General features: G+C 43.7%; 2 protein-coding genes across 2 annotated transcripts; one reads left to right on the top strand and one right to left on the bottom strand.

Annotated features, from left to right (window-relative positions):
• Window positions 1-9,430: 9,430 nt before the first annotated feature.
• On the top strand, window positions 9,431-17,287 carry rad51b (RAD51 paralog B). Its single transcript, XM_079254937.1, has 10 exons — window positions 9,431-9,495; window positions 9,962-10,061; window positions 10,585-10,722; window positions 13,846-13,963; window positions 14,055-14,146; window positions 14,314-14,408; window positions 16,367-16,480; window positions 16,549-16,678; window positions 16,783-16,904; window positions 16,969-17,287. Exons 2-10 carry the CDS (start codon window positions 9,981-9,983, stop codon window positions 17,090-17,092), a joined length of 1,014 nt encoding a protein of 337 aa, XP_079111063.1. The 5' UTR covers window positions 9,431-9,495; window positions 9,962-9,980; the 3' UTR covers window positions 17,093-17,287.
• Window positions 17,288-18,605: 1,318 nt separating this feature from the next.
• Window positions 18,606-28,874, bottom strand: rmdn3 (regulator of microtubule dynamics 3). The gene is made up of 12 exons (XM_079255004.1): window positions 28,487-28,874; window positions 26,954-27,143; window positions 26,594-26,737; window positions 25,532-25,832; window positions 24,713-24,815; window positions 23,103-23,163; window positions 22,946-23,021; window positions 22,278-22,355; window positions 22,091-22,189; window positions 21,873-21,926; window positions 20,027-20,116; window positions 18,606-18,967 (listed from the first exon to the last, which is right to left on the bottom strand). Exons 1-12 carry the CDS (start codon window positions 28,686-28,688, stop codon window positions 18,908-18,910), a joined length of 1,458 nt encoding a protein of 485 aa, XP_079111130.1. The 5' UTR covers window positions 28,689-28,874; the 3' UTR covers window positions 18,606-18,907.
• Window positions 28,875-69,509: the final 40,635 nt, after the last annotated feature.

The following is a 69,509-nucleotide window of genomic DNA, read 5'->3' on the forward strand; positions in this document are numbered from 1 at the left end:
ACGTATCAGACTATAAAATGAACAATTCCAAAGCACGTCAGGTATTGGCAGGACAACTACAATTTTGTAAGAAAAGTTGTAATTATACTCATGCATGTGAGGCATTTCATGTCTTCTATTAACACCGAAGTCCAGCTATTTGGTGTTTCTAACCCACAGGACAGCCAAGTGGCTGGATTAGTTTTGAGCAAATATCCCAACTCTGATGTGAACAGTCACCATTGTTCTGTAATTGAGGCAATTATTCATGCAACTAAAAAGAAACCAATGTTGCTTTGCCTTTACCTAAATAAATGAATGTGTTGTAATGTAACAAGACAGTGGTAGAAGTTTAGAGATACTACGCAATACCGGCCTTTCCATAAACCTCAATTTAAAATGACTATTTCTATGTAAATGTAGGGTAGTGGCGAAATGCGGCAGTAGATGGCACTGTTGCACCATATTTTTCCAAAAAATAAGTTCTTTATGTTGTTTGTCCTTTAAGGCACAACGTGGCAGAGAATCTTTAGCATGCAAGATGCTGTATTCTTTTTAGATCGTCCCTACTACCTTGAAGGTCCTGTGTATGCTGCAGAACAGTTCAGAAGGATAAACCGCCATCAAAGACTCGGCCACAAGTCCAAACCCTGTCTCCTGTCCGTTTCTATGCACAACACCCCGGCCTTCACCCAATAAAATACAACTCAAGCCCAGGGCAGTGCAGAGAGCCATTCTAAGACAGCAGACGCAAAGAGGGAGTGGGTTACATCTTTGGGGCTGTGACTCGGATTGTGGTGCTTTGAGACCAACATGGGCAAGCAGCAGGATAAGAGCAATTCTGAAGATGGTAATATTGAGAACTTTGAATGGTATAGTGAATTGTGGTCTCTTTTTTTCAACTGGCACAGGGAACTAATTTCTGACCAGATATTCTTTGAGGTTTTTGCTAAAGTTTATTGTATTGCAATGCTTTTGTATGAATGATTCTTTTTTTGTTGTTGATTGAATATTGTGACCAATTTGTCTGAGTCAACCTGGTACAATAGTTTTTGGTTGTTTAAATTGTATAGTCTACTGTTCCTTAGGTTTTATTTTGAGTCATGTGATTTTGGATTGGTGGAGTAAGTGAAAGTAACATCACACACTAACAGTTTCATACAAGATTTTGACACAGTTTTAGAATTTTCTGTGGACATCATACATATTCAAAGACAACACGCACAACAAAAAAATGTTGAGTAGTACCAGACAACCATTTATGTCATCAGACCTCAACAGTTGTGTCAAGTATACCTGAGTTACTTACCGACCCCAAACAAGTGCTGACAAAACCTGCCCCTACCCCCACAATTGCTGCACCTAGACCTTCCTCCATGTCTACTTGAAGCTATTCTCATACTGGCTATGCCAGAATTCAGCCTGTATAGCAGTCAACCACATAACCATTAGCTACCTCACCACATACTGGACAATCCCCTGTGCTTGGTTCCCGTGCCCACACAAGTCCCTCGCCTTCCAACCTCCTTGAGGTTAGCACCCGAAACAAGCTTCCATACATCACCCAGTACAAATCATCAAGCCACTATCAAACCCTTAAACTTACCTGCCAGCTGCACCCAGGGATCCATAGCAAGTTATAAAATAGCACCAACCAGATGCATTGCCTACTGTGCTCCTCCTGGACAAACATCATGAGTAGCACGAGTCCCAATTGCCTACACCCTAATTTTCTGTTTCCGGTTCGCAGACCTCAACGCATGATGAAGCATCCCCACAGTACCCATATTTTGCCAGCGTCTGAAGCCTTTACCCAAATGCACAGATTTGCCAGAGTGCAACACAGGGTGATGTCAACCAAACAGCTTCTCACCTAACAGCCAAGATGCATAAAATCCAACCACCACCCTTCCTTCCCCATCCCAGCACATACCCTGGTGCATCAGTTCAACACATTCCTCTACCACCATTGTTAACTTCTGCCTCTCAGCCCCATCCACTTGAGCCACACCAGGTCCTCTGCAAACCAAAGCGTCTCTTTGGACCCCTAGCTGATCTTTATGAGTGAACACAGAAGTCAGGAGAGTCCCTCTGCTCCTATGCCATAGCACTTGAGATGACATTGCAAGCATTAGAGGAATGCCAAAGAGGGGGTGGGCCCTTCCCTAATTGGGATAGTAAACTCACTTGGCAATTTTTAAGAGGGGTAATAGATGAAGATGTATTTGAAAGAACTGCTTGAACGTCATGAAGCCCAGGTCTATGAGCTTCTGAGAATTAAAAGCTGAGCTCAGAAATCTGGCTAGGGAAAACAGAAAGTTCCAACCCCAACAAAAAGCTAATAATAAAACATATGCACAGGTGTATGTCACATCAAAGGCTGGTGGAAATGTGAAGTCAGAGAACAGTAGACGTGCTGCAGAACTATCTCAGCTGACTGAAATAGTCAAAAAGTTGGTTCTTAAACAGGAGCAACAATGGCTAAGTTTTCCCAAATAGAATCCAGAATAACTCGGGATAGTAAACTCACCCAGTCTGCTCCCAAGAACGACCCAGTCACCTCCATGAGTGTCAAACCAGAATGCAATTGTCAGGTGTTATTGGTATGGAAACGGAGGACACATAGCCTGCGTTTGCAGAGCAGCATTCCCAGACTCTGACTAAGCCAGAACTCATCAAGCTGAGCCATAACCCCAGCAGAGGCAAACTCTCCATCACAGTCTTTAAACGCCTATTCCAATGGTATCTGGGGCAGCCATGGACCGGTGTAACCTCCATCCTGGAGTGGAAAACAGTGGTGGAGGCAGGCAGACTTCCTGGAACCCACAAAGGGAGAAACCCTTCTCGTGGATCTCAGGAACAAGAGGGAAGTTGAAGTCAATGGAATGACATCCCTAGTATCACTCACAGCAACTGGTAGACCCATCCAGTCCTAAAAGAAAGAAACTTCAGCCCTCTAAAATACCCATCAAGCGGGCAGTAGGTCGGAGGGTGCCCTATGAGAGTGTCCTTGATATTGAACTGAAGATGTTTGGGACACACGTTAGTCCCCACATTTGTTTTCTCTGACTATCAATCATCAGTCCCCCTGCTGGTGGGAACCAGCATTATTTGTGCAGCCAGTTCAAAGAATGACCTTGAAGCAGTTTATGGCCACGCGTTCCTGCACCAAATCTAAGAAAGGCACTCAGAGCGGTACTCATCTTACTGCAGGTCAGAGACACTGCAAAAAAAACCTATATAGCCCTAATTGAATGCCACACATCCCCACAACTTCCTCAAGAACTGTTAGTTGCCAAAGTCCTCACAGATTTCAAGGAGTAATGAACCAGTCACATCACACCATTGTTGTTAAAACACACACATAGGCAATGTTTTCTTGGTGGATAATGTATTGGAGTTTAATGACAAATGTGGGGAAGGACACCATGAAGGGGGACAAAGAGCTGCTATGTTTGAGTCTTGATCAAGTTGTTGCAAGCTGTGAGATGGACCTGAGTGAAGCAGCAGTAGAAGACGAACACCAGCGCTCCCCTCCTGGACAGAAATGCAGATGTGTTCTCCAAGCATCCAAAGGACTATGGCCATACTAAAACAGTGTAACATGAAATTCCCCTGGTCGACCCCAAGCCCTTTTGTCTTACATACTGCAAAATCCCACCTTCCTAGTGGCAGAATGTTGGGAGACTACTGACAGAGATGGTTGCAACATGGTTGTGTGGTCCAGCCCAGTAAGAGTCCCTATGCATTAGTGGTGGTGATTATAACAAAGAAAGATGGTTCATTAAGGCTCTGGATAGATTAGAGAGAGCTCAATTCTTGCACTTCAAGAGATGCATTCCCTTTGCCTAGAATAGAGGAAGCTTTTATGGTATTTGGAGTTTTCTGAGCTTTCTACAGTGTTACAGTGTTGAATCCTCATCAGACATGTGAACGGCACCGTTTTTTATCACCTATAAGCTCGTTTGAGTTTCAGTTTCAGTTCCAGCACTCTCTCCGTTTGGTTTCCATGGCCATGAAAAACGCGTCGTTTTAGAGAGTTTTTTCTACTTGGAAATCCTTCTGACGTCCCGGGGGATAAGGTTCGGTGATTGGTTACCTTTTACTGGTTAACAAGGGCATGTACAAATACATCAGGCGGGTGGAAAATGTGGGATAAAGTTATTTCCAACGATGGCTGGTGAGTTTACCAAAGAGAGACATCCTGCTGCATTCGTTGCTGTGGGTTGCTGTTTTCCACTTCGTTTTCAGGCTCTGATTCAGGTTCCAACATGTAGGGCTGTATGCTTTGTGTTGACATTGTATCTTGTTTTCTTATTGAGTTCATATTAGCCTAATCCTCCTGTTTATGAGATGTTACAATGACGGTGAAAGCAGTTGCGGTGCCCGATGTAGTGCAGTGGCGGGAGGCGGGGTCTCAATCCACTCGTTTTTCCCACAGGCTGATCTGACAGCCTTCGGAGAGGGTCGGCTACAAAATGGCCCATCCACTTTTCAGAGATTCATGAAGTCCTGTTTTGGGGATTTAAACTTCATGCACCTGCTGATTTATCTTGACGATCTAATTATTTTTTCCAGAACATTTGAGTAACATCTAAAAAGGCTGCAGCTGGTGTTCGATCGACTTCAAGAACATGGCCTCAAATTAAAGCCCTCAAAGTGTCATTTGGTCAGGAAGGAGGTGAAGTATCTGGGTCACTTTGTGATGGCTTAGGGGATCTTGAGGGACCCAGAAAATATTAGCAAGGTCAAAGAGTGGCAAAAGCCCACTAAGCGTAAGGAAGTGCTGTAGTTTTTAGATTTTGCTGGATACAAAAGGCGATATGTTGAAAGCTACTCTGCTCTGGTTGCTCCTTTACACCGCCTCACCTCAGGAGACCCCATAAAAAAGAAGAGAGGTGGGCAGACCCAACAAGGCCCAGACACACCATTCTTGTCATCTTCCAGTCCTTAAAGGAAAGCTGACAACTGCACCGGTGCTGGACATCCCTGACTACAGCTTGCCCTTTTTGCTGCAGACTGATGCATCAGGGATGGCGCTTGGTGCTGTGCTGGCACAGATGCAGAGTCCTTGTTTATTCCTCATATGTAGTGATTGCAAGATCAAAACAGTGTTCCAGTCCGTACTGAAACTCACCTGAACATTTTATGTGAAAAAAGGTTTTGTTGTCTCAATCAAGAAGCACATGTCATGTGACTGTTCCACATTGCATTCCATTACCTCACCAATTGTTCAAAATGCTTTTTATGCCCAGCTTCAATAAAAATCTGTGAATCACAACGGAATGTGCAGTTATGTTTTTACCTTGTGTCCAAAATGGAATAATACAACACAATATACAAACGCTTACGTCCATAATTGTTTTTCCCATGAGAGAATATACTCTAGAGCAGGATAGATTTTGATCAAGATATGAAGCCATCATGAGTACAGTTGTGTAGATATTTATTTATAAAAATACATAAATGTACAGAAGCACCTATGAGAAATACTGACTGAGTAAAATAAAACATTCTTCCGTACAAATATCACTATAAACCAACACAAGAAGTTACAGCTGACTAAAGGTAAAACTGGTACTTTACTGACTGATATATTGAAATAACTTCTTTTTAGACGTCCCTGTAGAAATGTATTCTGAACGTTCCAAAAAATTGATTTTGGAATTATTTGGAATTTATTCAGAACATTTTATTCAGAACAATGAAATAAAATGAATATGAAATTAAATGAAAAATACTTTATAAATCCCAAAAGGAAAATCTTATATTGTAGTAGATAATAGTAAATTGGAGGAAGTCTTGTTCCGGAGGCTGATGGCTGCTGGCAGGAATGATCTTCTGTATCTTTTAGTCTTTCAGCGGAACTTGAAGAAGCCTCTCACTGAACACACTTTGTTGTTTCATCACTGTGTTGTGGAGAGGGTGTGAAGAATCCTCCATCATCTTCATCAGCTTGTGCAGCATTCTTCTTTGGACAATCAGCTCCAGCGGCTCCAGAGTTACTCCAAGCACAGAAGCAGCTTTCTGGATCAGTTTGTTGATTCTCTTCAAGTCTCTGGTTCTGATGCTACTACCCCAGCATATGCTGCAAAGCTGACTGCACTCTCCACAACAGACTTATAGAAGATATGCAACATCTTGGTGCAGACGTTAAACCATCTCAGCTTCCTTAAGAAGTACAGTCTGCTCTGACCTTTCTTGTAGATGTAGTCAGTGTTGCATTTCCAGTCCAGTTTGTTGTCCAGCTGAACTCCAAGATACTTGTATTCCTCCACCACCTCCACCTCCTCTCCCAGGATGGAAACAGTGCTTTGTTTATTCTTCTTCCTCCTGAAGTCAACAATCATCTCTTTTGTTTTGCTGCTATTTAATATGAGATGATTGTCACCGCACCATTTAACAAACTGACTGACCAGTTCTCTGTACTCTGCTTCTTGTCCATCCCTGATACACCCCACAACTGCAGAGTCATCAGAGTATTTCTGCAGATGGCAGGACTCAGAGTTGTACTGGAAGTCTGAGGTGTACAGAGTGAAGAGGAATAGCGAGAGTACAGTTCCTTGTGGTGCACCAGTGCTGCTGACCTCCATCTCAGATGCAACCTTTCAGTCTCACAAACTGTGCTCTGATTGTGAGGTATAGATCAAGGTAGCTGTGGAAGGATACACCTGGAATTTATGGAGCTTCTCACATAACAAAGCAGGCTGAATGGTATTAAAATCATTTGAGAAATGAAAGAACATGACCCTCAGAGTGCTGCCTGAATGGTCCAGATGAGAGTGTGCTCTCTGGAGCAGGTATATGACCCCAAGTCCATTACGATATGCAAACTGTAATGGGTCCTGAAAGGTGTTTACTTGCTTGTTGAGGTGAGCCAGTAAGAGTCTCTCCAGGACTTTCATGATGTGAGATGTCAGGGCAACTGGTCTGTAGTCACTTTGTTCAGCTGGTTGTATTTTTTTTTTTTGGCACTGGAACAAGGCAGGATGTTTTCCACAGCACTGGGACTCTGTTTAGTCTTACATTGGTGTTGAAAAGGTGCTGGAGAATCGGACATAGTTGTTTTGAGCAGAACTCTGGGACTGACACCATCTGGACCTGCAGCCTTGTTCTGGTTTCATTTCCTGGGATGCACGAAGGGCACGCAGGGCAGAACAACTGTGTGCATTTTTGATATTTGCATAAAATAAATCCAACATCTTATTTTCTCTGGTGGAGCAGGTGACAAACTGTTTGGATGTTGGTAAAGTTGCAGAGACGGAGACGTTATTGAAGACTCCAGAGATCGCCATGAATGAGATTGGATGCTGTGTTTGTAGCCGAGCAACGACGGAGCTGATGACGTCACAGGCTGTGTCTGGTGCGGTACCAGGTATTATATAAACCGCTACCAGAATAACACAGGTAAACTCTCTGGGTAAATAATATGGATGGAAGCTCACAGCTAACAGTTCCATGTCCCTTGTGCATATCTTCTCTTTGACAGTAACATGTCCAGGATGACACCAACGCTGGTTAACCAGCACTGCAATTCCACCACCCTTTAGCTTTCCGCTGTGTTGTCTACTGCGGTCTGCACGGACCGTTTTAAAGCCCGGTACAGACACATTACAGTCAGGGATGTGTTCATGCAGTCATGTCTCGGTGAAGCACATAATACTGCACTCTATGTATTCTTTCTGAGACCTTGTTAGCATCTTGATCTCGTCCATTTTTTTAAACTTGCGATCTCACGTTACCCATCACAATAGTTGGAAGAAATGGTTTAAATCTCCATTGCTTTCTCCTCTGCCTCACCCCTGCTCTACATCCTCTTCTCTTTCTTTTCAACTCCATTGGGATTTGATGTGTTGTTTCGCTGATAATCCTGATTTGGGAGAGTTTAATCAGTTGATCCCGATGGTAAACAAGTCTTTTGTTGCCATGGAGACTCATCATAACAAGTCTTGAGAGAGCCAAAAATATGCTGAAAACTCTCCCTTCCAGCACACCCTCCAACCGGTGTGAAATCCTCAGAAAAAAGACCTAATTTGAGGTAATATATACGTGAGAAGAGTTTGTACTTTTAAAAAAAATCAAGATAGCAAGTCAGAGCTACTACAATTTGCTGCCAACAGACGGCGCAATCTAGAATGAAAGTGAAATCATAAATAGTAAACAGGTGTAAACGGGTGCAAACAGGTGTAAACGGATGTAAATGAGGTGTAAACAAGTGTAAATAGGTGTAAACATATCTATATGAGAAGAGTTTGTACTTTAAAAAATCAAGATAGCAAGTCAGAGCTACTACAGGAAACTGAAGAAGCTGGTCAGCTCTGTCCTGGGCTGCACTCTGGACTCTGTGGAGAAGGTGTGTGAGAGGATGTTGGCTAAATTCTCTTGCATCATGGACACCACCTCTCTCCCGCTGCACTAGACTGTGGAGGGGCTGAGCAGCTCCTTCAGCGGCAGACTGAGATGTCCTCAGTGTAGGACAGAGCACTACCACAGGTCCTTCATTCCCACTGCTGTCAGACTGTACAACCCATCTATACAGTCATGATACCTTCCCCCTTAAGGCACCAAAAGTGCAAATGTGTATATTGCTGTTTAATAGAGTTTGTTTTATTTAAACCTTTATTTATACTTATATTGGATTTGCTGTGATGCATGTTTCTCTTTCTGCTACTCCGTGCACCTTACCTGCTGTAACGTAAATTTTTCCTCTGTGAAATCAATAAAGTCTAAGTCTAAGTAAACTCCTTAAATTTTCGGCGTGTTCCACGCGGAACGCCAACACCCAAAATGCTCAAAACGCAACGCGAGAAAGCTCGACGCCCCCTTGCCGCGCCTCCCTATAGACTTTACATGGAAACCTGCCGCTCTTGACGCTTAAAATGCGTTTGGTCTGAACACACCGTAGGTCTTGCAATGGTCTGCACAAATAAGCAACAATAATAAACTGGTGTTGGTAACAAGTTAAATAAGTTGAAGCAACCAAGAGAATTAATGAAAAGCATATCACATTAGCTTTACTGTTTCTACACATCAAAACCCCGGTGAATGAAAAAACTGTTTACTTTAGATACAAGACCAGAGGCTAATATAATAATGACCATCATGCCTGATCTTTCATAAATACTAGCTTGTTGACTGATATGAATATTTCAGAAAAATATATTCAGTTATTCTGTTAGTTAGTTATTTCAGCTTTCGACAAACATGATTTACCACTTAACATAATAATGTCTTCAGCAATAAACATGTGTGCAGTAGTAGCATCTTATTCACCGGCAGTAATGTGATTGCTGCTGTCTGTTCCGCAGACTGTGCGGGGTTGGTTCGAGGCCCCCATTCCCCACGTGACCGCTCTTACTGCCAACGTGAACGTTGCTATGGTTGCCATGCCTGGTGTCTCCGCGACCGGGACGTCACTTACGCCGGAGACGTATTACGTCATTCCGTTTCATTCGCATTTTGTGCGCGGGAGCTTTGGATATCAGACAGCTGTGTTTGAGCAGGTGAAACCTGCAGGTATTTGAAACCAATCTTCACGTTAACGCGATGGCATTAAACAGGGACGACGCTGGTATTAACTCTGGACTAAGTTGTTCATCTCTGAGATTTACATCTGCCGGTTTGATTGAAACGCCGCGAGCAGATGGAGAGTCGCTGCTAATGCTAAGCTAACATGTTGTGTAAGATTGTTCATCTCTACAGCTGGACGAACCGAACCTGCAACATGACGGTGTGAAGTCCACCTGTCGGCTTCTTCCAACCAGCAGATTTTATTATTACATTTTCTCTCTCTCTTTTTAAACGCTGACTTTACATAAAGCTAGGAGTTGGGCGCTTTTCCAGCATGTTAAAACACAGTTTCATCACTGTGACATCGGTGCACTAAAGGATCCACTACCTACTGATATTCTGATGAGAGGACGAGTCTTCATCTCACTCCTCCTGCTTACTGGAAGAGTTTGACTGATTTCTTTCTACTCAGCAGGCTGAAATATTCAGACATGGCGATGAGAAGTGAGGCCCGAGTGGAGACGGAGGTGGAGGAGGAGAACTTCGGGCCCCAGCCTCTCTGCAGACTGGAGGTCTGTTTTCTCTTCACTTTCTTTCCTTCTGCAATTTAGTTAGTTAAGTTGTGCATAGAGAAACACAATAGAAGTATCTAAGTGAGAGCTGGCTGTAATGGAGTATCTGATCATCCTGTTGGTATTCTATATGTTGTAATGGACTCCAGTGTACACTTCCAGTATACACACACACACACCAGTGTACACTTCCAGTATACACACACATACCAGTGTACACTTCCAGTATACACACACACACACACACACACCAGTGTACACCAGTATGTTTATGCAATTAAAACATCTCCGGATGAGGCTAATCCCTTCAGAGAACACCTTCTAACATAACAAATCCATCTGATCTGTTTCATTTTAAGACATTTTGTGTCCGATTCAGGATTTCTGACTTCCCTGAAAAGTCTTTCATACTTTTAGATCAATTTATATCAAAGCATCTGCTAGTTTTCCTTTTTTTAAAAAAAAAAAAAAAGTTTTTTCCCAGTAAACTAATGCAGAATTGTCTCTTGTTCGTTGTGTGCAGCAATCTGGAATCAGTGCCAGTGACATAAAGAAGCTGGAAGAGGCAGGTTTCCACACCATCGAAGCAGTGGCCTACGCACCGAAGAAAGAGCTGCTCAACATTAAAGGCATCAGTGAAGCTAAAGCTGACAAGATTTTAGTAAGGAGCAATGTTTGTGTTTCAAGATATGAGATGGACTGTTCAATTGTTAACATAAACATGATCAAACCTCGCGGCTCGAGTCGGCGCCGTCTTACTTAGATTTTGTAGTTGGTATTGTTGACTTGTAGAAAGCAAATTTTCCTTCTGACTTTTTGCATTCTTAGTAACATTTCTAATTTAGGTTTAAAATTAGTGGATGATTTGAAGTTCAAAATGGCTGTCAGCTGATTGTGAATTAGCCCCAAAAAATTGCATATTAAAGATGCATTCCGAAACTTTCTTACCATAAAACTTTGCCTTCTGTTCGGTGACACAACATCTATCATGTGCATTTCTAGAGTCGCTTCATGGAATAATAAGGAACTGGCTGTTTTGAACACAAAATGTTGATGATTCAGCAAAGAAACACAAGAAGATTAAAAGAGAGAAAGGGACAAAACAAAAGTTGTCTTTTGCAGGCTAGGGAGCGCTAACAGGTCCGGTAGGATCAGGATGGATGCCGAGCTAGCTGTCGATGAGGGGTGTGTGACGGGAAAATGGCAGAAGTTCTGTGGTGTGTCCTTAAGTTAATTTCTACACATCAGGCAAAGGAGGAGACACTGACGGGGAAATAAGACGTTGGAACTTCTGAAAGTGGGGAGAGAACTGTCCAACACATCCAGGAAGAAATGCAGGGTGAAAAATAGCTTGAAATGACGGCGATCTCTGATCACGTAAATTCATTCATTCATTTTCTGAACCGCTTAATCCAATTCAGGGTCGCGGGGAAGCTGGAGCCTATCCCAGCTGGCTTTGGGCGACAGGCAGGGTACACCCTGGACAGCTCGCCAGTCCATCGCAGGGCCACACAGAGAGACGAACAACCACTCACACACACTCATTCCTAGGGGCAATTTAGAGTAACCAATTAACCTAACATGCATGTCTTTGGATGGTGGGAGGAAGCCGGAGTACCCAGAGAGAACCCACGCATGGGGAGAACATGCAAACTCCACACAGAAAGGCCACTGACCAAACCCCTCCCCAGCCAAGGATTGAACCAGTGACCCTCTTGCTGTGAGGCCACAGTGCTAACCACTGTGCCACCGTGCAGCCACTTGAAAATGAAAATGTTTGATGAAAACAAATGGTTAAAAACCAGCAGTAGAACTCAGGACCATGTTTAATAGTGAAAGTAGGTAGAACAGCTGTGGAGCCAGAAGAAGACCTCTGATCAGCGAGGAGAAGCAGAGAAAAGGGACCAGTTTGCGACTGGACTGGATAAAGACTGGAGCTGGAAGGTTGTGATGGATAGATGTGTCTGCCCATTCCCCAAACTGTACTGATACTGCAGCAGTACTGTGTTGCTCCGTACACTCTGCTGGTTCCTAAACATCATTACAGGCAACTGAATGGCTCAACATGCAGATTTAGTAAAGACAACAACATGAAAGTTATTGTATATTACAACATATCTTAATCTGATCTTAACATCTTTTCCACATATATAGTTAGCAAATTATACAAATGTGTCAAAACATGAAAATCAAAGTGAAAGTGTTGTTTATTTCAAATTGTTTTAAAAATAATAAACAGAAAAATACTACCCATTACCATTATTTAACAAAGGCATACGAGTGGCATACCAAACATCTACTTTTTACCTCTTTTCACCACAAAAGGCTCTTGTGTAAAATGTTATTACAGCCATACTGGAGAAAGAATTAAAGTCTCTTTTATGCAGATTCCAGACTAATTTATTTTAACATAAAAGTCCTGACAGGCAGGAAATAATCTAGCATTTGTCACAAACCCCCTTATTCATTTTATTTTCTACCAACCCTCTCAGATCTGCCAGAAACGAGCACAAACAGGAAGCTCCGCCCTAAGCCCCGCCTTCCCCCACTGCAGGCTGCGTCTGATTGGTCAGCTGCTAGGAGTGTTTGACAGAAGCGTGCACATCAGCCGTTTTCTTTGTAGAAACACGAGCAGAAATGGTAAACAAAGTAGTTACTATGGAAATAATGTCAACACCAAACGTGCAGCTCAACAACCCGCAGCGACGAAGGAAGCAGGACGTAACTGGAATGGCGAGCCAGCTGTAGTCCGAAACAACGTTGTTTGCTGTTTTTCACTCACCTTTTATACCTGTAAATGTCCGTGTTAGTAGGCGTACATGTAGCACAGTGTTAGAATTAGAGCCCTTTTAAATATGGAAATGGGACACACAACAAAAAAAAAAGGGGGGGGGGGTGTAAGAGAGCTTAGAAAACGTCAGGGGAAGACGAAAAGGTCAGAGGCTGGGCTGTTAGACTTAAACCAGAGTTGGAATGAAATATATCTTTGTAGTAGTCCAGAAAGGGTTCTGTGTGTTGTACGCTTTAGTCGGAACGGTGGGTCTTTTGGAGCGGGACGTAGGACGTTGTCACACACCTGTTGTGAACGTTTTGGAGGAAAAGGAGAATTACGCGACAAGCAAGCAGTGATGAAAATGCAGTCGGAGTCTCCCTGAGACGTCTGTATCGTGTAGCAATGCATAGATCCCGATCAGTTCTTGTTATAGATTAAATCGGCTTGGACGTAACAGAACATGTGACAGAGAGCACGGTGGCAGGATGTGCAGTTTGGATCTGTGGAGTTTATTTCTATAAATCCATTTTTATATTGCTGAAGTCTCGGCATTCAGGTGACTACGTTTCTTTCTGCAGCTTTAGAGAACCTCTGCTCACCTGGTTGGATGAGGCTGTGGGCCTCAGAACGAGATCGGCTCAGTGTTGCCAGTATTTTAAAGGATCCTGGGATGTTTTAAAAGCCAGCGGTTGCTGCTTTCTTTCAGCCACATAGGAAAAGATTTGCAGGTTTTATTGGTATCAAATCAACATTTCACCAGTTTCTAACAAATCTCTGAACTGCACATTCATACAGATCAGGCATTCACTGGCAGGTGTCTGTTTCCACGGTAACGAGACCATTTTCTGTGACGTTTTACTGTTTTACACCAACATTTGTAAAGCAGCTGATTTTCCTGCATTCTGAATTTGACCACACACTTCTGAAGACAACAAATTTTCATACTTTGATATTAGACAAAGTAAACCTTGTTTATTTTATTGTATTTATTAGTTTTCTCTTTCCTCTCAGACAGAAGCTGCCAAGCTGGTTCCTATGGGCTTCACAACGGCGACTGAATTCCACCAGAGGAGGGCTGAGATTATCCAGATTTCTACAGGCTCCAAGGAGCTGGACAAACTCCTGCAGGGTGGGTTTAACTCTGCCAGCATCTCATCCAGCTGATCAATGGTTGGTCGGGCAGGAAAAGCTGCAGCAGTAAACACACCGTTTCCATGCAGGTGGCATCGAGACGGGCTCCATAACAGAGATGTTTGGAGAGTTTCGGACGGGGAAAACCCAGCTGTGCCACACTCTGGCTGTAACCTGTCAGGTCGGGAGAAATCTGATGCTACTTAAAGGCAGTAATGTGACAAGTTGTGCAGTAAAGCTTCCTTCTTATCACTTTTCTTCTAATGAAATGGAGCCAACGTTCAGCCAGGACTCGGTTTTTGTTTCACGGAGGGCTGAACCTCAGTCTGTTATCATTTGTGTCTACAGCTGCCCATTGATCAGGGAGGGGGAGAAGGAAAAGCCATGTACATCGACACAGAGGGAACCTTCAGACCGGAGAGACTCCTCGCTGTAGCCGAGAGGTGAGTCCGTACGTTCAGGGTCGGCGCATCGTAGTCCTGATCAGTCCAGGTGGTCTCAGATCTCAGATCCATGCTGCTGGGATGATGCAGGATGTGGTTCAGCGTGGTCCTGCTGGACCAGTTCTCCTGTTCCACCATCAGGATGTGGTTCAGCATGGTCCTGCTGGACCAGTTCTCCTGTTCCACCATCAGGATGTGGTTCAGCGTGGTCCTGCTGGACCAGTTCTCCTGTTCCACCATCAGGATGTGGTTCAGCGTGGTCCTGCTGGACCAGTTCTTCTGTTCCACCATCAGGATGTGGTTCAGCGTGGTCCTGCTGGACCAGTTCTCCTGTTCCACCATCAGGATGTGGTTCAGCGTGGTCCTGCTGGACCAGTTCTCCTGTTCCACCATCAGGATGTGGTTCAGCGTGGTCCTGCTGGACCAGTTCTCCTGTTCCACCATCAGGATGTGGTTCAGCGTGGTCCTGCTGGACCAGTTCTCCTGTTCCACCATCAGGATGTGGTTCAGCGTGGTCCTGCTGGACCAGTTCTCCTGTTCCACCATCAGGATGTGGTTCAGCGTGGTCCTGCTGGACCAGTTCTCCTGTTCCACCATCAGGATGTTGTTCAGCATGGTCCTGCTGGACCAGTTCTCCTGTTCCACCATCAGGATGTGGTTCAGCGTGGTCCTGCTGGACCAGTTCTCCTGTTCCACCATCAGGATGTGGTCCAGCATGGTGGAAGGTCTTCCCTGAAAGAGACGTTGTCTGGATGGGAGCAGATGTTTCAGCATTGATGGAGCTTCCCAGATGTGGAAGCTGCCCACGCCATCGGCACTAATGCAACCCCATCCCATCAGAGATGCAGGCTGATAACAAGCTGGATGCTCCCTCTCCTCTTTAGTCTGCAGGACACGCCGTCCATGCTGTCCACAAACTATTCCACATCTTCATCCAGGTTTCCACTCAGAACATTTTAAATGAGCTTTGGTCCAGAGAAGACGCCGTGTTTCTGGATCCTCTTCACATATGATGGAGCTTTAACCTGCATGTGTGGATTTCAGCCTGAACTGGGTTCACACTGGTTTCTGGAAGCTTCCTGAGTCCATGCACTGGTTTCCAGTAGAATCATGTCTGCTAGGGGGTCAAGGATCACCAGCATCCAGTTTGACCTTCTGCCCTGTCTCGTGCACACAGATTCCTCCCAGTTCTCTGAATGTATGGATCATAGGGGCGGGAAAATGGAATCGAAAAATCTTTTTCTTTTTTTTTTTCTTTCAAATGAATAAAAATAATCCATTGTAAAATTTTTGTCATTTTTATTGATCCTTTTGTCGTCTTGGACATTATAACAGCAGAATGATGGTCTGGCTACTGGGTTGTTTTTTTTCTTACTGAAATCAAGAAAATGTGTTTTTTTTTTGTTTTTCTTTCTTTTTTTGTTTTAATCTACAAAAGTCAACAAAATCAAGGAATTGTGAGAATTGCAATTTAATCAAATCGGCACCCAAAAAATGGGAATCGAGTCGGGACAAAAGCGTACCGTCACAGCCCTGATGGATTATACTCTGTAGATACTGGGATCTGGAAAGTCTTCTCTTTTTCATGTTGAGGAACAATTTTCTGAAATTAGTCCAGAATTTTAAGACCCAGTTTGTCCCAGATTGGTGACGCTGTCCATCTTTACACCAGAGAGACTCTGCCTCTCTGAAATGCTCCTTTATAACCAGCCATCTTACTGGCCAGTTAACCTCCATAGTTTTCAGATGCAACTCCAGTTTCTTTTGTTTTTTTTGTTCACTTTTCCAGCCTTTAGTTTCAGCTTCTTACAGACATGTTGCTGTAAAAACATCTGCTCATGTTTTAGATGAAATGTCTTCATCTTCTTCATGTTTTACTGGGAATGAAATGGAAGCTGGTGAGTTTTTAGTCATTTTGGATCAAGCATCATTGGTTTGTCTGCGTGTTGTCTCACCAGGTATGGGCTGGTGGGCAGTGACGTTCTTGACAACGTGGCCTATGCTCGAGCCTTCAACACAGACCACCAGACTCAGCTGCTGTATCAAGCATCTGCCATGATGGCAGAGTCCAGGTCCGTCACTAACGGAGAACAATCTTTTACAGCTCCAGCACAGGATGCTTACACACTTCCTGTTTCAGGTATGCGCTTCTGATCGTGGACAGCGCCACCGCTCTGTACAGAACGGATTACTCCGGCAGAGGAGAGCTGTCCGCCCGGCAGGGACACCTGGGGCGGTTCCTCCGGATGCTGCTCCGGCTGGCAGACGAGGTACGGAATCTGCGTCACGTCGATGTGTTCAACGTCCACAATTCTGTCCAATCTTTCCACCTGCTGTCTGACTTTACTGCTTTGTTCAACCTCTGCCACCGTAGTTTGGTGTTGCCGTGGTGATAACCAACCAGGTGGTGGCTCAGGTGGATGGGGCGGCCATGTTCTCTGCAGATCCTAAGAAACCAATCGGTGGCAACATTCTGGCTCACGCTTCCACCACACGGTGAGTTTTTATCCCCAGAAATATTTCTTTTTAAAACGACCGGTTAAGACGGATGTTCCTGCAGTTTGTACCTGAGGAAGGGCCGCGGAGAGACCAGGATCTGTAAAATCTACGACTCCCCGTGCCTGCCAGAGGCCGAAGCCATGTTTGCTATTAACGCTGACGGTGTGGGCGACGCCAAGGACTGAGCTGGGAAACGTTCCTCTGGTACCTGCTGATCAGGACTGAACCATCCGATGCCACGAGACTCCAGATCCGGCATCAGGAGGAGGATCGGATAAAACGAATAAACAACCAGCCAGTCGGCAGATGCACAAATTTCACATTATTACATAGTAAAAATATTTTCTCTACTTTAAATCTTTATTGTATCAGAAAAAAACAGTCGAAGTGTTTTTTCTTGTTTTGTTTCTTCTGTAAAGTTGTCAAAAATAAGTATAATAGTTAACATGTTTACTTTTTTGTGTGCGTTTCGTTGTTTTTGTCTTTGTGTCCAAGTTTCTTTAAAGAAAGTTACAACTTTCCCTTCACACTGCTGTCACTTTTTCTGTTCAGTTACTTTATGACATTTGTTTTACTGCAAAGACTCAGAAGAAACAGTGAAATAAAGGTGGGGGTGGTCGGATCGGTGGGGGGGGTGGTTGGTTGGATCGGGGGATGGAGGTGGTTGGATCGGTGGGGGGGGTGGTTGGTTGGATCGGTGGGGCGGTGGTTGGTTGGATCGGTGGGGGGGGTGGTTGGTTGGATCGGTGGGGCGGTGGTTGGTTGGATCGGTGGGGCGGTGGTTGGTTGGATCGGTGGGGGGGTGGTTGGTTGGATCGGTGGGGGGTGGTTGGTTGGATCGGGGGATGGAGGTGGTTGGATCGATGGGGGGGTGGTTGGTTGGATCGGTGGGGCGGTGGTTGGTTGGATCGGTGGGGGGGTGGTTGGTTGGATCGGTGGGGCGGTGGTTGGTTGGATCGGGGGATGGAGGTGGTTGGATCGATGGGGGGGGGTGGTTGGTTGGATCGGTGGGGCGGTGGTTGGTTGGATCAGGGGATGGAGGTGGTTGGATCGGTGGGGGGGTGGTTGGTTGGATCGGTGGGGGGTGGTTGGTTGGATCGGGGGATGGAGGTGGTTGGATCGATGGGGGGGGTGGTTGGTTGGATCGGTGGGGCGGTGGTTGGTTGGATCAGGGGATGGAGGTGGTTGGATCGGTGGGGGGGTGGTTGGTTGGATCGGTGGGGGGTGGTTGGTTGGATCGGTGGGGGGGTGGTTGGTTGGATCGGGGGATGGAGGTGGTTGGATCGGGGGGGGGGGGGGGGGGGGGGGGGGGGGGGGGGGGGGGGGGTTGGTTGGATCGGGGGATGGAGGTGGTTGGTTGGATCGGGGGGGGGGGGGGGGGTTGGTTGGATCGGGGGATGGAGGTGGTTGGATCGGTGGGGGGGTGGTTGGTTGGATCGGGGGATGGAGGTGGTTGGATCGGTCGGGGGGTGGTTGGTTGGATCGGGGGGCGGGGGGTGGTTTGATCGGTGGGGGGGTGGTTGGTTGGATCGGGGGATGGAGGTGGTTGGATCGGGGGGGCGGGGGGGGTTATACCGCCAACGGAAAGAACTGATTCCATTCAGGACAAAGTTTTAGTCTCATCAGACGTTTATTCTGACTCTTTCTGGGTCAAGTAGTCAAAATCTACTCATCAGGAAACAAAGAAGAAGTCAGGAAGCAGAACATCAGCTTGTTCTGTACTCTTGTCACATTTCATCTAAATAAGTTGATAAATTAAAGTATAATAAAATTAGAATAAGGATTTTTATCTGTACAAAAATAATGGCGTCTTTATAAAGGATGTTTTTTTTCAGACTCCTCTTTTTAGCATCTTAGGAAATTAAATACATTTATTGTTTGGCTTTTTAAAAAAAAAAACAAAAAAACCCAGAATAAATAACTTGTCATATGTTACAGGTCACAATATGTTTCACATTAAAAATAAGTCACAGCTGAGCAGAAACGTTTCCAAGGCAGATTCACGTCTTGGTGTTGATGAGGACCTGCAGCTCTGATTCCAGCTCCGATGCTCCGTCATCCTGCAAAATGACAAAAGCAAAGTGTCAAAACCAAAACTGATAGTTTGTTCGGGGTGGGACGTTAACTCCTTCATTACCATTAATTACAGACAAAGACATTTAATCCCTTAACTTCTGCACATTTTCCTGTCACTACGGTTAAACCGGTGCAGGCGGGAGAGTCTTTATACTTTAATATATTTAGCAAGTTTTCTGACTCCTTCAGTGAGTTTATTTTTAAAAGTGACCATTTTTTGTGGTATTAGTACATTTACTCTTCTCAGTAAAGAGAGCTGCTGCAGGCATCACCTCGGCTCCATACACAGACTGAAGAAACCCGTAAAGTTGCCAAAGACTGATCCTGCTTCGGCTTACTGTCAGATATTAACGTGTAATAATGAAGATTGTGGGCAAAAACGTGTAAAGGTAAAAGTGCTGCAACATGTTGCAGACTCTTCATTAGTAAACAGCCGGAGATGTTTGTTAAAAGTACCTAAAGGGACTGAAGTCTTCATTTCAGACCAAAAATGGTTCCTAATTATGAATTTAAATGAATCCTTTAACGTTCACATGTAGAAAAATGACAGAGAAAATCATTTTTCTATTTGTTTTGTACAAAAATAAATGTTTTTTAGCTCAAAGTTGAGATTTAATTTAATAATAATATGACAGTGAAATGGTTGAATTGTGAACCAGCAGTGTTGGCAGAAACGGCTCAGTTTATTTCCTCTGAAACTCATCAGTCTGCACATCTACCTCTACGGAAGGTTTTATGCTTTTCCAGACATTAATAAGCCTGAGTTCACAGTAATAATGTCTTATTTCATTCAGTTGTTCTCTAAATTCCATAAAAATAAAGAAATGTTGCTTTTGGGGGGAAATATTTCTTGGTGATTAATTAAGATGGATTAATTAGAAAGTCTGTATTTTTACATTCAATCCCACCCCGAAGGTTTTTGTATGTTTTGTTTTGAGATCTAAATCTGAAATATTGTAAATAAAAATACATTAAAGTTCCAGGAAAGTAGAAATGATGAGATTTTTGCAGGGTAGCGCTGCGTCTCTGAGAACTTTACTCACATCAGCTAAAGCAGAAGAGCGTGTGGACACGTTCAGCGCCAGCTTGGTCCAGCTTGTGGCTTCTGAGACATTCCCCAGCTCTTTGTGACACTAAAAACCAAACATTAGAACCAGTTTTATAAAGATCCCAACAAGAACACACAGCCTACACTGAAACAAATCATTTGCAGAGAGAAAGGATCGAGGAAGGCGCTCCGTCATGAACAGAGAAAAAAACATGAAAATCAAATATCATGTGGAGACATCAGCAGCTAAAGGACAGAACTTCCACTGTTAGATAGTTTATCAGAAGCTCTTTATAAAATATCCACATCTCCACCTTCACCACAGAAATCCAGCAGAAAGGCCGGTTTTCCACCAGGAACAGTTCACACACAAACAGCTGCAAATCAACACATCTAAGGTTAGTCAGTTCTCAGAACCCTGAAGCTCCAGACAGATTTTCTTTAAATAAAAGGTTTTTTTTATTCTTATTATTTGTGACAAACAGAAACACATCAGACTGGCCCCATCCTCCTGCTTGGTACCAGATCTCACAGAAATCATGACTGTAAAAGAAAGAAAACGCTACGGATTTATATCGATAAATCACTGGTTGGGAAACATGAACACCATCAGCAGCTGACATATTCTACACGGTTGGAATGATCTGATGGGAAACTTTATCTTCCCTGTGGCTCATCACACGTCTGATTGGCTAAAAACTGGCAGCTGGGAATTCTTCCATTTGGTGAGGATCAAGAATATCCGATCATCCTGATCCGAACCGCTTTGTCCGATGAAGGGAAGCAGGAGACGAGAGGCAGGAACACCCTGGACAGCTCGCCAGTCCACCGCAGACACACACACACACACACACACACACACACTCCGAGGGACAATTTGAACTATTCAATCACGTTTCTATAAAATTTATTCTGGAGGTTGTGTGAAGGCGTTTCAGGGTTGGGTGGACAGTTTGACCCGGAGCTCCAAGTCGCCGTGGAAACGTGTGTCTGACATGGTCCAGGTCCATCCCTGATGTTTATTCTCAGACCAGTGGAGTCTGAGGCATCTTGAGGGGATTATCTTAGAATCCAGGTTTCTTCTGTTACTGGTGGGTTTAGACTGTTTTTGCTGTTTCTAACCGCGAACTTTGCCCTCATAAACCCACTTTGGTCCAGAGAAGACGGCGTGTTTCTGGATCCTCTTCACATTCACCTGCATGTGTGGATTTCAGCCTGAACTGGGAGGTTTCTGGAGTCTTCCTGAGTCCATTCACTGGTTTCCAGTAGAGTCATGTCTGCTTTTAATGCAGAAGTTCAGTGAAACAATGGACATAAAATTCTTCATTGTTTCTGCTCTAAAGTCTTTCTTTTGGCGCTTTAGCAGAATTAAAACAAATGTTTCTTTAGAAATGGCACCTGTGTGAACATATTGTGGGAATTGTTATAATTATTGCAACGTTCAGGGACCATAAAACAGTCAGACTTGTGAGTTAGTTGAACTCAAATGGAAATATTTGCAGTTTTCTGTTGCAACTGGAGCTGCAGGCTCAACAGCCTCTTGTTGGATTAAAAGTCGATTAAAACTCATTTTTACTCTACTTGTCATTCAAGCAAGCATGAGCGATCTGTGTTCTCATCTTTCATGCTTTGGATGTCGTTATTTCTGATTTCTTACAGTTTTTATGTGATCATTCTGAACTGTTTTCTGTTCTTCAGTCCTTGTTCGTGCTTTTTTATTCTCTGTATTGAACAGCACTGCGATGCTTTTAAAGGGCCTTAGAAATAAAAAGGTAAGTTTGACAACTATCTCAACATACAACTACTGTGCAGTCCGCCGCTGAGGTTAAATATGACGTTACCTTGGCGATGTATAGTCTCACGGTCCTGGAGAAACCTGGACTCAGCTCCTCTGCCTGAAAATTGGGACAATACAGAAAAAAATCATATTTCTACTGTAATGAGTCGGGAGGAGGAAGACGAGCTGGTGGGTTGACTGGGAAGAAGAGAAGAACTTTTCCTTCATATCTAAATGGATTCCTAGTGACCTGATGCGTACATGCATGTGTGGGACTTGTACCTTGAGGAAGTTTTCTAAGGCATGGTGCAGCGTGCAGGTGGGAAGGGTCTGGTAAAGCGCAGCCGCAGCCTTTTTCTCCAACCAGTCCAACGAGGCAACCTGCAAGGAGAGAGAGACGCCACGGTAAACGAAGCCTCCTTTTGGTATGAAAACAGCGTCTCTGGAAGAACACAGCTCCTTGTTTCACCTCGTAACACCACCTTCCAAGCAGGTAGAAACACACGGGGTCATTGTCTCTGAGGGCCATCGCCCGGTCCAGATGCTCCTGAAAGGGTTTCAGAAGAAAAAGAACTGATGATAAGAAATAAGTCATCTTAAAGAAATAAAACCCATTTTATATCTATATTCACTTGTTTTTGTTTGATTTTAACTTGACTGTTATACATTTTTGGTTCTTATTAGTTGTATTAACTTTCTTGTGATGTAACGACTAAACTTTGTTTACCAACAAAGCTCTCTGCAGGAACATGATTTGCTTTTTAGAAAAGGACACCTCAGGGTCCTGAGGTGTCCTGGACACGGCCGTCTGTGGACACGGCCGTCTGTGGACAGCATGGACGGCGTGTCCTGCAGACTAAAGAGGAGAGGGAGCATCCAGCCTGTTATCAGCCTGCATCTCTGATGGGATGGGGTTGCATTAGTGCCGATGGCGTGGGCAGCTTCCACATCTGGGAAGCTCCATGAAAGCAGTCGACTCAATAGAAACTCCTAAAATGGAAATTTCTCAGTTTTATCATCTAATTTCTTGTCTATGTTTAACTGGGGATAAAATATTGGTTGATGAGAGCCCAACGTGTCTGGAAGGTGGGTTATATGATCCAGAGTTTTCCCTGAATACGAGTGTGTGTGCGTTACCTTCAGTATGTGGGAACTCTTCAGCTTACTGTGCATGCTCTCGTGCTCTGACGGGAGTCCAGTCAGCACAGCAAACCTGAAGACAGGAATAAAATAGGATCAATGAAAACCAAAGAAAGACAGGAGGAAAATCAGGTGTTAGTTTAAGTCGTTTTACCACTTGTGACACTCAGCATTCAGGCCGTTCTTCTTCAGAGCCACCTCCGCCTCCTCCCGACCTGCAACAGCAGCTGCATGTTAACACAAGCGTGTGTTTCTCCCACCATGCAGGGAAGGGTTGAGGGGAATCCCCCCGGGGAGGGTCTTCTCTGAAACACATCCACACGCTCACTTTGACCTACAACAGTCCGTCCCTGCTGAGGTAAACAGGCCGAAACGGATTCAATTCAAGCCGTTTGTTTTACCCAGCCTCCCTCTGCAGGAGTCCCTCCAGCAGCCTGGACGGTTCCAGCGAAGAGCAGGATCAGCCCAAATAAATGCCGTTCATACATCCAAGGAACAGAAACATTCATTGTTTCATTATGACATAAAAGCATCATACGACGGCTTTTTGGTAAAAATTTCTTTTGGACTAAAAAAAACGCAGAGCAGAGCTCAAACATCCATCCATCATCCGAAGCACTTAGACCATCGTAGGGCCGCGGGGAAGCTGGAGCCTACCCCGGATGTCTGTGGGCGAACGGCAGGGTCCACCCTGGACGGCTCGCCGGTCCACCGCAGGACCTCAAACATGTTTCATTTTATTTTCGTGACATTTTTAACGGGGAAGAAAACCACTGCATGCGAGAGAAGTTTGAACTGAACCAGGAATCATCCAGCAAAGCACATCTTCTGATTCCAAACGGACAAATCTTCCCAACGGGGTGCTCTCCATACCGGCCTGAAATGAAGCTTCTGGCAGGTTGCAGGTGTGAAACTTTGACACAAAGTTTGGTGACTTTTGGGAGATGTTCAAGTCCACAAAACACAGCCTAAACCTTTGGCTGATTTCCAGCCACGTGAACGAAGCTACAACCTGGGATTCTCGTGCTGCAGCTCGACAGAAGGTGGGATTTCTTTCATATCCGTTTTCTTTAAACATCTTCAGCAACTTTAAAGACACACTCCGGAACTTTCTGACATTAAAACTCGGCGTGGTTCGAGGACAAGGGGACGTGAGTGTTTCTGGAGCTGCTGCGGCCCAGCAGCGTCCCGAGGCGGAGGAACCGACACGATACGAGGTCTCCACGCGGCGTGACGTTTGACGTTGGTAAGATAAGGAACTGGATGTTTGAACACACAACGTCGCTGATTCAGCAAAGAAACAAGAAGATTAAAAGAGACAAAAGAGTCCTCCTGCTGAGAGACGCACCGCTGGGATTGGCTTTGTAAAAGAGTCCGGGTAACGTAGTTTTCCTACGTCACACTTCAGAGGATGAATGTTTTAAAACCTGCTCGTATTTCAGGATTCTGCCGCTGGTCTGATGGACAGTCTGTATTCTGTCTGCCGGCCTGCTTTCAGAACGTTCTGACTTCATCGATGCATGCTGTTCATGTTTCTGGTTCGAGCTTCGGTGGGTGGGCGTGTTTGTGTGTGTGTGTGTGTGGGGGGGGGGGTCTCCTGGATGGGGTGTAAGGGTAAAAAGCTTGTAAAAACTCTGATGATGGATGTAAATTAAATGTTAATGGAGAAATGATAAATAAAGATTTGGAATGAGAGAAGAAGACAACACAGGAAATTGTGTGTGTGTGTGTGTGTGTGTGTGTGTGTGTGCAGGAGCCCCCTACCTTTCAGTGCGTACGCCGTTCTCTCCTGCTTGTCCGCTGCAGACTCGTACATGTCGCCGTAGGCTCGGGCGAGCCGCCACAGAAACTCGCTGCTGTCTCCGTACTGCAGAGGACCACAGGGTCAGAGGTCAAACCCTCGCATGCATGAATTCTGAACAAACGTCGTCACATTTCTTCCACAGCCTAAACCTTTTCCCTTTTACAGCCACATGAACGTTCCTTTAACCTGGGATGAGTAAAACATCACAAACACGCGGAGCGACATCTGAATAATGGAAGTTAAAACAATAAAAAAAACAGCCAAAAGTAAAAGAAATAAAAACACTAAAACTTTCCTTTGTCTTTAATATCATTTGATCCTATTTTAGTTTATTTATAATATCGATAGAAATATTTATAATATATTGTCATATTTATCTAATAGAAATATTCTGTAAATATTAACTAGTATTTTTTGTCCTGTTTAATGCGGAGGTAAACTTGGTAAGTACATATAGGTGTAAATATGAAATTTGACACTATATTAGTTTATTCTGCAGTGAGTGGCTGTGTGTTGTGTCACTCCTAATGACTAAACAGGAAAACAGCCTTAAACAGGCGTCCACTGTGGTGGACACGATGCATTAAAGGCTTAAAGTCCTGATGGAACACCAGACTGACTTTCACTGGCCGGAGAGATCTCAGAGAAGAGACAGGATGAAGATGGATGCTGCATGAGCTGCTGTTAGCGTGTGTCACTGGGAGAACTGGTTAACGTTCTGTTCGGATCCCAGTAGAACAGCAAGCAGCTGAGGATGTGGTCCAGTGGTGTTCCCTTACCTCAGCCTTGTTCTCCATCAGCAGTCGGAAACCTTCTGCTTTTAAACTGCCGTCTCCTGTGTGGAGGACGTCGCTCTGAGCCAGGAGGAGAGCCAGCTCCCCGCTGGGAACTTCAGACACCCGTCTTCCCTCCTCCTCCTCCTCCACCTCCTCCTCCAGGGAGTCTTCTCGTCGGACAGTGAGGACTGTGGCACAGCTCCTCTCCTCCTCCTCCTCGGACTCCTGATCGGGCTCCTGCTCGCCCTCCTCTCGGTCTGTGTCTCGATCCGTGTAGTCTGACTCGGCGTAGGCTGTGGAGTACCTGAGGAAGACCATTTCTTAGGAATGCCTTTTAATGTCAGTGTTTCCCGCAGGAAATAACGACGAATAAAGTTTGCTTTGAGTCCAGTAAATCCAGTTTGAACTGGACCCTCACACTGGCAGGTTCTGGACAACCCTTCTGGTTTCTCTGGTAAGGAAGTTTAAACTGGGCCAAACACACAACTGGAACAATGTGCACATTAGTTCTGACCTGCAAAAATGAAAGATAAGAAGGCGGTTGTCATGGTAACGTTCCAGAACAACTGAGTCTACCTTCATTATCGTATAAAGTTTCAGGGCTGGATGGGTCCCTCCCACATCAGCTTTCTGCCTCAGGCCCCATAAAGATGGTCAGAAATATTCCAATATTTCCCCAGTTAACACCAGTTTAACATCTCATCTCCAGTTCAGAAATAATCAGATGAAATCTCAAGATCTTCAGCGTCTAAGATAGACGTGAATCAGATGAACACATCCTCCAAAAATACCAGTTTTTACAGCATTTTCCGACACGTTGCCAGCTGACAACACACACTGCGAAGCACGTGCGCATGCACGTGCAGACAGATGACACGTTTGAGCTTAAAAGCAGGAATCTTTATAACATGACCTGTTCTGAGAGACAGGAATGGATGAGGCTTTAAAACAGGACGTGTGTGTGGAAGTTATGCTCCAGATGTGATGAAAACATGAAATATGGTCTCATCTGCAGTCAGGTCTGAATGTTTCTGTCCTTCACAGCAGCGTGTTATTCTTACACACCCTCCTTCGCTGGTCTCCTCGTTGGTGCTGGCCGGTCCCTGGCTGGCGGTGAAGTAGATGGAGCTCGAACTGGTGGAGTCAGTTCGCTCTCTGTGGACAAGATGACGCCGCCGGCGCACACGCTGACTCTCCTCCACCCCCTTCCTGAAGTGGACGAGGACATCAGTCAGAGAAGCCAAACGTCCGTCAGACCTCAGATACACACACGACACAACAGCACGACGGCTACAGAGCTGCATGGTGGCGGTCAGACAAGCTGAGATGAGCCTGCAGACGTGGTTAAACCCCCCCACCTCCCCGTGAGTTTAAATTCCCCCAAAACGAGACAAACACGTTGTGGAACGTGAAAATTTCACTCACTTGACATCCTGAATGATTTGCAGGGCGATGTCCTCCAAGCCGCCCCGCAGCTCTGCCACCTCTGAGCGCAGCGAGGCGACACAGTTCAGCACCTGGTCCAGCTGGTTCCTGAGCTCCAGCTGCTGCTCTGCAGACAGGCCCTGTACCGCTGCCTCCACCGCCGCCAGAGCCTGCTGCTGCGCCTCCATCTCTGCAGCCGGAGACAGAAAGGCTTCGTGTTCACACACGCTTCTTCAGGTAGGGGCCCCGCTCCCAGCCAGGTGATTAGAGGCGTGGCCCCGCTCCCAGCCAGGTGATTAGAGGCGTGGCCCCGCTCCCAGCCAGGTGATTAGAGGCGTGGCCCCGCTCCCAGCCAGGTGATTAGGGGCGTGGCCCCGCTCCCAGCCAGGTGATTAGGGGCGTGGCCCCGCTCCCAGCCAGGTGATTAGTCCTGGTCTTTAACCAGCCCAAATGAGCTCATGTAACTCCACTTCTTATGGATCCTGACTGGATTCCAGTTGCAGCTTTTCCTGCGATACAAAATGATGGAAACGGCTCCAATCTACCTTCACACCTGAATCCAGGACTACACTCCCTCTTTACCATTATGATCTACCAGTGAAAGATGCTGGTTTAGCAGTGCTGCTAAAAATGTGGGGAGAGCCCCCCAAAATCCCCTGAGATATTCTCCTGTTTACTCTGGGTTTTTGTGGATTGACTGACTGCAAGAAGGAACAAAAACAGTCAAGTTGTACTGGAAAGGTGACTATAATCTTTCCAACGATGTAACACCAACTGGTATAATAAAAATGTACATAGTTTATTAATAATTGTTTTACCTAACAACCATTTTAAGCTGCTGCTGGCTTCATTCGTTATATTTTCAGTAAATAAACACAAAAATCTATAAGATTGCCAAAGTGTAGACATGTCAGCTTTCACTGTAATATAAAATGCATTTAATGGAACCGATCCCGCTTTTGGAAACATGCATCTGTGCATTCACACAGCCTGCATCCATCTCTACACAGGCTCCGTCTGTACCACCGGTACCACCTCAGTACCACCACGGTACCACCGGTACAACCTCAGTACCACCACGGTACCACCTCAGTACCACCACGGTACCACCGGTACAACCTCAGTACCACCACGGTACAACCTCAGTACCACCACGGTACCACCAGTACAACCTCAGTACCACCACGGTACCACCAGTACAACCTCAGTACCACCACGGTACCACCTCAGTACCACCACGGTACCACCGGTACAACCTCAGTACCACCACGGTACCACCGGTACCACCACGGTACCACCTCAGTACCACCACGGTACCACCGGTACAACCTCAGTACCACCATGGTACCACCTCAGTACCACCACGGTACCACCGGTACAACCTCAGTACCACCACGGTACCACCTCAGTACCACCACGGTACCACCGGTACCACCTCAGTACCACCACGGTACCACCGGTACCACCTCAGTACCACCACGGTACCACCTCAGTACCACCACGGTCGGTACAGACCGGATGAGGCCGACCCACCCTGCGCATCCAGCGGCTCCATCAGCGGCGCTCCTTCATCAGATGCGTCCAACAACCGTGGTGCTGGCGGGGTTTGCGGTGCGTGCCCCGGACATCTCCTCTTACTGATTTCCCTGTAAACTATGAAAGCGATCAGACCCAATCCCGCTGCAGCTCCGACAGAGAGCCCGATCAGCCCGTTCCTCCCGAGGTGGACGTTCATGTCTGCAGCCACACGCTGGTTCAGCACCTCGCGACGCTTCAGGCCTCCAAACGCAACTGGATGTTTTTAGTCTGATGAGAACAGGGACATTTTTCAGCCGCCGAGCATGAAATGTGTAGCTGGAGCAAACTGGCTGCGCACGACGAGGCTGAAGTTAGCTTCCGATTCGTAATATGTGTAAAGGGCAATTCCACTGAATTTTTGAGAAACTAGACCACATTAGACCAGGTCCTGACAAAAATCTACGATACTTAGACTTTTCAAACCTGGACTGAGATATTCTAAATAATATGCAGATTTATGAAAATAAATTGTCTGATTTGTACAACCTTTATTCTATTTGTGAAAATGCAAATAAAGCTCATTTTATTCCATTTTTTGGCATCTGGACCACATTAGACCAGGTCCTGACAAAAAACTAAAACACTTGTAGTAAATTTTTGTCAGGACCTGGTCTAATGTGGTATAGTTTCCGAAAAATTCAGTGGAATTGCCCTTTACACATTTTGCGAATTGAAGCTAACTTCAACCTCTTTTGCGGCACGCGCACACATCAAATCTTACGTCATTAGCCTTACAAAAACAAAGCGTTCACGCGGGCAATTTTATTGTTATACGCAAAATTATTTAAAAAAATTCTTTAAAACCTCACCTATCATAACTTCTAAGAGTAATAAATGCAAATATACTGTTTACATCCAATACAATGTGAATTTATCCGCCAGAAAGACTATTAAAACATGATCTGTAGCTACAACGCAGCACTGTTAGCTTAGCCAGCACGTCAGTGAAGTACTTCCGGTTTCACCTTCAAAATAAACTCCAGAACAATACGAAGCTGCCGCGTTTAAAACATTTTCCACAGTAGTTTTAAAGTGTGCCATGTGTTTAAGCTTGTTACATTTAACATCCAAAAGGTTTTGCTTGTGTTAGTTATTTCTAAAGTGCTGTAGATTGAAGCGATTGATAAGTCAGTGGACAATTGATAGGCAAACCGGAAGTGTGTCATTTTGACTTTATTTATTCCTTTTATCGCATTTATCATTTATTTTCCTCTGTACAACATGCTGTGCAGCCTTTTTACTGTACATATCTTAACTCTTTAACGTCCGAGCCATGAAAAAACTGCTAGAAAATTATTTTGTTAAAATATGAGATATTTATTGAAAAAAAGTCTGTTGTCTTAAAATGTAACAAAATGTAATTTAATGTAGCACGTGTTTTTGTTCTTGCTACGTTGTGAGTACCGGTGGAAATGTGTGTGTGTGTGTGTGTGTGGGTGCACCCACTTTAAATCCATATATTAATTGCTTATCATGTGAATGAAAAAAACTTGAGTGAAAGCACCGCCAGCATTCAAAAGTGACCAAAACATCAGCCAGAAAGCATCGGAACTGAGAAGTGGTCTGTGGTCACCACCTGGCACATCAATGCCAGCTGTGGCAAGAAGGTTTGCTGTGTCTGTCAGCGTAGTGTCCAGAGCATGGAGGCGCTACCAGGAGACAGGCCAGTACATCAGGAGACGTGGAGGAGGCCGTGGGAGGGCAACAACCCAGCAGCAGGACCGCTACCTCCTTCTTTGTGCAAGGAGGAACAGGAGGAGCACTGCCAGAGCCCTGCAGAATGAGCTCCAGCAGGCCACAGATGTGCATGTGTCTGCTCCAACAGTCAGAAACAGACTCCATGAGGGTGGTATGAGGGCCCGACGTCCACAGGTGGGGGTTGTGCTTCCAGCCCAACACCATGCAGGACGTTTGGCGTTTGCCAGAGAACACCAAGATTGGTAAATTCTCCACTGGCGCCCTGAGCTCTTCACAGATGGAAGCAGGTTCACACTGAGCACATGTGCCAGACGTGACAGAGTCTGGAGACGCCGTGGAGAACGTTCTGCTGCCTGCAACATCCTCCAGTATGACCGGTTTGGCAGTGGGTCAGTAATGGTGTGGGGGGGCATTTCTTTGGAGGGCCGCACAGCCCTCCATGTGCTCGCCAGAGGTAGCCTGACTGCCATTAGGTACCGAGATGAGATCCTCAGACCCCTTGTGGGACCATATGCTGGTGCGGTTGGCCCTGGGTTCCTCCTAATGCAAGACAATGCTAGACCTCATGTGGCTGGAGTGTGTCAGCAGTTCCTGCAACACCAAGGCATTGATGTTATGGACTGGCCCGCCCGTTCCCCAGACCTGGATCCAGCTGAGCACATCTGGGACATCATGTCTCGCTCCATCCACCAACGCCAAGTTGCACCACCGACTGTCTAGGAGTTGGCGGATGCTTTAGTCCAGGTCTGGGAGGAGATCCCTTAATAAACTATTCACATTTATTTTGGAATATATACTTAAATTAAATAAAAACACAGCACACCCATAAATTATCAATAACATGAACTCTAGCTTTAACTTTGTTTCAAAAAGAAAATCTATTTGCTAAAGGAATCAAACTGATATTATTTTATCAGAGAAAAGCAATTTTAAAGTTACAGCTTTGGAAACACAAAAACTATTTTACACAAAATGTTTGCAATGAAGGGAAAATGAAAAAGCTTAAAATCTAAGATTCTTTGGGATAAGATGAGACATGCTCATGTCTGGACTATCGTAATAGAAGATAAAATTTTTGGGACTTCTTGCCATAAAACATTCTGGTTCTCTATTTTAGGACAGTATCTTTACCATTTTATAGATTTTTCAAAGCAAGGTTTAAACCAATCTTGATGTTAAAATGTTGCAATGAAAGCTTCATGCTCCAAATTTATAAAGAGAGATGGACAGATTAGTACCTGAAGTTGTCTTTTTTTGCCCCTCAATTACTAATTTTAATATTATTCATATTTTTGGTTTTAGTAATATATTTGAAGTATGAAGTTTATAGGAGCCTTTTTTTTCTTTTAGTCAAACAAAGAGATGATTGGATACACAGAAGAGTCTCCAAGTTCAGACATCAATGAGAAAGAGTATGTTCCTGAATCTGATAGCGACAGTGTAAAAGACAGTGACCGTTCAGCAGTTGTCAAACAGATGAAGAAGAAGAAAAGAGTCCAGAAAACAACTTCCTCTCTAGAAATTCAGCCACTTAAGAGAAGGCTGTGATCTCTTCAAGTTCCCTAGCTGCAACAGGGTCAACAGTCATGACCCTGAAGAAGAAAGAAAATGGTAGGAGGCTTTAAAATAAAAGGTTTTCTTGTGTATTTTGCAGTAAACCTTACAGTAAAATGTCACACCATCTGGAATCCAAACACAATGACAAACCAGAAGTGGCAAAGGCAAATGTCCCAAAGGCTCTAAGGAGTGAAAACTGCAACTTTATTTATTGAGAAATAAAGGAAACTGTGCACACAATCATGAAGTGATTAAAGAAGGAAAAAGAATGGTCATCCCCGTCAACAATCCAACATCTTGAAATTTGGAGAGCACTTATTTAATAAGCATGGTCAAGATGTAACAAGACACGAATACATCTGGCAGAAGATGCGTGAGACTGGACGAGTTGTTCTTCAAGGACAGAAGGGTGGCAAGTTAGAGATGATGTCAGCTTTGTGCCAGCTAACTCCCTTCATGTCATAGAAGCTGTTAAGAAAGTGGCTGGCTTGGATGAGAAAAGAAATGTCTTCAAGATCCCATCTTTAGCACTTAAGTTGGGTTACAATCTCAGGAAAAAGGCTGATGTTCTTGAATGTGAGGCCATGATATCAGGAGACAAGAACACCATTCGTAATGTGCAGGTCAGGTTAAACAAATCTATGAGACCAAATGGAGTGAGTGTGTTTCGTCCCATGCCCTTAGGAATTTGAAAGAGGCAAAAGGGAATGCTCCTCAGCTTCTTCCATTTGCTGAAGACGTGAGAAAGATGCACCACTATCTTGATGGGAAAAGGATGGAGTGCCAGAAGAACCTTGAGGACAAAGCACTGAAAAAGAACAGGGCTGAACTTGCTAAAGTCACTCTTTGTGAGGTGATACTTTTTAACTGGCAGAGAGAGGGAGACGTATCCAAGATGCCTCTGAGTGCCTTTACCTTAAGAGATACCTCTGGCACTCATCCAGATGTGGAAGTTGCTTTGTCAGAAGTTAAGAAGAAGCTGTGTAAGCATTTCCAGCGAATTGAGATCAAAGGTAAACATGGCCGAAAAGTCCCCATTCTCCTTATCCCTGCTATGGTTTCATCCATGAACTTGCTTGTCCAGAATCGCGTCAGAGTGACGTGTTGGATGAGAATCTGTATATGTTTGGAAGACCACAGATTCTCAGTCACTTCAGAGGATCAGATGCTATTTGTCAAATGGCTCAAAGCTGTGGAGCAAACAACCCAAGCGCATTGTCTTCAACTAAACTTAGAAAACACATGGCCACCATGTCAAAGGTTCTCAACCTAAAGGACAATGAGATGGACGACCTGGCAGACTTCCTCGGCCATGACATCCGTGTCCATCGCCAGTACTACAGACTACTCGAGGGGACATTACAGCTGGTAAAAATGAGTAAGGTGTTGATTGCACTGGAAGGAGGGCAGCTGTCCAACTTTAAAGGAAAAAACCTGGATGAGATCAGCATAGATCCACATGGTAAAGCAGTCCTACGTTGCAAACTACATCTGACTGTCTTCCCTTCAAGAGATTTAAAAATGCTTAAAATTCAAAGAAAAAGCTTGACATGAGTCACAGCTGGCATTTTTTCATATTTCAGATTCTAAATCTTGCTTTTGGTAAATTTGTTGATATATTTACATTACTATATACATTAAGATTTCCGATGGCTTTCTTGAATGGTGTTTAAAATAAGGGAAAATAACTTTAGCTGCCAGTATTTGAATTTCTGTTGGCCGTCTAATATTCCGTTGCAAGTGTTTTATTTAGCTTAATGTGCTTTTAGCCATCTAATAGTACGATATAATGCATGCTCTGGTGTTTTTTCAGAAAAAATGTCTGGGGACAGTGCATCAGACACTGAAGATGAGGTGGACTCAAGTGAGACGGCTACTGCAGTTTTAGCTTCTACTTCTTCATCTTCAGGTATGAAACAAACCCATTATGCCATGAAAGGAACAATTTTTTAAAAATTGTTAACAGCTTGTCATTTAGTACTATTTAACAAGTTAAGAGACAACTGTTAAACCAATATTTTCAGATGCATGTACAAGGCAAACACAAAAACTATTTACACTGGTGCAAATTCATTTACTAAACAGACCTGCTGTCTTTAGTTCAGTCTAGGATGACCAAAAAAAGTACTAAGATATGACTTCAGCCAAAGGTAAGATATTTCTAAGTAAGAAAAAAAACATGGGATTGCAAATGCCTCATGAAAACCATCTAACCTGTAGATTAAATTCAAACAAATTTATTTGGGGATGGGCTACATAGTTTCAGAATCAGTTTAAAAAAAACCTCTCAGCCATGTGTATGGGCATTTTGGAGATAAATGAACCCCTCTTGCGGTCTGAAAAAGGGGTGGGTTCTACGCTGCTCAAAAACTAAAGGGAACAGTAAAATAACACGTTGTAGATCTGAGTGAATTAAATATTTTATAAAATACTTTGTTCTTTCCATAGTTGAATATGCTGACAACAAAATCACAAAAATGATCAATGAAAAATAAACGTATCGACCCATGGAGGTCTGGATTTGGAGTTCTACTCCAAATGAAAGTGGAAAAACACACTACAGGCTGATCCAACTTTGATGTAATGTCCTTTAAACAAGTCAGAATGAGGCTCAGTAGTGTGTGTGGTCTCTGCGTGCCTGTATGACCTCCCTACAACACCTGGGCATGCTCCTGATGAGGCGGTGGATGTTCTCCTGAGGGATCTCCTCCCAGACCTGGACTAAAGCATCCGCCAACTCCTGGACAGTCTGTGGTGCAACTTGGCGTTGGTGGATGGAGCGAGACATGATGTCCCAGATGTGTTCAGCTGGATTCAGGTCTGGGGAACGGGCGGGCCGGTCCATAACATCAATGCCTTGGTGTTGCAGGAACTGCTGACACACTCCAGCCACATGAGGTCTAGCATTGTCTTGCATTAGGAGGAACCCAGGGCCAACCGCACCAGCATATGGTCCCACAAGGGGTCTGAGGATCTCATCTCGGTACCTAATGGCAGTCAGGCTACCTCTGGCGAGCACATGGAGGGCTGTGTGGCCCTCCAAAGAAATTTAATTGTTGGGTTTTGTGGATTTTATGTAATAAAGCGGTTCATATAACACAAGATTGGAGTCCAGTATTAATCACTGGCAGTACACAAATTACTAGGTACAGAAAATGGTTTTATTTTAAACAAATCAAATATAATGTACACTTCCACACTCAGATCTTTGTTTACAAAACTCCCATTTTTCATACTTGAACATCCTTTTCTATGTATTTCCTAAAGATGACTTGAACAGTGCCCCTGGTGGTAGACAGTGGTTTCACTAAATGGTTATGTCAACACCAGGATGGAGAAACCTGACAGTGTTCAATTTTCCAAATTTGATCAAATTTAACATTAAAGGTATTTTTGTTGTTCTAAGGTCCACCAAAAAATTCATAAGCTAAAATTAAGCTGAAATTAGGCTGAAATTCATGTAGAAAGTTTGGTCCCCGTATGTAACCACCTTGTCAAGAGCAAAATGACATCCCCACGGCCTTGGAAAAACAAGTGTGTGTGTGTGTGTGTGTGATGGGGAGCATTTTGTATTACTGTTTGACATATACAAATCATTATGTGATTATATGATCTTTATGGTATCTATAGGGGGCTGAAGACAAGTATCAGATTGGGTTCAACAGGATTTGGAGCAAAGTATTTAAGTCACTCAAAATGGATGAGAAACTGGATTTTTTAAAATCATAAATCAAAGTGAAATAATAATTTATTATTATTATTATTATTATTATTATTATTATTATTATTATTATTATTAATAATAATAATAATAATAATAATAATAATAATAATAATAGTTATAATATTGGTGATATATTCCACAGAAAGTGAAGCTGTAAATAAAAACAAAATGCAATGATTTTCAAATTTTATCAACCCATATTTTATTCCCAACAGATTTTCCACTTCATGGAAAATGAGGCTCATTTTGAATCTGATGGCAGCAACATGTTTCTAAAAGTAGTTCTGGGTGATATTCACCATTGTGTAACCTCCCCTCTACTTCCAACTACAGCCCACACACGTCTAGGAAGAGAGGAGACCAGCAGCTGGAGTTTTAGAAGAGGAATGCTGTCTCATTCTGGTTTAATGCAGGATTCTAGCCGCTCTACAGTTCTGGATGCTCCAGATGTTTTCTTCAGGTGAAAGGTCTGGACTGCAGGCAGGTCCGTTCAGCAGCTGGAGTCTTCTCCTGTGAAGCAATGCTGCTGTGACGATGCAGTATGTGGTTTAGAGTTGCTCTGCTGAAATCTGCAAGGCTTTCCATGAAGGAGATGTTATCCTCAGCTCAACAACCTGGTAGCAACATTAAAACCAGAATTTAAAATCATTTACTGATAGGAAAGACCCCGAAAAGTAAAAGAAAAAAATCTGAAGAAGGTGTCAAGTAAAAACAAGCAAACTCACAAGTTTTAAGGAAGCTAATTGCATTTGGTGTGAATATATATACAGAACACTTCACAAGCACTGATTGAGAAGTAGTTGCTATGACTACCTCAGGGCCAAACTGAGACTTTTCCCAGCACAAAGTGAAGCCCGGTTCTCTCCGGGTTCTCCGGCTTCCTCCCACCCACCAAAGACGGGCAGGTTAACTGGTTACTCTAAGTGTTTGTCTGTCTCTGTGTGTCCCTGCGATGGACCGGCGAGCTGTCCAGGGTGTCCGCCGCCTTTCGCCCTAAGCCTGCTGGGATAGGCTCCAGCTCCCCCGCGACCCTTCATCGGTCTAAGCCGTAATGAATGAATGAAAGTGAAGCCTAGATAAATCACAGATGTTCTTGTCAGCTACGTTGTTAAAGGGGAACCTCAAACTTCATTTACTGCTAATGATTGTTGTTCTGAAGAGACACTGGTTTCCTGACAGGAAATCTTATTAAAGGGATTCTTGTCTCCTTTTTTCAAGGTAAACAGAGACAGGAATCCTCTCAGATGCAGTCAGACCAGTTCAGTGAATCACCGGAAATGCTAAGACTTGTCATTCTCACACAGGTATGTTTCCCATCAGTGACCTGACCAGCTGCTTGGAGGCTTTCGGCACAAATGGGTTTTATTTATTTCCATTGTTTTATCAGTACAGAAGTATGTCTCATCTCATCTGCTGCTGATCCATTGACAGAGTAGAAACATTTTTATATTTCAGACACTAACTGGGTGAAATGTGATCATAAGTTCATGTGAAGCTTTTCTGATGAGTCATGATCATAACATGATCACAACATTTTTTCTCGTGTACAGAACAGCTGCTGTGAATATACTGACGTCCGATTTCCACGGAGAAAAGTAGGTTTTAAAATTCAGCTCAACGTAAATATGACAGCGGAACGAGTTTAGAAAGATCCTGTTTTTGTGACTCACGTTGTGTGGAAATAACATTTTGTTAACATTCAACAAGGACGTTCAGGGAAGCCCAGGTGTCTGTCTTGTGTTTGAAAGACTACAAGGGGGCCGAGAGAAGCCCCGGGTGTTCAGACCACCTTGTCTGGTCCTTACTACAGGAGGGTTCTGGTGTGTCTGGTGAGATGATGATCGTCTGGGTGTGTGTGCAGAAGTTTAGTGAAGCAGATGTGCAGCGCTGTGTGTGTGTGTGTGTGTGTGTGTGTGTGTGTGTGAAAGGCTGTAAGAGATGGATGGCAGGTCATGCACGTCAGCTTATTTGCATAAGAAGCTGAAACTTGATGCATCTTTTAGAGTTGAAAGAAAATAGATCCTTTCTGAACGTTGTTTAGGTAAATAGGTTTTTTTCCCTCTTTGGGACCTGTGTGTTTTTTGGATGAGTTCAAAGGACTGACTTTTATCTGATAATAGAAAGATTTATATTATGTGATAAAATGATGTTGAAGAGGACTTTTAAATGTGCGTTAATAGAGCGTGCTGTATAACGAGCTACAGTGGGATTGATCGTTTATAAGTTTTTATTTGAAAGTTCATTTAAGGGGTTTAAAAGGAAGACAAATGTATAAACTTTAATATTGGATTATTTCTTGGAGAGATGAAGTAAAAGTGACTGAAGAACTGAATAAATGGATAGAATAGAATAATATGATGAAAAACAAAAGATTCTCTTCTTTAATAGAAGACATTTAAGTCAATCTTAAACAGAGTTGTTAAAGTGTGTGTGTAAGTGCATGTCTGTCCAAATTGAGGTGGAAAAGGCCGACCTTCCTTCACGTCTGGTCAGGGATCGACCGAAATCTTACTGAAAGATTTAGGGGCGGAGCAAAAGGGGCGTGTCCTATCAGAACGCCAATCATATTGGCGACGCAGTGCTTTTCCCTTCCTGATTTTTCTAAATAGACATGATAGTACGTCTCTAGAATTACAGACTTACAAGAGAAATTAGAATACTGATCAGAGTTGAGATCAATGAACAAAATCACGATTTTATGGAAGTTTACTTCTCAACTGGGAAACCGAAACATGTCGCAGTAGAAAAGACTTAATATCTGCTAATTGTCAGTTTATTATTTTTCTGAACCTGGAAAGTCACTGATCCGCTTACAAATGATTCAGTCCTTATCTAATGCCCAGAGACACGCAGTGTTTCCATTTCAATCAGCAGTCATTCCAGCTGAAGATGGACTGAAATGGATTTGATCACTTCAGGACCTCAATCAGTAACAGCTGGACTTCAGAAAAAAGAAAGCAGATAATGTGAGCTCACCTGTGGTGTTTGCAGGCAGTAAAACCGGCTGGATCTGCACTGCATAATGTGTTTTAACTGGCCTCAGTCCAGGCCAGATCAGAAACACTCCAACAATGAAAACAATCTTTGAAATGAACTGAAACCGAAGAATTAGTGTGTATATGCAACAGTAGTGTCACATGATAAAGTCATGCGTCAGTCGGAGGGATGTTGAGTATTGATCAGATATTTAAACATCATGGATTCTCAACTTACTAAAAAAAAAAGTCAACAATGTTTAGTTTGTCTTAAAACAATCCTCAAGATAACATTAAGACTAGAATAGTCAAATCTTCAAAGCTATCCTATTCTTCCAAAATATTTGAATGGATCAATGAATTATTGATTTATTGAATTAAATAACTGTAAAAGAAAAGAGTTTTGTTTAGTGATTATACATTTTTTAAATGGGGTTGAACTGTTTCCATGTCCACATTCAGATGTTATGACAGCAGCTAAAGCGCTAGAAAGAGTAATAATTCCAAGGTTTGGAATACCACAAATAATTTACAGTGATAATCGTACACGTTTTGTTAATCAAATTATTCAGTATTTCTCACAAGCATGGAACACACTGCTCTTCCCACCCACAATCAGCAGGTTTGGCTGAATGCCACGATGGCATAGTAGAAGACAAATTAAAGAAAATTATGGCTGAAATGGAAGATTTAGCTTCACAGTATTCCTTTAGTATCGTTGCACATGCACATAACTCCAACTGAAGATGGTTGAACTCCTTTTGAGACAGTACATAGACGGCCATGTTATCCACCAGATTTAGCACAGTTTTGTGAGCCAGAAGAAACGACACTAACTGACCATTTGATCAAGGTTTTACCTGCAAAAGAAGTTGTGTCTGCTAATATCATCCCAGAGGAAGGAGACCTGGAGACGGTGTGATGATGAAAGCCATCAAAAGGAAAACACTGGCATTCTCCGCACCACGTGCTGCTGACCACTCCAACTGCAGTAAAAATCGCTGAGAGACCCACCTGGATCCACCTCCACACTGCAGAAAGGAGCCGGTGGCTCTCACAGACTCACAAAGTCAAAGCCCGGACTACGAAGGGAGCGGTCAGCCACAGGTGTCCTTGTCTCAAACTCCAGTGAAGAAACAAACAGCTTTGTGAGTTCATTAGGAAAACAAACCTGGTTGCCGAAGTCGCAGTCCGTCTGTTTACATGGGAGTTTTAATTCCTCTTTAATTCGGAATAAAAGTTAATTCCACTTTAAACTGATGAAAAACAACCATGTTAATTCCTAACGCAAATTTCTGTTCAGAGTTAAACTGAATCCCGATGTAAACAGCTGGTTTATTCGCATTTTAATCCCGATCTATTTAATTCCTCTGTCATGTAAACCTTCATTCCGCTCTAAGTTAATTCTGGTCGTTCTGAGCATGCTCGTTACCTTGTCCTGTCCCGATGACGTTGTTTTACCTCCCGTGTTCGGTGGTCTGTCTTTCTTCTCCTTCTCAGTTGCTGCAGAAAGTGGAGTAGTATGCTGGTGTTGAGCTGCTACTTCACATTTAGAATAAAAATACTGGTGCTTATTATGTAGTTTTTACAAGTTATGACTGAAAAGACGAGAAGCAGGGAGCCAGCTTTGTTTATTTCTGGTATACGTCATACGTTACGTGCACCCTCTGTCCAATCAGAACCCTTCCCAACCCGCCGCTCTGAAGAGGAATTAAGTGAGGACGTGTTTCATGTAAACCTTCATTCGGAAATATTATTTTCATTTAAACTCGTAGGAGAATACGTTATTCCAAATTATTTAATTCAGAATTACTAATTCTGAATTAAAAAACCTCATGTAACCGTAGCCAGTGTGGCATCAGGCTGCTGCCCATCAGTGAAAGGGTTCAGCGCAAACAATGCTGGACATCTCAGCAGTGCGAGTCCTGCACATTGTACTTTTGTACATTTGCTTTGATGTCACTGAATCTTGAACAGCTCATCAACATTTGGCAGCTCAGACGTGTTAATAGTTTCTTTGACAAACATACAATCAAGCCCAGACATGCAACAGATGATCACGATGGGCATGACAACTTCTGGTATATAACTGCAGTCCAGGTGGCACATAAAGTCACTTCTCGCTGTTTGCTAACTGTTACCTCTGGCCACACCTACCAGTTCATGACAGCATGGCCTGCTCTCTAAGTGTAACACTGTTTTCTGTGCTGGGAGACTCAAGGCCGGATTATCCAATGGGCATTAAGGGCCCAGGCCCAGGGGCCCACGCCCACTTGGGGCCCATGTTTGGCCCACGTAGGGCAAACACCAGTGGTTTGGACACCACAGTGTATTGCTACTGGTACCATTGGCTGAGAGATGTTAGAAATGTCGTTTCACAGAGTATCATTCTCCATTTTTACAATGTTATAGTTGGGGAAGGGGGCCCCAGGAACACTGTGGGCCCAGGGGCCTGTGCACTTTTAATCCGGCCCTGGGGACACTCATCTCTAACAGAGGGCCTCGATTTGATAACACGACCACAAGGACTCAAGGTGAGGAGAATCTCACTGCTCTGGTGGAAGCAGGTCTTATTTCATGGCAGCCATATTTAAAAGCCTTACATCTCATGGCGTAGCAAAGCGTATGGCTCTGGACTTCCTGTTAGCAGAACAAGGTGGTACCTGCCAGGTGATTCAAGAGTCTTGCTGCACCGGGGTTCCAGATTCCACTGCTGAATGGACCTCTGTTCAACAGCATCTGAAAGTTTTGCCACACTGAAAGCCAGCGATTCCACTGAGAGTGGGCCAGGCCGGTATATCTGGCGGTGGTTCACATCAGGACCCAGGACTGTCCACATCCTGCGTTGCCATGCATCAGAAGGATGATCTCTAAAACTGAAGGTGCAACAGTTTCACAGTACGTGCTCATACCGACAGAAGATGATCCTGAAGATCTGAATAAAATCATGACCGAGCTTGATGTGTAGTTAGAATGTGCAACTTTCCCTTTTATTAATCTACCTACTGATTATAACCAAGATGTATGAAAAGGTTTTAAATTCCTTGTTTTGTTACATTTCTTTACTCATTATAGACAAAAGTTTACAGTATAATCAACACATATTACTATTTTTTATTCATATTATTCTCTTTTTCATTACTCCTTCTGCTGTCCTGAGATGCTGACATGCCCTCATCAGTCATCTGGGCTGTTGCCGGGGCAACGGGGCAATGTGGATAGTTTCCCTGGAAGCCACGAGGGGTTTGTGTCGACCCATGAAAGCAACTTGACTGGAGAGAATAAAACAATTACAAACAGGAGGGAATGTCAGAGATAAAATAAAGAAAATAAATAAAAATAAAAGTCATGAAAGTAAAATGTAAAAATAAAGATCATAGTTGTACTGAGAAATACAATAGTTTCATTATGATAATTTGTTGTGGTGCCTGCTCTGCTGTGCGGCGGTAGTGTAGCTGTCCCAGGTAGATGCCGGCCCAGCACGGTGAAGCCTCTACTGACAGCTGGAGTACCTCTTCTGTAGCTGGGGAGTGGATGAGTGTACTCCTATATGTCCCCCTCACTCCTCCCATCCCTGCCTGGATGGCGAACTCAGTTCCACTTATTGTCTTCGCCGCAAGCGGCCTTACATTGGTGCTATCAGGACCCTCCCACCAGGCCCACTGAGCACTAGACGGTTGCTTGGCTGGGTTGTTACCTGATAGCAGAAACCAAGCTCCTCTCCCCAGAACACCTCCCACACACTGGCTCAGTCCCTTTACCACCTCTGCTTACTCTATATCCCAGGTGCTGCCACTCACCTAATCACCAGCGCTGCTCCCAATCACTACAGTATTATCGGTCAATCATACTGCAATGGAAATAATAATTTAAGGGCCTGGCCTGTGTGTTCACCAATAAGTACTGGTTAACTATACATTAGTTACTGATTCATTATTGAGTTCCTGTTCTTTCTATCTTATTAATGTGAATGCCCATTGGACATTCACATTATTGAGATTCTTTTCTTTCTATCTTATTATTAATTAATAGTAATAATCGTAATTGAGATGCGGTTCTTTATTATTCTTATTATTCCGGCAAATTTTGCCGTGCTACTCCTCCTACACTGTTCAAGTCACTTCAACCGTTTATATCTTAAACCCTGCAGCTCCTTCAGGAGAAGTGTGCTATGACTTTTGTCATTTCAAATCTTTGTAGTTTTTGAGATATTTAACATTTTGCAAAAATTAATTCAGCCTTGTGATTGGATGAAAGTCTTTCAAATCCACTGTGCATTGGATGTTGCAAAAACTCAGCTCTACAATTGGTCAGTTTTTGCATAACGAACAGAAAACTGCTTCAACAGGGTTTCATCAGTTTGCAGTGTCCAGTTCATCAAGTTCCCGTCCCCATTGTCTTTTCTGTTTGGCACGCTACTCCTCCTACATCTTTTGCCTCACTTCAACCATTCAAGTATCAAACTGTTCAACTCATTCAGGAGATATGTGCTATGACCTTTGGTCTTTCTAACATGTAAACATTTCAAGTCATTCCCATTTTTGCCAAATGTCCAGTGATTCTACAAAACGGAAGTCAGCTCAGTGATTGGTCCATTTTGTGCACCGGTACACATACAAGGCATGGGTTCAAATGCAGCATTTAACATGGAGCTCTGTTATCATTTGTCGGCTGTTGCTTGGGTGATGGGGTGCAGTTCTGCAGGCTGCTCAATGTGAACTATTGGTCTCAGCTGCGCACTTGAAGGAGCAAAGGAATTTATTTGCAAATGTCACAATTAAATATGAAGGATTTGTTCCAACAATGCTCCCTGCAACGTTTCAAGACTTTGATAAATCTTAAACACATTAAAAAAAAGTTTTTCACATTGAACAAAGTCTTTCACATCTTTACTGGAGTTTAGTTCAACCTTGCACATGTTTTTGCCATCCCGTTAATTACACGCTGCTAGAAATGAAAAAAAGGCATGTCCATTCCAATTAGAAAAAATTTCAATGCTTTTTCCAAGGTGCAAGTAAGAGTGCTAGTGGCATAGTGAGTAAGTCAGTGTGCTTCAGTACAGAAGTTAATGGGTTCAAACCCAATGTGGGGCAATTAGAAAAAATGTCAGTTGTGCTTTTTTTCAATTTCTTATACTTATGCAATTTCATTTCAATCGTTCAGCATAGTTCAATAAATGGGCATTCACAGTTACTATTATTTCAATAATTGCTGTTTCTAGTTATTATTATATTTTATTCCGCCAAATTTTGCCATGCTCTTAGTCCTGCACCGTTTAAGTCACTTCAATAATTCAGATCTTAAACTGTGCAGCTCCTTCAGGACATGTGTGCTATGATTTTTTAAAAAAAAATCTTTGTAGTTTTTGAGATATTTAGCATTTTGTAAAAATGAATTCAGCCTTGTGATAGGATGAAAGTCCTTCAAACCAAATGTGGATTGGACCTTGAAAAAATTAAGCTTGGGGATTGGTCGGTTTTTGCATAATGAGCTGAAAACAGCTTCAACAGGGGTTCAGAGCTTTGCACCAGTTTGCAGTGTCCGGTTCGTCTCGAGCCTGGTCTCCATTGTCTTTCTTGCAAAATGTTTGAAACGCTACTCCTCCTACGCCTTTTGTCTCACTTAAACCATTCAAGCATCAAACTCTTCAGGCCATTCAGTTGATATATGCTATGACTTTTGGTCTTGAGAACATGTATACTTTTCAAGTTATTCAAGCTTTTCGTCAATGAATTCAAATCCATTCCTGTGATTGGACAAAACGGAATTTAGCTCAGTGATTGGTCTATTTCTGCTCCAGTACACAGGTACGTAATGGTATACAAGGCAGGGGTTCAAATCCAGCATTAAATGTTGGGCCCCGTGATGGTATGCTAGTTTTTGCACACAAACTACTGCGTACTGTTCCATCAAAGTGCTTAGATTTAACTGCAAACTGTGCAGTTAGTGTTGACTGTTCACACAAGTAGAATAGTGTCTGTGCAATATATGTCTTGGGAAATTGCACAACTTATACAAAATGTTAATTGAAGTTAAAAAAAAAAACTGTGGGGAAATGACCTTTAAATATTAAATTTTTATTGTTAAAATGCTTCAAACGTAACAAAGTTGTCTTTCCTGCAAGATGTGTGAAATGTTACTCCTCCAACACCTTTAGTCTCCCTTCAAGCCTTCAAGCATAAAACTCTTCAGCCAATTCAGGAGATATGTGCTATGACTTTCGGTCTTTGTAACATTTATACTTTTCGAATTATTCAAGTTTTTGCCAATTTTTAAAATCTGTTCCTGTGATCGGACAAAACAGATAATCCAGTTCAGCGATTGGTTCATTTTCTGCACCAGTACACAGGTAGGCATTGGTATACAAGGCAATGGTTCAAATCAAGTTTTGAACATTGTGCATCATGATGGTATGCTCCATCAGAGTGTACAGGTTCAGCTTCAGCTGCAAGCTGTGCAGTTAATATGTGGACTACCTGCACAAAAAGTCACTGTCTGTGCAATATATAAAGACAGATTGATACAGATGTGGAAGGAGCTGATAAGTTGTACTGTGTGGTAATATTTGTTGAAATGTTACTTTTTGTATTTAAATCTACAACATCCAGTGCAAAGGCCCATTCTCAAAAGAACAAGGCCACCATTTTGCCCAGATATACATGTGTGGAAAAAGGTAAAACATTTCTATGCTGTGCTGTGGACTGATCCAATCAAAGAGTTTTGACTTTGACTTTGGTTTTGGCTTCAAACTGTGCAGTTAAAGCATGGGCTGTCTGCCCAAATAAGATATATCCTGTGCAATGTCTGTCCTCCAAAGTTGTGCAATTAATATGAAGGGTCAGTTCAAGGTAAAAAAAAACAAAACAAAACTGCAGACATGACAGTAAAATATTACAGTTTTGTTGTTAAAATTCTTCAAATGAAACAACATTGATCATGTTGAACAATAAAGTCTTTAACGTATTACACAAGCAGTTCTAAAGGGTTTTCTGCAATGATTAATATAGTTTAACTACAGACTTCCGAATTTTAGTTGTATTTACAAACTATTTAAAATAATCTTTGGCTTCTTGATAGCAGTTCAACCTTTCACATCTTTTTGCAATTCTGCTGATGACACACTGGTGGCAAAGGCAATCCCATGCATTACTATAATAATTTAAGTTGCGTACTTGTGCTGCTTCTCCAAATGATTATGCAATTGCATATCAATCATTCAGCATAAAAGGGCATTCACATTTGCTCTTCTTCAAGAATAGCGCTTTTCTAGTTCCTCTTTGTTTTCCTGATAGTTAACCAGCTGTTCCCAATGACGCTTGGCTATGTGCGGTCTGTGAACATGAGGGTGGTTGACTGATGAACATTTATCAAATTCCTGCCTGCCTGTAGCGGAGAACTCAAGGTTCCTGTGAGAACCTGGGGTTTAAGGAAGCTAACCAGTTAACAGAGGTAGGCTGGCTAAAGCTCAACCCGGTACGTGTCAATCAACAGGACACGCCCCCAATTATGCCAAATTTTGAGAACAAATAACCTCTAAACAATGAGTTAGATAAAGACAGGGTAACATGGTAGCAGCTGTTTCAGGTTGTTGTGCACCTGTAATTGTAAAAATAAATGGTGTGAAAAATCCTGCTTCCCACAGTTGTGATGAAGGTAAACCTGACCTATTAAACCCTAAATGTTTTTATCTACCAGGCTGTAAACATGTTTATTTCTGCTGTAAAGTTGGCCTCTGTGGACATTTGCTCTGTTTTGGAGCCTCTAACACAGGAGTGTTAAACTCCAGGCCTCGAGGGCCATATCCGACAGGTTTTTGTTGTTTCCCTCTATCAACACAGCTGATTCAAATCAAATGGATCCAGCAGCTTCTTGTCAACGTATTTATGAATTTCTTTCTGGTTTGTTGGAGTATGGAGACAACAAAAACCTGCAGGACACTGGCCTTTAAGGACTGGAGTCTGACACCTGTGCTCTAGCAGATGAGGGGTGAACTGGAAGTTTCTACACTTTGCAGAGGATTCACTTTTAATTTCTGCTTGTCAGCAAGCAAAAACGCCATTTATGTTAAGGAAGAAAAATGAGAATAAGAATTAACTAAAAGCCAAATAAAATAAAATCCCCTTAGAAGTTTTACTGACTGAAAAACTGTCAAGCAATCCGGGCTGTAATCTGGTTGGACAGGGTCCGGGTCTTGGCCAGTCCTCTCTCTGGTTTCTCCGCCCTTGGTGGTTTATAAAGAGGTGAGCATCAGCCGGCGGAGCTCAGCTGGTTCCGTCCGGGTCAAAAATGGTGGACTGATCCGACGTCCACCTGACGACGTCTGCGTCACCGCAGCCGAACTGCTGAGGGCGGTGAAAACCAGTTCTCCTGCTCCGGACCTGAAAGCCAGTTCTCCTGCTCCGGACCTGAAAGCCAGTTCTCCTGCTCCGGACCTGAAAGCCAGTTCTCCTGCTCCGGACCTGAAAGCCAGTTCTCCTGCTCCGGACCTGAAAGCCAGTTCTCCTGCTCCGGACCTGAAAGCCAGTTCTCCTGCTCCGGACCTGAAAGCCAGTTTTCCTGCTCCGGACCTGAAAGCCAGTTCTCCTGCTCCGGACCTGAAAGCCAGTTTTCCTGCTCCGGACCTGAAAGCCAGTTTTCCTGCTCCGGACCTGAAAGCCAGTTTTCCTGCTCCGGACCTGAAAGCCAGTTTTCCTGCTCCGGACCTGAAAGCCAGTTTTCCTGCTCCGGACCTGAAAGCCAGTTTTCCTGCTCCGGACCTGAAAGCCAGTTCTCCTGCTCCGGACCTGAAAGCCAGTTTTCCTGCTCCGGACCTGAAAGCCAGTTTTCCTGCTCCGGACCTGAAAGCCAGTTTTCCTGCTCCGGACCTGAAAGCCAGTTCTCCTGCTCCGGACCTGAAAGCCAGTTCTCCTGCTCCGGACCTGAAAGCCAGTTCTCCTGCTCCGGACCTGAAAGCCAGTTCTCCTGCTCCGGACCTGAAAGCCAGTTCTCCTGCTCCGGACCTGAAAGCCAGTTTTCCTGCTCCGGACCTGAAAGCCAGTTCTCCTGCTCCGGACCTGAAAGCCAGTTCTCCTGCTCCGGACCTGAAAGCCAGTTCTCCTGCTCCGGACCAGAACTTGCGCATACGAAGCGGAGATCTTCATGACGAGTCGCCACGCAGCAGGTGGGGAGAACCGGACACCGGTACCGCGAGCCTGATCACGACCCGGACAAAATGTCGCGCTGCCTCTTCGGCTTCTCTTGGGCAGCTTTTAGAAGCAGCTTAAAACTTTGTCAGTCCGGTTCTTCCAGTGGCAACACCACGGGCTCTGGTGGAAATTCCAACCGGCTGTGTTTAATAAAAATAACTATTTCCTCCCAAACTTTGCAGGTCTCCGCGAGCCGGAGCGGGGGCCCCGCCGGGCCCCACCGCTGCCCGCGGATCATGTGCTCAGCTCCGGAGCTGTGGTGGTCCCAGGTAATCCCCACTTTCATCAGTAAAGTATGAAACGTTGCATAAAATGTTATTCAGAATGAATAGTTTAGTGACTCAGTCAGCAGTTTTATCTCTGAAATCTAAACTTCCAGAACTTAAAGTCTCATCCTGCTTTTTACTTTGCTGTCGACGAGTTCGATGCGTTTTTGACCGCAGGTGTTAAATTTGGACAGGTGTGTTTGATCAACATGGTTGCCTTTTGGTCGTCTTCCCAGCGGAAGGTCAAGCCAAACTTTCAGAACTCATCAAAGAAGAAGTTGTGGACTTCATAAATTACTTTCACTGTCTGCACAAGTATGTGGAGATCAACTTTACATGTTTGAGACTGTAAAAGAAAAGCAGATAGACTGATGGTTTGATTTCTTTCTCCACAGTAAGACTCAGGACAAACCCAGTTCAGTGTCAGTTGTCGTGGATTTGAGGCACGCCACCCCCCTTACAGCTCGGCTCATTGCCGAGACGCTGCATCTGCTGGAGGTATGTCATGATGCTGTCTGACACCGGTTCTGGGTCGCAGGCTGAGAGCGCTCTGCAGTAACCGATGGATGCACCGCTGTTCCTGGCCCGATCCTGGATGTTTTTGGACCAGAACATTTGTGTTCACTGTGCCAAGAAACACTCCCAGTTTTTACAGAAATGTGATCTTTTATGCTGCTTGAACTGTAAATGTTGTCCTGACGGTTTCTCTTCATCACTAGTTAGAATATCAGCATGACTGATAATTTGATTATAAAAGGTGGTAAGCTGTATAAAATGTATTTGAAACAGAATTGAATAGTTTTGTAAATCTTATGATGCATATTTGTTTCCCAGCAGAACATAAAAAACGTATCAGAAGCTGAAGTTTTACCATTTCCCGGTAAATGTGACATTAGCTTGAACTGGATGGCGGTAATACTGAGTAGTTCCAGGGTGGTGTTTAGCAGTGTGTTGCACCTGGATTCTGCACCTGCCTCCATCACAACAACCAGGCTCAGATTTTCCATGAAATGGTCAAATTTCTTTTCTATACATGAAAGAAATGTGTTAAAATGTATAAATCCATTAAATTCTTTTATTTACATTTTATACAGCGCCATGAATTTGGGTTGAATAACCAGTAAAACTTTGTTTGCCAGTGGATATGTCCATAGATCAACATCTTACAGATGTTTACTAAAACTCTCCTTTGTCTCCCTCAAACCAAACGTTTTCTCGTGTGTTTGTGTTGAACATTTAGGACAAAGCAGGGTTAGCTGCTCTGAAAGGCGTCTTCAGTGTCGGATATATTTCCATGGAAATGAATGCTTCCTGTCGTTTTGGTTTTCCTGTCAGGCTTCAGCAGCAGGTTTTTATCCAGTTGTCTCCACGGTTTCCCAGTATGAAGCTGCGTCTGTTTTCATGGTTGAGTTTTTCTGTGTGAACCGACACATTCATTCAGTAGTTTTCCTTTTGGCTCTCGCCTCCTGCTGCAGAGAGAAGGCCTGCTGTCTGGGTAGTCTGATCACTGCTTAATGTGATACGAGGAATCTTTTTACCTCAGCATGTGTGGTTTTTCTGCAAGGTTCTGTTCACATGACTGTCATGGTGTCATGTCTCCAGGGTGTTGGGCCTGTATATCTCTAAACTCCCTGCTCTAATGATTAACTCTGAAAACCCCAAACCATGTGGCCATTTTTCATATTTTTGTATCTTTTTTTTGTTTAAAAAAAAAAAAAAAAAAAAAAAGCACATAGACTCAACCAGTCCACCAGGAGACCAGCTGCCGCCTTACAGCATCAATCCCAACCATACTAAGCATGGCGGATCGAGACGCGATGGTATTTTTGATACTACACATGGGGGGGGGGCACTTTATATTTTTTTAATACAGTCAGAACACCACAAAAAAAATCACAATAGGATGAAAATGTAACATTAGCAGTTTGAAATAAATAGTTAAAGCTGTATTAGTGCCGCTATGTTCTTCTCAAACTGCTCAATGAATAATAATAATAATAATAATAATAATAATAATAATAATAATAAAAAAAATACAAAACTAAAAGACTTCAACCTTTTTTTTAATAAGTGTACTAAGTACGCCTGTCTCAGGCTGAGATTATGAGAGAGGGGTTCAGATATGAACAACTGCGTTGTCAACCTGGTGGCGTGGCCGCCGCCGCGTGGCCAACTGTGGCTGCTTGGCTTGACATTGGACGTTATTGATGAATTCAACATTTAAACTAAAAGTGCAGAAAATACGAGTGCGGAGTTTTAAGTATCCATTACTGTTTATTAATATCTAACTAGATACAATTTAGTATAGGTTGGTATTGAAGTATCTCCTCCTCCTGACATGTCCATACGGAAGAGTCTGACTTGTTGCACGTAATGGGCAGGACTGTGACCAGGTGATCTGAGGTTCATGGAATTTACTGATGTGATGGTCTGTGATAGAGAGGTTTGAGTTCTGCAGGAAAAGTAAGCAAAGTCTTAATGTGTTTTTTTTGTTTTACCAGATTGTCATATTTTATTTGGCCTGTTGGCAGACAGTGAGGGAAAAGTGGACCCCCCTGTCTTGTGCCTCCAACTGAAGCTTTGGGTTCGCGATGATCAGCTGGTCTGAGAAATTGCCAGACTTGAGTATTAAATAACAGCACTGCACATTTTTTACCTGCAGGACACTTGTCTTTTTTTAGAGTTTAAGATACATTTTTAATCTGTTTGATGATAAAATGTGAAACCTTGGATAAAAGTGGGTAAATGTCGTGGACTGTTTTAGTTGTAACGATGCAAAATGTATTTTCCTATTACCTGGAAGGAAAACACATTACTGGGATTAGCAGCAGAGTTTAGCATGTTGTTTATCAACCCTTATATTCAACTCTGCTGCTTACAAATGCATTTCTCTTACAAATGTAGCTCCACTTGGAAACGGGGAATAACCAGCTTTCCATGGGTTTTAAGATTCTTACAGAAATGATGTTGCAACATAGAAATAATCCACAAAAAGGCAAGATTAGCAGTTTTATTTTTTTTTTATTTTTTTTTTATTTAAAGGGGTGCTATGATGGTATTTGGAGTTTTCTGAGCTTTCTACAGTGTTGAATCCTCATCAGACACGTGAACGACACGGTTTTTTATCACCTAAACACATGTTTGAGTTTGAGTTCCAGCACGCTCTCCGTTCGGTTTCCATGGCGAACGGCGCATTAATGGCGACGAACGGTCTCAATCCACTCGTTTTACCCGCAGGCTGATCTGACAGCCTACGGAGAGGGTCGGTCTGAAGTAAATTGATTTGTATCAATAACTCCATCAATCCCAGCCCTTCTGGGCTCAGAAATGAAAATAAATTAGCCTGAAATGCACAGAATAGTTCCACTTTAAACAGGCTGAGAATTGTTGTTGCATTGATTCTGCTTCAGAGTGTTTACTGACAGTCTGCAGTAAAATCTGCAACAACTGCAGATTCATTTACTTTAAATGACTTCTTAAGCAATGAATCAGACCGGTCTCAAAATCTGAATTTAAGTTTCACTTAAAGCTCTTATAAATGACAGCATCATGAAGTTTCCCTCCGTTTCTAGATCACTTCTAATCAGACTGATCATTAATCTGAGTAAATATGACCCAGGAAGCCTTTACTGAACATTAAATATGTTGGAACATCTGGATGTTGCAGCTTTATTTTACTTCCAACCTCTGTAATTTGGCTGCGAGTCAAACATGGATTGTTTTAGCTAGATGAGCACTGGGGAATTAAAAAGCACCAGCAGACGAGGAGTAGTTGAGCGTTGCCATGACCCGAGTGCGTCTTGTGCTGGCAGTGACGTCTCTAACTTGTGATCGGCCTCTTGATCAGAAGTGTTTTTTATCTTGCAGCGTAAACTTTGTGCAACAGTTTTTCCTTGTCGGATGGAGCTCTGGTGGGAGAGTTCATAGTGAAATTCCTGTGTGGGAGAAGCGGGGGGGGGGGTCACATGATTTGTTTGTTGGAAAAACCCCAGTTAAACTGCGTTAAATGAGCCTGATTATGGGAGAGAGTTACATTTCTGAACCCAGATCAACTATTTCTCTTTTCAGAACTTGTGTGGTCGGCCTGCCGTCTGCCTGTACGCGGACTTTAAAAGATTTTTATCTGATTGCAAACTCCTGGGACAAGGCGGGAGGAGGGGGTTATTATGGTTCTGAAAGAGACAGAAGGTTCACAGCCAAACTGTTACTACTTTTAAAGAATTTATTTTGCATATTATGTTGGAAAATAAATATTTGGACATTAACAAAAGTTCATCTCAGTAATTTGTTGGCAGTGATGGAGGTCAAACGTTTTCTGAAGTCTTGACAGCTTTTCACACACCGTTGCTGGTCATTTGGCCTGTTCCTCCACGCAGACCCCATCAGCAGTGATGTTTCGGAGCTGTTGCTAGGCATCACAGGCTTTCACCTTCCTCCAAAGGTTTTCTATGGGGTTGAGATCTGGAGACTGGCTCAGCCACCCCAGGATGAAGCCACTTTGTTGCCCGGGCGAATTGTTTGGGATCGTTGTCATGTCATTTCTCGTTGGTTATAGGAAAAATATTAAATGATCAACTAAAAACATTTTAAATATATATGAAGTTTTTTCAAAGTCTCTGCTCTTTTTCATGAAATATTTGCAAAGAAATTTCAGCTGGTTACAAGGGCTAAAAAGAAAACAATAGCAAAATGGTTGCCAGTTCATTGAGATAAACATCATAGTCATTGTAACATGGACAACAAAATTAAGTCTGTACAATATTAGAATACATAGATGATAAAAAGTAGTCCAACACAGCACACTGTTGCACGTAAATGGAATTATTGCACAAAGTTGCAGAGTCGCCAGTCCAAAGCCATGCGATGGACTGGCGAGCTGTCCAGGGTGTACCCTGCCTGTCGCCCAAAGCCAGCTGGGATAGGCTCCAGCTTCCCCGCGACCCTGAATTGGATAAGTGGTTCAGAAAATGAATGAATGAATGAATGAATGCACAAAGTTGTATTAGGTGGCATTAAGCGCTCTGATGGCTGCAGGATGAAAACTGTTTAAAGCCGGGGTAGGTGATGTTGGGGAGCTAGCAGGATGTGGCGCCCTGTCTTGGCTCCTCCCCCTCTGGTTCTGCTCCTTGCATGATCGATCGAACAATTTTCTCTTTCTCGGCTGTTTAGCAGGAGGACGCAAATAAACCGAGCCAGGTCGGGAAATCTTTCCTGCATTTTCTCAGCCATGTTTGCCTTCTGAGTTTCTTCTTCACATTTCTTATTGTTGATGACAGAATGTATAGATTACTATCAGGACGAGGAACCGCTTCACCCAGAGGAACATGTCCCTCTGCAACGTTACCTACTACAGCTTTAAATCTTTTTGTCCTGTGTTTTAATACTCCTGTATGTTCTGCCTGATGGCAGCAGCTGGAACGGGACATGACCGGGTGTGACTAGTCTTATAAAATGGTTATGACTTCCTGAGGCAGCGGGCGCTATACAGTTCCTAAAGAGAAGGAAAGTAGCACACCAAGCGGCAACCTCCGGTGGTTAAAAGTGAAGCCTATGTGGAAGTGCCAAAAACTGCAGTTCCCCCTCCATCCACTAGGGGCTGCAAAACAGAACAAATCCCCATAGACTCCCATGTTAAAAAGACCAACTTCACAGCAGGAATAAACATGTTTACAGCAGAAATAAACATGTTTACAGTCTGGTTCAAAAATCCATTTTCTGTTTAATAGGTCAGGTTTACCTTCATGTCAGCAGTGGGGGGGAGTGGATTTTGTTTTCTAACTCGCCCGTTTAAAAGTAATCTCGAAATTTGGCATATTTAGCGGGTGTGTCCTTTTGATTGACAGGTACCTGATATCCTGCAAGTGAGAAGGTAGAACTGCGATTTTTAGCCGATTAACAGACTTAGCTTTAGCCCGCTTACCTCCGTTAGCTGGTTAGCTCCTGTTGTCTCCGGGTTAGCTCGGTTAGCTCTTAGCTACAGAAAGCTCAGAGTTCACTAGATGTCAATCATCCACCATGACGCTCACAGCCCCCCTCTCAGCTCCACCTCTTTGCCCATATTTGTATTTTCCTGAAAAGACTAGACGCGTAACGCTGCCAACATGGTGATGGTAGGAACCGCCCACCGAACTTCAATTCAGCTCTTCAGAAACCTACGGGTCACGTCATGTAGGCTCCGCCCATCTTTTATATCCAGTCTATAGAGCAATAAAAACGATAATGTCCTGGGCAGTCTGTGTGTTTCCCTCTGTACAGCTGGAAAACCACACACACCGTAGCGCAGGATGCTCTCAATAGAGCAGCAATGGGACACCAACAACCGGTTCAATCAGTGGTGATATTGATTTTAGATCAGCCCTACAGTGTGTCGAGAGTTTTAGGAATACTTGCATTTTAGAATATTAACCCAACTGGTGTTTTTCATGCAGCAAAGGCAGACGCTCCACAGTGTTTACATAATTCTTCCCATAAAGAAAGATTCTATGAAACAGCTGCTGAGACTTCTGGCTCCGCCCAAATCCAAGCCTTCCTCCTTCAGGGTAAGTTGGATAAACGATGCAGAATGAAAGAATGCTTCAGTTTCCGTCTGGACCAATAATGCTAAAATGATTGGCTTGCAGAAAATCCTTCTGAAAGGCATCCCAGAACTGTTCAACTACATAGACAGAAGTCAGCTGCCTCTGTCGCTTGGTGGGTACTTCAGGTACTGTCACCAGAGCTGGGTTGGATTCATCAAGGTAGTTATCACACACACACACCCAAGGCTTTATCTCAACTACACCACTGAAATGAGTGTGTATCTGATGATAGTACACACAGATATATAAATACTGTTTTTCTGACAGTGTTGTTTGGAGTGAACAGGACTGGTGGAGAGCATGCTCCGTTCACTCTGTCAGGGAATATTGTGAATTTACTCATTATTGTGAATTCATTCATGAGATCTGTCCAAGCGACTGATGGGTCTGTTGTTACCTTGGGGAAATGTGCAAATGCCTCGCATAATCAGCTGTCCTCATTAGCAAGTGAAAGGAGTTCTTTCATCTTCCTTTATGTTCAGCTGGGCCATCGCAGTATTTCTATAGGAGACCTATGTAGGACGCTGCTCCACAAACACCACTAGACCTCCACTCAGCCTGAATAGAAGCAGCTTTGGATTTAGTTGGAATTAATTCTGTAAAATTGAAATAAATGTGCATTTAAATAGATATAAATTATAACCTTGATTACAAAAAGTATGGAGTAAGATTGTCATTAAGTAATTCCATTTATTAAACGTTTTTTGTTGTTGTCCTTTGGGCTTGTCCCGCTGAAGGGATCGCCAGCAAAGCAGTTGGTTGGACTTGATTAGCATCGCTCCCACTCGCTGGCTTGGAGCAGGCTGACGGATCAGATTCACTCATGATGCGCTGCAAATCCAAAACAGGAAATAATTGGAAAAATATCATTTTATCACTTTTAATGAATTGAAAACATAAATTGTTAAACGTAGCTTTAATTCTAATAATTTGACATTCAAGTTTTAATTGGCACAGTAAAGTAATTCTTTATAGCGTTTAGTCCAACACAGGTCCCAGTCATCACTGGGTGAGAAGCATTCGATCCACTGATTTTCAACTGGTATGTTCTTCCCAGGAGAACTTAAACTACATATCAGGTGATGAAACTTGACATGTGAAAAATCTGAGCTCATGGCAGCAATAAATCTATAAAAGTAGTTCCACGGTGATGTTTGGCATCGTTTGTCTCCTCTTGTGTCAACTGTCTAAATGTCTGGAAAATGAGAACAATTAGTGGAGTTTCAGGAGAGGAACGTCGTTCTGGTCTGATGCAGGATCCCAGCTGCTCCACAGTCCTGGATCCTGGTTTGTACTGGTGGAACTGGACTGCAGCAGACCAGTTCTCCTGTTCCACCATCAGGATGTGGTCCAGCATGGTGGAAGGTCTTCCCTGAAAGAGACGTTGTCTGGATGGGAGCAGATGTTTCAGCATTGATGGAGCTTCCCAGATGTGGAAGCTGCCCACGCCATCAGCACTAATGCAACCCCATCCCATCAGAGATGCAGGCTGATAACAAGCTGGATGCTCCCTCTCCTCTTTAGTCTGCAGGACACGCCGTCCATGCTGTCCACAAACTATTCCACATCTTCATCCAGGTTTCCACTCAGAACATTTTAAATGAGCTTTGGTCCAGAGAAGACGGCGTGTTTCTGGATCCTCTTCACATATGATGGAGCTTTAACCTGCATGTGTGGATTCTCCAGCATTGTTTCACCTCTTAGTCCTGTACGCACAGAGATTCCTTTTATGTTTGATGCTTCTGTTATTCTGCACTGCAGATGGTGAGATTCAGAAATTCTTTTTACAATTTAATGTTGAACATGTTGTCTAGTATTCACCAATTTGAGATCCAGTTGGTCTGATTAGTGAAGTTCTGTCCAGAGTCTGTTTCTGAAATTCTTTTTTACATCCAGTCATCTTGTAGTTGCCAGTTAACCTGATGAGCTGTCACCTGCTCCTCCAGGGGTTTCTGGTTTGTCCCATTTACTGTCCCTGTTACTTTTTAGAGATGTGCTTCTCCCATCAAATTCAAAATAAGCCAATATCTTCCATGAAATTGTAAATGATCAGCTGTGAAAGCAGTTATGTTAAGGACTTAACAAACTGTGGGATATGGGTGGATATGTGATGCAGTGTTTTGGACTGTATATCTGAGGTCAAACAGAATCTTAGTTCACTCACGTTATGATGGTTTTCATGCTGAAATGATATCATCTCTTCATCCCTGCAGGAAATCGATGCATTCGTCCAGGAGTTCTTGTCTGTGGTCCAGCGTCTGCCCTCGTGCATCTCCACCCTGCAGGGTTTGTCCAGGTTGCCACTTCCCTCCGACATCAGCGAGCTCCAGCGGTTCTGCTGCACCAACGAAGCAAAGTTCCTTCAGCTCAGGAGGTCAGAACTTTTTTTCTCCTTCAGGTCCAGTTTCACTTTGAGAGGATCTGACTCGACGTTCATAGAAACTTTCTATCAGAGATGCATCTGTTTTTACAAAGGTTGCAGAGTTCACCATCATGTCCCGCTGAGGCTCAGTGAACTTTTTCACACATTAAATCCTGTCTGTAGCTGCGTTTCCATTCCCCCTAGAGCTGTGCCAAACTTAAATATTGCAATGATACTGGGAACTACAAAGAGAAAGGAGGAGAATGGCTTCAAAGAAGGCTCGGCCGTTGTTGATATCATCGGCTGATGTCCCTTTTTTCCCAACGAAGGCTGATTGTTAGTTTTAAAACTTGCTCCTTTGCCTGATATAAAGCGCTCTTTTAGGTATCCACTGTTGGCTGTGTAACAATGTCCCGCCTACAGCCTCCACTGATTGGCTGAACAGCGTGTCGCCTGCGTTTCTATAACACATAGAATTGTGCAAAAACTAAATATTGCAATTAAAAAAATCGCTAATGGAAACGCCTACATTTTGAAAAGTCTCTCAAATATCGCTAAAAAGTTTTCATGCTCTTTAGAGGTGGTTTTTATATAGAAACCTATCGAAAAACTGTAATGGAAACACGTTTCGTGTCCCTGGATGTAGCGCATCGGTCGTGACCAGTTCATAAAGATGGCGCGGTGTGGAACAAACAGCAAATTTAAGAGTTTTAGAAAAGAAAATAGGGGAGAAAAGCTTCAAAAAGCTGTAGTAAATTCTCCACAGCAAATAGAAAACCCCAAAATAAAGCTACATGGCCACTTTGCATGAACTGCAACTTTCATAAAACTGGTTATTCTCGTGAGATTTTGTGGAACTTGAGGCTAATGCGCTAAGCACTGTCCAGTTAAAAACACCTGCAATTCACAATTGTTAAAACTTACAATTATCGCTTTGATTTTGCAAAAAAATGTAGTGGAAACGCAGCTTCTGAAGCTTCTAGAAGCAGCTCCACAGAGGCCTGAAGGCAACGGTCCAAGTTGCTATGAAGATCCTCCATGCTGAAGTTTTACAGACGCCGTGACCTCACATAGATCAGTTTTAATGACCTGCTGCCCAGAAGCCGCGTGTGGAGCCGTCTCCCTGCAGGTGGAGCCCAAATGATGACGCTTCATGAACTGGGGGGGGGGGGGGGGGGGGGGGTCAGGGGTCAGTAAACAAGACCCGGAGGCCCTTTTTTATTTAAGAGATGATGAAGCAGCATGGATGCAGCAAGAACTTTCACTTCATGTTTCAGGTGGTTTAACAGTAATGAGAGAAATGAGCCGTCTTGGTTCTGCAGATCAGTGTCTGCTCCTGTCAGCACAGGTTTTCATGGAAACGGGGGCCGTTGATCCGATGCCAATCAGCTGATGTGTGTCGTTATGAAGAACCAACCGGAACCAGATCCGGATGCTTGTATTCAGTTTATTAAACGGAACATTGATGTTGTTGGTTTCTGATAAGTTGGACATCTTTGTTGAAGTTCCGCCTCCTTTAAATGTTTTTTCTCTGACTGAAACAAAAGGTTGTGTTTGTCCTCTTTACCAGCTGACCTGCATGTTCTGTGTCCACGTTGTGTTCAGAGAGTTGGGTCTGGATGAGCTGCTGAGACGCTCTGAGAGTTTGGTGGACAAGCTGCGCTTCCCTGATCGGGAGCCGTGCTTCCAAGCCATGGCTGGCACGGCTCTCTTCACACAAACTGCCTTCGACATGCTCCAGAATCACAGCCGGTACCGGACACAACTGCGTCTTATTGATTTTGCACACATAGATCATTTTAGCCACAGATTTGATCAGATTTCTGTGTTGCAACTCAAATTTGCACCAGTCAGCATTTGCAATTTTCTGCCACTCTGATCTGATTGGGTGAAATAAATCTGTATAAACAGATTTATTTTGTCTGATATTAAAGTTTTTGTTGTTTTCCAGAATAACTGCGGCTGTGGAAAAGGTGGAGCAGCTGTGGCAGCAGGCATTTTCTAAAGCCCATTTCCAGTTCCAGGTGTTCCAGCTACGCAGCGATGCCCTGCAGGTCGGTGTTTACACTACAAAGCCACGGATATCTCAGCTGTAGATGAATGTTGGCAAATAATTCTAGTTTATATTTGTAAATCAAGTTTTAAGTTAAGAAAATGAAATCACATTTATTCCACAGGTCATGTCTGTTAATCTCTCTGTTAACAGGATGGATTTCTGCTCCATTATTTACCAGAACAGTTGCATCACAAGCAGATTAAACTCTCCTGAAACGGTGACTTTCCGCCTGCATATTTACAATTTAGTCTGTTTTCTGCTTCGAACCATCTGTAAGGTCACTGAGAGGATGGAAGCTCTTCAGGAGAAGCTTCAGCTGTACCGAGTGGAAGTCGCTGAGAACGCTGCGAAGGCCAGGATGCTCCTGTCTGAATTCCAGGCATCCATCCATACTCCTGCCATGGTAATGATGCAGAAACCTCCAACCATGCATCTCCCATTCCCTTCAGTCTTTTTCACATGTACATCCTTAGCCCTGTGTACCCCCTCTGGGAACCCTCATGGCCACAAATGTATGTGCACAAAAACTATTAGAAAAATGTAAAAACGTCAATGTTTAAGGGATTAATGGCAAAATAAACAACTCCAGCTGCTCGAAACTGATAAAACATGAATAATTGTCTGCATAAAGAAGGGAAATGGCTGAATCTGGTGAAAACCAGTAAAAATGTTAAATATCTGTAGCTTCTCAGTGAAACACTGATGTTTAAGACTGTTTAAACTGTAACGATTGAGATAAAAATGAAGTTTAATGGAAGTCAGTGAGACATTTTGGCCACACAGGTCCCCCTGCAGCCTATGGAGGAGTAAAAGTGCCACAATTTATTAATTGAAAACATAATTATGTAAATAAATGTCATTAATTTATTAAAACATTAAACATAAATTAAATTTGTCATTAATTATTTAAAATTGGAATTAAATGCACAAATGAATTATATCAGTAATTCATTAATACAATTCATTGCATGTAACAGTGAAATAATTGTAATATATATAATTGTATAATTGAGATAGATGTATATCTCAATTTATTTATATAATATAAATAAATTTATTTATATAATATAAATAAATTGATTAATTTATACATTGACAGACAGACAAGACGGCACTTTTCCTCCTCCATAGCAGCAATTGATCCGATGCCGGGATTGGTGTGGCGGACATGTCAAAGACCCATCCTGATTATTTTTGGAAAGTAATTTAGTTTTTTTTTTTTTTTGGGGGGGGGGTTGGGTTGTAAAAATGCAAACAATAAAATCAAACTGTCATGAGGTTTTTATTTTTGTGTTTAACAGAATTTAAGTTTTTATCAAGAAAATATCATGATTTTATCCATAAACTGTATGAGGCCAGATTTTTGGCCATGAAAGAGTAAAAATGGATGAACGGAGTATAAAATATCAGAAAAGATGTTGGATTAAAACTGCATAAATTCCTCCAGCTGTGACGCTTCAGAAATTAGCAAATAAAACCAAAGTTGTAAAAAGTAGAAATGTACAGAAACGCTGGGGGGGGGGGAATACATTAGGGTTATGGATCCTGGTGTTAACAGAGGTAGCCAAAAGATTTATTAGCTTTATGTCCAGCTGTCCAAGACGTTAAATAACTGCAGGTCTCCTGCTCCCACCTGCCAGGCCCTCGTCCGCTGTGCGGAAGACGTGATCCACACGCTGGCAGAGATCCTGCCGCTGGAAGCTCAGACCAGCGAATGCTGGGCTCTGGACCTGCAGAGGCTGAAGGACCGGCTCCACTCTGCTGTACATTTCATTCTCCAGACCCTCCAAGCAGTTTCCAACTACCACCACTACCTTACCAAGGCAAGTCTTCTTATTTTCACTGATCTGAGTCCAGACAACAAGAAGTACAGCTTCATAATGACTTTACATGGAAGTTTTAATTCTGAATAAAAGTTAAATCTGCTTTAAACTGGTAAATGATAAACTGGTAAATGGTGACCATGTAAACAGCTAATTCCTAAAGAAAAGTTCCGTTTGGAAGAAACGAATTCCGAAGCGGCTGGTTTATTATTTCAAATCCGAACTTAATTCCTGTTTCATGTAAACCTTCATTCTGCTGTTAATTCTGATCGTTCTGCACATGCTCCGTACCTCGTCTCGTCCCGATGACGCACATATTCGTTGTTCTGTCTCCCGTTCGGTCGTCTACCTCCCTTCTCCGCCGCGTTGCGCCTCCCTTCTCCGCCGCGTTGCGCCTCCCTTCTCCGCCGCGTTGCGCCTCCCTTCTCCGCCGCGTTGCGCCTCCCTTCTCCGCCGCGTTGCGCCTCCCTTCTCCGCCGCGTTGCGCCTCCCTTCTCCGCCGCGTTGCGCTCGTATCAAAATGCTGCTTCAAAATTATGATCAAAATAACGGCGAAACTGGTTCTTATTTTGTAGAACTTCATTTCCAGTAAACGCAAGTAAGAATGTGTTTCCATGGAAACCTTCATTCGGGATTATTTCCACCTAAACTCGTAGGAGAATACTGTTAATTCTGAATTAAAACATTGTGTAACTGTAGCCAATGACGAGTACATAACGGGTCATTCATCACACGTCACTGTAACGGCTCGTATCAGACGTTAACGGTATCAGACGTCGGCATGTTCGGTTAAAGGAGAGGAAAATATCGACAGCAGGAAAAGATTTTATTTTAATTGTTCATATTCACAATAAACACAAGTCAAATATACTTTCATGGGTGGAGCCCACAAATAGTTTGTCACACTATTGGATTAAAAAAAAAAACCTTTTAATGAGAAATAAACTTTCCACCAGTGTGACATTTCTTACCAAGAAGCATCGTTACACCAGAAGAACCGATCCCTGTGAAACTGGCTTCTTGTGTAGCGCCGCTGCCTGCCTGGTTCCCGAGGACCAGGGATCCCCAGTCGGCCCTGGTTCCCGGGGACCAGGGATCCCCAGTCGGCCCGGGGACCAGGGATCCCCAGTCGGCCCTGGTTCCCGGGGACCAGGGATCCCCAGTCGGCCCGGGGACCAGGGATCCCCAGTCGGCCCGGGGACCAGGGATCCCCAGTCGGCCCGGGGACCAGGGATCCCCAGTCGGCCCGGGGACCAGGGATCCCCAGTCGGCCCGGGGACCAGGGATCCCCAGTCGGCCCTGGTCTCCCCACCGACGAACCTTAAAGCAGAACTGAGCCAAGCCGGGCCGCGACAACCAGTCAGGAAATCGGGATTGGACAGATTTCTCAATGTGTAGATTTGTTGAACAAATCGTGGTCTGTGTAATCAGAAATATCAGGTCAGCTGACACAGATGTTGGTGATGGGGGACCAGGACAGACAGAGGTAGACTCGGCTGTCAGCTGGTAATCAGCCTGCAGCAGATCAGATATTATTCACACATGACAGAAGTGTTTCATTACATGGATGTGTGGGTATATCTCTAGATATTTTACTTAAGTAAAGCATAAAATAGACACGATTCCTCTAAAAGCTGAAATCAGTTTGTGAAACCATTTAACAAATTGAAAGTACAGTATAAATAACATTTTCCTACTCAAGGCCACCAGATGGTACAATCTGGTTCTCCATGAAGACTTCCTCCAGGAGCTTCTGACTGGTGTTCAAGGAGATGCTTGGTTGCAGAGGAAGAACTGGGGCACGATCCCAGCATGGAGGAGGCGGCTTTCCTCCTTCCTGAAGGAGAATCCTCCTCCAGACCTGGACGAGCTGCTTCATCTCTCCAGTCTTTCCAATGCCATTCCAGACCACGAGGTCCAGAAGGCGGGCAGCCAGATGTCTCAGAGGTAAGATGCATGTAGACGTTCAGCTTCCACAGAGGCTAGCTACTTTTTGGTAACAGATTATGTTGACTAGGGTGGGACTGCCGTGCATGTCGGAGCAGAACGGACGGAACTGGGCACATTTTCTTTACTATGAGTTAAATTAAATAAAATGACTTTTTATGACAAATGAATGTTATCAGATTAACGGAGATTTTCATAAACAGCAAATTGTTTGAGTTGCTCAGATTTAAAGAGTTGGCAGATGAGACACTTGATGTACAAAGCTAATAGCAGTTAGCTCATAACATCCAGACGCTGTTCAGAATAAGAGAAAACAGACGATCTAAAAGGACATTTAACGTCTGAAAAACCCAAAGTTGTGGAAGTGTCCCCGTTTGTTTCTGGAAAAACCTTTTTGTCCTGAAAACATCCAAACTGCTGATTCTTTGAAAGTATTAGTTTAGGTTGTGCACGAGATTCCCCTGAATCTTAATATCTGATTTAATTGTTCTTTACGCATTTATCTGCTGCTGTTTTTAATATGGTGGGTGTTTATGTAAGCTTTTGCTTCAGCCCAGACCTGTTATGTTCATACAGTTTATTTGCCTCCATTGGAGGAACCAAACCAGTAAATACTGATAAAATGACAAAGTAATGACTAAAATTATGCAAACGAAAAGCTTGAAAATAAACGATGTAACAATAAATGATCAAAAACAATAGTAGTACTACTGGTAGTCATATTTCCATATTCCGTACCGTATTCTGCAGGAAGCTGGAGCGTATTTTATTAGTGGGCAGGCAAGAGGCAAAGTAATATTAAACACTTTAATCATGGAAATAAATGAAAGGAAATGATAAATTCACCTGAAAAAATCTGATTAACTACAAATGGAAATGCTTGCAGGTGCATGACGCTGAGGAAGCTCCTGGCCTCTTCTGGACCGGTACCCATCGAGCAGCTGCAGCTGGCCTTGCAGTGGCAGTATGAGCTGCTGTGTAACCACTGCCTCAATCATTCCACAGAAGCAGCTGCCAATGAACGGAGGAATGATGCCCCGCTCGGCTCTTCAGACCCCAGTGTCACAAAACACCAAGGTGGACAGGAAGCGGCCCATCTTCCTGGAAGTTCGCCTTCACCTGCTACTCCCGGTCTGGTCTCAGCCGGGTGGAAGCACCCTTCCCTCAGCTCCTTTGACTCTGGTTTTGATGGAGCTGGGAGCAGCCAGCTGGAAGCCTGTGAAGGGAAGGAAGGAGGGGAGGGTCTGTGTGGATTAGCTGGAAATGGGGACTCTGCGCGGCCCATCCTGAGGCAGCCTATAATCCACGAGAAGACCTCCAGTGTCTCGGGTTGTGAGGATGAAAAGGGGGCGTATGAACTGGGCTCTGTGGGAGTCTCCTCCAGATCTAGTCTCCAGATCAAGCCTAAAGACGAAGTGGACTTCCTGAACTTTGAGATCAAAGTGAAGCGTTCAGCTGCGCTGCCAAACAATCCTTGGCTCAGTTTGCCGGTGGAGGATTTGGAAGACTCTTACACTGTCAGCATTACACAGAACCCAACCCCAAAGCCAGAGCGACTCCTTCACCATGCTGCTGCCAGCCAGTCCAACAGGTCTCGAGATCAGCCCACTCAGACGGAGGCTTTGAGCAGCTCACAACCCCCAGGGTTACAGAGCATGGACTGGATACCGGATCCTCCTGATCCTGAACTGAGCCCCATTCACAACGTTCTGTCCAGCACGATCCACGATGGAAGAGACCAGTCTATCTGCACCACGGAGGGGATCCCCACGCTCCTCTGGGACTCGTATGACCTCCACGACCACAGTCCAGATGCTGTTGATGGGTAAGATCTTGACTGCAGGGGGCTTTTGGGGGAGGAGGGATTTGACTACAGTTCAGAGTTGAATTGCCCGGCCATATGATGTATAATATCAAAAGAATCAAGAATTTGAAGGAATCTCTGTGTGCCTTTGGACAAACTAAAGGTCAAAGAGGATTCTGCTGAACTTGGGGTTTTCAGACAGCCCTGCATTAAAATGAACTCTTCTAATTTAAATCATTTAACAGCTGTTGAGAAAATGCTGATTTTATTTGACTGCCAACAATCATCGTTACAACCTGCTAATCTTAACAAAGTAGAAGTGTTGGGATAAAATGTGAGAGAAGTGCCATCCAATGGTTTCTCCTCTTATTAAAATCACTCCAGTTACCATGAATCAGCGGTGACCTCTGCTGTAAATTGTGATCTCATTAGGACGGGTTTGTAGAACTTTTGTACTGATTTTAAATGATGGTGGCTGTAATGAACCGGCGACCTGTCCAGGGTGAACCCTGCTTCTCGCCTGCTGATCGCTGGGATAGACTCGGCTTCCTGTGACCCTTAACTGGACTAATCTGTATAGAAAATGAATATAAGAGGACTTGTGCAGCTTTGTCCCTCTCTTTCCAGTGATGTGGCCATCTCCCTGAAGGACTGGGATGTGAAGGAGCAGGAGGGTCTGAGGGAGGTAAAGAAGATCCTGGACAGGACTCATGAAATCCTGGAGGTAAGCGACTGATCCACTTCCTCTGAAAATATATATAATATATCAGATATTCTATGATCAGGTTGTGTGTCGATCCCTCTGTCGATCTGAGTGGTTGATGCGTTTCCAGGAGGAGGAAAACGTCTTGGCTCAGGAAGCTGTGCTGGATGCCTTGCTAATGTCAGAAAATGGAAGGGATACATGGCCTGTTTGGCACAGTGAGGAACAACATGGTGTAAGTTGAACAAACCAGGGCTGATAAAGTTGATGTTTTGGGTCTTTTTTGTGTTGTAATGTCCTTTTCAAGTGTGTTTTTAACCTTTTTGGTGAGAGCGCCAGAACATGTCTGTACACAGCAGTCCTGACATGTAACAGACCAAAATGACTTGGAGAAACTCTGAAGACTCTACGACATCCATTGACACCCAAACCCAAGACTGTTCCAACCCCAAACAGATGTAACAAAACATGAGAACGTCGCAGGTATGGCCTTCTACTTGCAAGGAGTTCTACACCACCGCGGCGTGGTGAGCATCACAGTATGATGGAAGGAGACCTGCCTGTTTTGTTCTCAGTCTGTATGCAGTCCAACCCTGGCAGTGCTGAGGACTTAAGAAAACATCTGGCACATAACTGAGAAACTTAGGAAGTCAGCATGGGTTGTGGCTCCATGCATGCACTTCCTGCAAACCAACTATATTGTCGCACTGTACTTAAGTATACAGATATAGAATATCTCACAAAATAAGTACATCCTGCACATTTGTGCAAATATTTCTTTTCATGGGATGACACTGAAGAAGCTGTACGCTGACTACTGTACCTTGTATCAGTCTGACTTCACTGTCCCCTTAAAATAACTCCTCACCATTTAATGTCTAGCTGGCAAAAAAAGTACATGCCGAGACCATAGTGTCAGTATTTGGTGTGATCTTCCAGCACGGCCTTAACCTGCTTGGGCATGGAGTTTACCGGAGCTTCACAGGTTGCCACGGGAAACCTCCTTCATGATGACATCACGGAGCTGGTGGCTGTTTGAAATGAAAAAGAAATTAAATGAAAAATACTTTATTAATCCCCAAAGGGAAATATTGTAGTATATAATAACTAGAGGAGGTCTTGTTCCGGAGGCTGATGGCTGCTGGCAGGAATGATCTTCTGTATCTTTCAGTCTTACATCGGACCTGAAGAAGCCTCTCACTGAACACACTTTGTTGTTTCATCACTGTGTTGTGGAGAGGGTGTGAAGAATCCTCCATCATCTTCATCAGCTTGTGCAGCATTCTTCTTTGGACAATCAGCTCCAGCGGCTCCAGAGTTACTCCAAGCACAGAAGCAGCTTTCTGGATCAGTTTGTTGATTCTCTTCAAGTCTCTGGTTCTGATGCTACTACCCCAGCAGATGCTGCAAAGCTGACTGCACTCTCCACAACAGACTTCTAGAAGATAAGCAACATCTTGGTGCAGACGTTAAACCATCTCAGCTTCCTTAAGAAGTACAGTCTGCTCTGACCTTTCTTGTAGATGTAGTCAGTGTTGCATTTCCAGTCCAGTTTGTTGTCCAGCTGAACTCCAAGATACTTGTATTCCTCCACCACCTCCACCTCCTCTCCCAGGATGGAAACAGTGCTTTGTTTATTCTTCTTCCTCCTGAAGTCAACAATCATCTCTTTTGTTTTGCTGCTATTTAATATGAGATGATTGTCACCGCACCATTTAACAAACTGACTGACCAGTTCTCTGTACTCTGCTTCTTGTCCATCCCTGATACACCCCACAACTGCAGAGTCATCAGAGTATTTCTGCAGATGACAGGACTCAGAGTTGTACTGGAAGTCTGAGGTGTACAGAGTGAAGAGGAATGGCCAGAGTACAGTTCCTTGTGGTGCACCAGTGCTGCTGACCTCCATCTCAGACACACAACCTTTCAGTCTCACAAACTGGGGTCTGTTTGTGAAGTAGTCATAGATCCAGGTGGTTGTGGAGGTATCCACCTGGAATTTATGGAGCTTCTCACATAACAAAGCAGGCTGAATGGTATTAAAAGCACTGAGAAATGAAAGAACATGACCCTCAGAGTGCTGCCTGAATGGTCCAGATGAGAGTGTGCTCTCTGGAGCAGGTATATGATGGCATCTTCAACCCCAAGTCCATTACGATATGCAAACTGGAATGGGTCCTGAAAGGTGTTTATTTGCTTGTTGAGGTGAGCCAGTAAGAGTCTCTCCAGGACTTTCATGATGTGAGATGTCAGGGCAACTGGTCTGTAGTCACTTGGTTCAGCTGGTTGTGTTTTTTTAGGCACTGGAACAAGGCAGGAGGTTTTCCACAGCACCGGGACTCTATTTTGTCTCAGACTGGCGTTGAAAAGGTGCTGGAGAATCAGACATAGTTGTTTTGAGCAGGTCTTGAGAACTCTGGGACTGACACCATCTGGACCTGCAGCCTTGTTCTGGTTCAGTTTCTCAAGTTGCTTCATAACCTGATTGCAGGAGACAAACAAGGTGGAGGTCTCAGGATGTCCTGATGTGGAGGGAGATGAAGCTGTGTTCTGGTCCATGACTGAGCTGCAGGGTGACAGATTGGAGGCGTGACAGGAAAGCAGTGGGCTTATGGAGGGTGTGTGGTCTGTTGGGCTGGAGGTAGGGGGTGAACTGAACCTGTTGAAGAATATGTTCAGCTCATTAGCTCTGTCCAGACCTCCATCAGGCTGGTCCCCCTTTAACTTGAAGCCGGTGATCTTCTTCATTCCAGACCACACATCCCTCAGGTTATTCTGCTGGAGCTGACTTTCTAACTTCTTCCTGTAGTCCTCCTTGCACTTCTTAGTTTGGGTTTTAAGTTGTTTTTGTGTTGCCCTCAATAACTCCCTGTCTCCATCCCTGAAGGCTTTCTTTTTGATGTTCAGCAGCTTTTTCAGGTCACTGGTGATCCAGGGTTTGTTATTGGGGAAGCACCTCACTATTCTTGTTGGGACGATGCTGTCCACACAGAAGTTTATGTAATCTGTCACACACTCAGTCATGGCGTTGATGTCGTCTCCATGAGGTTCACAGAGGACGTTCCAGTCTGTAGCCTCAAAGCCTCCTCTAAGAGCATCTTCAGGTTCAGCAGACCAGATTTTGATAGTCTTTGTGATGACTGGTTGCTGCTGAACGATGGGCTTGTAGGTGGAGGTGAGAAGAACCAGATTATGGTCAGATCTTCCTAAAGGAGGCAGGGCAGAACAACTGCATCCATTATTCATATTTGCATAAAATAAGTCCAACATCTTATTTTCTCTGGTGGAGCAGCTGACAAACTGCTGGAATGTTGGTAGAGTTGCAGAGAGGGAGATGTTGTTGAAGTCTCCAGAGATCTCCATGAATGAATTTGGATGCTGTGTTAGTAGCCGAGCAACGACGGAGCTGATGACGTCACAAGCTGTGTCTGGTGTGGTACCAGGTATTATATAAACTGCTACCAGAATAACACAGGTAAGCTCTCTGGGTAAATAATATGGATGGAAGCTCACAGCTAACAGTTCCATGTCCCTTGTGCATATCTTCTCCTTGACAGTAACATGTCCAGGATGACACCAACGCTGGTTAACTAGCACTGCAATTCCACCACCCTTTAGCTTTCCGCTGTGTTGTCTACTGCGGTCTGCACGGACCGTTTTAAAGCCCGGTACAGACACATTACAGTCAGGGATGTGTTCATGCAGCCATGTCTCGGTGAAGCACATAATACTGCACTCTGTATTCTTTCTGAGACCTTGTTAGCATCTTTAGCTCGTCCGTTTTGTTAGCTAGCAATCTCACATTACCCATGACGACGGTCGGGAGAAATGGTTTAAATCTCCATCTCTTTCTTCGCTCTCTGACTCCCGCTCTGCATCCTCTCCCCTTTCTTTTCAACTCCATCAGGATTTGATGCGTTGTTTTGCTGATAATCCTGATTTGGGAGAGTTTAATCAGTTGATCTCGATTGTAAACAAGTCTTTTGTTGCCATGGAGACTCATCATAAGTCTTAAAAGAGCAAAAATATGCAGAAAAAGCTTCCTTGCCGCACACCCTCTGAACCGGCATGAAATCTTTAGGAAAAAATACCTAATTTGAAGTACGGTAATATCTATGTGAGAAGACTTTATACTTAAAAAAAACTCAAGATAGCAAGTCAGAGCTACTACAATTTGCTCCCAACAGACGGCGCAATCTAGAATGGAATGAATTTGAATGAATGAATGGAATGAAGTTTGAGACCCTATGCTCCTCCGCCTTCTGTTTGAGGATGCCCCGTAGATGCTCAGAAGGGTTTA

This window comes from Telmatherina bonti, assembly GCF_933228915.1.
Source record: "Telmatherina bonti genome assembly, chromosome: 16".
NCBI lineage: Eukaryota > Metazoa > Chordata > Actinopteri > Atheriniformes > Telmatherinidae > Telmatherina > Telmatherina bonti.

What these genes read in the sequence shown, in the direction of transcription:
- rmdn3 (XM_079255004.1), bottom strand. Translation starts at nt 28,688, where the DNA reads ATGAACGTCCACCTCGGGAGGAACGGGCTGATCGGGCTCTCTGTCGGA. An exon ending in TGATGGAGAACAAGGCTGAG is followed by an intron (nt 24,816 to 25,531) that starts GTAAGGGAACAC and finishes GGTCCTCTGCAG; the next exon opens with TACGGAGACAGCAGCGAGTT. An exon ending in CCTTAGAAAACTTCCTCAAG is followed by an intron (nt 21,927 to 22,090) that starts GTACAAGTCCCA and finishes CCCAATTTTCAG; the next exon opens with GCAGAGGAGCTGAGTCCAGG.
- rad51b (XM_079254937.1), top strand. Translation starts at nt 9,981, where the DNA reads ATGGCGATGAGAAGTGAGGCCCGAGTGGAGACGGAGGTGGAGGAGGAG. An exon ending in GCTGGACAAACTCCTGCAGG is followed by an intron (nt 13,964 to 14,054) that starts GTGGGTTTAACT and finishes GTTTCCATGCAG; the next exon opens with GTGGCATCGAGACGGGCTCC. An exon ending in CTCTGGCTGTAACCTGTCAG is followed by an intron (nt 14,147 to 14,313) that starts GTCGGGAGAAAT and finishes TTGTGTCTACAG; the next exon opens with CTGCCCATTGATCAGGGAGG.